Consider the following 72,089-nt stretch of genomic DNA (forward strand, 5'->3'; position numbering starts at 1 on the left):
ATGTCTGGAGAAAGAGGCTAGCTGGTGTGCACAGGAAGGGTCATCCTATCCACTTGATTGTGAAAATTCTCCTCTGCTGAGGTCACTCTTTTGGAAGTGTTCACATGTGTGATACAAATACTTTCATGTATTTTTCCATTTAGAGAGATGTATCCACATATCTTTCCCCCAAATTTCCTTATCACTAATTTTTCCAATAATATTCATTCCCAGTCCCTGACCATCCAGCCAAACTTTCAGCAACAGTCCAAGCATTGGTATGTAATTGCTGGCCTGGTCAATTCTCTTTTCAAACAAAGTGAACAACTAGGTGTACTAACTGCTTTTATCCTCCGGGAGGATTTCCCTTCATCAAGTCCTTCAGGCATGTCCCAAAAAGGGGCTATGGTTCTACAGCTGTCCACTTTTGTGTGGTGCCTGTGTATCATGCAGAATCGTCTGTAAGCCAGACCTGAGTCTTCATTTCCTCTGTCAAGTGATCATACAAACTCCCCATGAAACCATACGTGCAGTCTGGGAGAGAGGAGGCTGTGCAGCAGGTGTGAAAACCATGTGCTCATTCTTCGTCAGATTTACTTGTCCCTTCAGGGCCTTTTTGGGCCCAATCACATCTATGCCACCTCCATTTGATGATGGAGTGCTGCTGTGCACACCCAACTTTATCACTCAGTGGGACAGAGCTAATGTAGAGATCATAATGGTATCTCAGTTTACAGTATAACTGGGCTGCCTATGATTGAGCATTCAACCTCCACTAAGGCTCAATAGCAGGAGTAGAGCTGTTTCTCAAAATGGGATTATTATCTGCAGAGGACTACATAGGTTTGCTCCAGTATTCTAAAGGTGTGGACGTTGATTCACCTATAAAGGTCAGTCAAATACCTCAAACAGCATGCTTTCGCACTGTGGCTTGGACCTGTTGTAGACTTTTCTTTTTTCCAAGCTCTGCTTAAAACCAGCAACTTTCTGGTCACTTGGTAAATGGGACAGAGTAACACAAACAAATGAGGGAAATGTTGCTTCCATAATCCAAAGGGTATCACTAGGGATTTTGCCTCTTGTTGATGATAGGACGGGCTTGATGCAATAACTTTAGAAGAGATACCTCAACATTCCCTATACCACTTGACCCTTAGAAATTTCACTGAGATAGGAAGTTCCTGAATTGAAAAGACTACACAGACTGGATACTGCCATGCAGATCTTTTGTATTCGAAGATAGGCAACAAAATGAGTAAGAAAATAATGACACAAAGTGTAAAGGAGAGGACAATTTAAGTCACCTTCTACTTACATTAATAGTGACCTCTGCACATCATAGTGGTTACTCCATCCAGCTACAGAGTTTTCACAATGATTCCTCTTTATCTATGTTACTTTGTCTTACTTATATTTTTACTAGAAAATTTTCTGAAAGTAGGATAATTGATGAATGACTATACCAAAAACTGATCTCTTCGCTTTCCCACTATTTTGGTGGTCATGACCCATGTCAGGCTACACATTTAAAAAAAAGAAACAAAAAACCTTTTGACTGTGAAAATAGTTACATATCACTATTCAGTTATTAAATTTAAATGTTATAATTTCAATAAATTAAATTTTTTTTTCTGAATGATTATTCATTAACAACTTCTGCTTAAAAGGAAAACCTGACTATGTTACCACCATGTACAATATCCTTCAATTCTTTTCCTCTTAGATGAATAAAAGATCCCATGTGAACTCATGCATGCTCTCCTTCTTGGTCTCATCCAGCTCCTTTCTCCCAGTCACTCTTACATGCTTTTGTTTCTCCAATAGTGAATGATGTGTGATAATTTAGCTTCTCAAATAATCAAGGCCCCATGGATGGTAAGTGTCCACAGGCATCACCTTGTTAGAAAGGAAGACTCCTGAGCCCCACCACAGAACTACTGAAACAGGGTCTGCATTTTAGCCAGGTTTCGAGGAAATTCATAAGCATTGAAATTTGGGAAGCACAGATTTAGGCCACCTTTGAAAGAAGTTCATTGTCTTTATTTGTCCTTTTCCCTCCCACTGACCTCTGCCTAATAAGATTATTCATCAGATTTTAGCTCATCTGGAAGCTAAGCATATGTCTGGAATTTGAGCTATATAATTTGCATGAGGAAGACACTTGTACTTGAGGTAGACTTCTGAAGGGAATATTGGTCTTTGATTTCATTAAAATCATGTTTTTATCAACTTAGATGAAACTATACTAATCAAAGCATTTGGAACATCAAATTTAATATGTAAACTTTGCATAAAAAGTTTGCATAAAAAGTCAGAAGTGAGTTGGGCTCAGTGGCTCACACCTGTAATCCCAGCATTTTGGAGGCCAAGGCAGGAAGATCGCTTGAGCCCAGGAGTCAAGATCAGCCTGGGAAACATAGACAGATCATATCTGTACAAAAATTTTAGAAATTAGCAGGTTTGTTTGTATGTGGCTGTGAGACCAGTCTCTCAGGAGGCAGAAGAGTGGCTTGAACCCAGGTATTTGAAGCTGCAGTGAGCTATGATTGCACCATTGCACTCTAGTCTGGATAACAGAGTGAGACTCTGTCTCTAAAAAAACAAAACAAAACAAAACAAGTCAGAAATATCATCTGTTATGGAAAATAGTGGCATAAAGTGTAATTTCAATAGTTAAAACTAGAACTGTCTATGGTGACTTAATGTTTATGTTCTCAAGTCTTTAATACCCTGGAGAATAATCTGGATCTCTCATACATATCTAAATCCACAATGCCCAGTTGAAGATCTTCACTTTGTCCTATAGGGAATCCTAAAACCCTCTTAGGGAAATTTCAGTTCTCTTCACCTTCTTCTCTTGGCAAAAACACAGATGTGTAATTTGTGCACCCTGTGTTGAAAGAAAAATTATATAAACAACATTTTCCTCATAATGAGAAATGAAGCCTCCAAAATCAATTAGTGTCAAAGAACTGCTACCCATGTTATTGTCATTCCTGTGCTATTTATGTATTTTTTCTACTTTAGAAAGTCTAATACTTTTAAAGGATCTCGATAATTTCTTATAAGTTATTGGTAAGAGAGTAATAATTTTATAATATTTGTTATTTTTTAAAAAGAATGTTTAAAATGCTATCTAATTTATAATACTTTTAGATTTGGTTTATAGGATGCCAAAAGTGTCATGGGAAAATGGAACAAAAAAGGATGAATAATCTTCATATTTTATTTTCAAGACTAAAATCTGGATGAGCAAAATAGCTGTAAAATGAATTTTCTCCATTCGTGATGATTTATTATCCTGTGTACTGAACTATAATGAGTTTATAAGTTGTGGTTAACTAGAATGTTCAATACTTTAAAACTGGGTTTAATAATTCAAGTCATAATGCTCATTATAGAAGAAATCTTTCTGATGATTCTTATAAAAAGATTCATTCTGTGTAATCACATCCTCTGATTAAAACTTTTAAGGTCTATCAAGTGATAACCCCTCTATACCTTCACCATTTCTGATAATGATTTCATTGATTATTTTATGTATGTATATGGCATAAAAACATGTATACAATTGAATATACAGAAATACATACATATTTTATTAAGTATTTTATATGTAACTAGTAATACTAGTAATAATTATATGTAAAAATATGTATATATCTCAAAAATATGTAGAAAATATACTTCCTTTACCCTAGCCACCATTGATGATTCATAAAGTACCCACATACAAGTCAAATTTGAGAATTTTTCATTATTTTGTGAATTGGAACTGCATGGAAGGAGATCCATTCCATATAAAAATCTACTTAAGTGAAATTATTGCCATTTGTTCTTTATATTGTCTGTATCAGGGTCCAGTCTTTGGCTTACTTGGTCATCCTAGCAAACAAACAAACAACTTGATGTAGAATAAAATGCTCTCAAATAAAGTCAGAGAGACTTCTAGATAAATTTAGTTCTAATTGCTGAAATAACAAAATAAAGCATCATTTAAAGAGGGAATAATCTTTCAGGCAGTGACAATGTATTCATGAACAATGGAATATTTATAAAGTAAAATTTCAAGCCAAAGACTTTATTGTATACAAATTCCATAGGAAAATAATCTTGAATTTTCAGAAAAGAAAATGCAAAGAGTCTCAGAAATAACAACTATTCATGAACACCAGAATTAATGCAAACATTAAACCCAAACTTCTGAAACTTTCCTTTTATTTTGCATTCAAGCATCTTTGATATTTCCTCTCTTTCTCTTTTTTGGTTTGTCTTTTCTGAACTTATCCATCTATGACCTTGTTATTTTCTGCCTATTTTATTCCTCCCTTTTGTTTTATTTTCACACACATAAATTTCCCTTTCCACTATTTCTGTCGATTTTCTCCTCTGGATGTGTTCCTCTCCTTTTCTCTCACTTGTCAATCCTTTCTTTTGAAAACTTTTCTTAAAATGTTCTACAGGAGAAAAAAATTACATTAGTCTATGAGTAGCAGATCAATGCTCAGTGCTGTCCACATTCCAGAATGCTCTGTGTCATTCACCTGGCTGTTGTGACACATTTCCTATTCATTACTCATTATTATCCCACCTTAATTCTATTGCATCAGGGAAATTGCTCTCACTAAAGCCACCAGAAATCCATCTCCATAGTCTGTGATCTCTGTTCACTCTTTGTCCTTCAAGAGCATTTATTTTGGCATTTGGCAATGAACTTTTCTGTCATTCTCAATATCTTTCCTCTCTTTATGTCCACAACACTCAGCTTTCTAATTTCCCTCCTGCTTCTTCCCTTGATCACTCTGCTCAGTATCCTTTTCTTGTCTCTGTCTTGTCTCTCTTTGGACATCCAGGCCTTTGGGTAGCAACAGGAAATGAGTTTACTGGATAGAAATTGGCTCTAACATAGAAATTCTAGGGAAGTTAGAAGAATTAGCTGGAAAAGAATGGCAGGAACAGAAAAAGCAAGGCAGCCACTCAACAGCCAATATCGTGAACCAACACTGGCTTCATGACATTGGCTGTCACTGCTGCGGAACTTCCCATGACACAGCTTATACTGTCAGTGCCACTGTAATGGATACAGAAACCATGTGCTGGAATCTTGATATTTTTGCCTTGGCTGCCTTTGCACTAAAATTTTTTTGTCCATATACATTTGTCTCCATGTCTCTATGTCAAAAGCCAGGTTTGGTGGGTTTGATTGGACAAATCTAGGTCAAATCCCCTGTATATGACCAAGACTCACATGGTAGAAAAGGGGAGCAGGTGTTAGACATCTAGTACGTGACATCTATCCCCTTCATGACCTCTTTAGCATAACTTTTGCAAATTTTGTCCTTGATCTTATTCCATTTTCTCTGTATACTCTTCAATGGATAAATCTTCCATAACTATGCCTTCATCTACCAAATAACTCTGAAGTCATTATTTTTAGTAAAATTATATTAGTAAGTACATCTTTCCTTCCTTCATGTTTAGAGGATACTCACACTACAAACTTGTCAATGCACCTGAGTTCTCAATCTATTTTGGATGAAAATCTACTTAATCACCAAGTGACTCCGTTTTCCTTCAGTGACTTCTACTTTGATATCAATTGTGTTCCTATTTCCTAGTGAATCTATATTCTTATTGCTTTATTATCTATTTCTTCATCCTTCTAATTATTGCCTACATCATATTACACATGGGCTAGGTATTTTAATGCATTTTAATCACCTAAGGAGCATTTTTAAAAAGCAGATTATTTGATTGTATTTTTAGACTTAAAATAATTGAATTTTTTTCATTTCCCCAAAATAGTGTCCATTTATTACAGTAATATATAATGAAATTAAAAGCCTACTGTAATAAAAGAATGGTTTTGTGTCAACTTTCCTCCCCTAGTATTCACTTTATAAGTTTTAGGGAATGTTCTTTTACTTGTTTTTCATTTCATTTCAGGGGAAGTGCAGTGAGGACATGGAGAAAGAAAATGCTACATTGTTGACAGAGTTTGTTCTCACAGGACTTACACATCAATCAGAGTGGAACATTCTCCTGTTCCTAGTGTTCTTGGTGATATACCTTGTCACCATCGTGGGAAACCTTGGTTTGATTGCTCTCATCTGGAATGATCCTCATCTGCACATCCCCATGTACTTATTCCTTGGGAGTTTAGCCTTTGTGGATGCTTGGATATCTTCCACAGTGACCCCCAACATGCTGGTCAACTTCTTACCCAAGAGTCAGGTGATATCTCTCTCTGAATGTATGATACAACTTTTTTCCTTTGGATTTGGTGCAACCACAGAATGTTTTCTCTTGGCAGCAATGGCGTATGATCGCTATTTAGCCATATGCAAACCTCTACTCTATCCAGTGATCATGAGCAATGTACTATGTATCCGTCTATTAGTCTTGTCTTTTGTAGGTGGCTTTCTTCATGCTTTAATTCATGATGTTCTTATATTCAGATTAACCTTCTGTAATTCCAACATAATACATCACTTTTACTGTGATATTATTCCACTGTTTATAATTTCCTGTACTGACCCTTCTATTAATTTTCTAATGCTTTTCATTTTATCTGGTTCAATACAGGTTTTCAGTATTGTAAGTGTTATTAATTCTTATACATTTGTTCTCATTACAATCTTAAAAAAGAACTCTGTCACAGGCATAAGGAAAGCCTTCTCCACCTGTGGAGCTCATCTCTTATCTGTGTCTTTATACTATGGCCCTCTTCTCTTCATGTACATGCGCCCTGCATCTGCGGAAACAGAGGATCAAGATATGATGGACTCTCTATTTTATACTGTCATAATTCCTCTGTTAAATCCAATTATCTACAGCCTGAGAAATAAGCAAGTCATAGATTCACTCTCAACAATGTTAAAAAAAATTTAGTTCTCATATTTCATCTCTTCTTATTTTATTAAAAAGTTACAAAATTTTGTAGGTCAAATGTGGTTGTGTTTTTTTTAAATGTTCAAAGCTTTTTATAATTATAATTTTCCTAGGATTTTAGTGACAATGTTTTATATCTGATAAAGTCCTTAAAATATGTATGTGTATAATTCAAAAGCATACAAGGAATTTTAATCAAGTATTCATGTCACATTAGAGTAATTTAAGCAGAAACCAATGAAAACATTTAACAGGATTAAATGTTTTCATGTGGCTTTATGCATGCACTAAGTGACAGAGTACTATAGTTCCTCTCGAAAGGATTTGAGTAGGTTATATTATACAGCTGGCAGAGTTATATAGTTTAGAGATTCATATTGCAATAACTGCATTGTGGTGGCAGATTTGTGTTTGGCTGAGCAGGTGAAAATCCCAGGAAATCAGCTACCTCAAAGTCACAAAACTTCAGAAATTCTTTTATTCTAGTTTATTGGGAAATGGCGAATTTCACTTCTTGTAGGAATTTAACTCATATTAGGTGTAGAAATAAACAAAATGAGAATGCAATCATTAAAAAAAAACAAAACAGAAAAGTGAGTTAAGACTGTGAAGGCAGGGCCAAAGTCTAACATGATGCTCTTAGCTTCTGTTTCTATCAGTCATGAAAAGAGGCTAGTGGCCTCTCTCTGTTTATGATGCCTTCAAAGGCATCTTTTTGACCAGGTGTGTCCATATGATACTTGGCAATGTGGAAAGATTCGCTGATTCAGAAAGCTAACAGATTAGATTGAAGAATTAAGTTAGTGTGGGTGTAGAGAAACAGAAAAGTGGCAGAATGAAAGCACATGGTCTCAATATTCCTAGAATTAGAAAAAAAATGAAAGTAATAAGAAAGTGAAAACAGTAATATTTCAATAAGCCACTGAGATCAAGTGGCTTTAAGTGCATATTACCAAAGATGAAATAATGTCAAGAGAGTATGGTCTCATAGTGCCCAGCAAGTGGCTGTGAAGTATATAAAAATGAACAAGGGTTTGGATGTTTTGTGACTGGAAAGTCCTTAAATTTTAGCTCTCCTCACAATACCTACTCTTTAAGCTTAATGGGAGATACATTTAGAGGTCACCCACACCTTTTCTCTCTCTACACTAAAATTCCACCCCCGCTCCTACTGATACCACACAGGCCCTCACCCTAAAACTGCTCATCTTTCTGTTTTGCAAAACTCTAGTTACTGTCCCTCTCATCCTTTATACTCTCTTACTGCTGAAATACTGCTGCCAGATGATCATTCCTAAGCAGAACTCTAAAACTGGATAGCCACATGTAGAAGACTGAAATAGGACCCATACCTTTCACCTCTCACAAAAATCAAATCACGGTAGATAACAGACTTAAACCTAAGGAGTGAAACTATTAGAATTCTAGAAGACAATGTGGGAAAGACTCTTATAGAGATTGGCCTAGGCAAAGAATTTATGAACAAGACCCCAAAGGCAATCACAGCAATAACAAAAATAAATAAATGGGACCTGATTAAATTAAAAAGCTTCTGCACAGCCAAAGAAATTGTCATGAAAGTAAACAGACTACCTACAGAATGGGAAAAAATTTTTGCATGCTACGCATCCAATAAAGGCTGATAACTAGAATCTATGTAGAACTCAGGAAAATCAGCAAGAAAAAATCAAACAACCCTATCAAAAAGTGGCCAAAGGACATGAACAGAAATTTTTAAAAGAAGACAGAAGAATGGCCAACAAACATATGAAAAAATGCTCAACATCTTGAATCATCAGGGAAATGCAAATCTAAATCACAATGAGATATCACTTAACTCCAGTGAGAATGGCCTTTATCAAAAAGCCCCATAACATCAACTGTTGGCATGGATGCAGAGAGATAGGAACACTCATACACTGCTGGTGGGACTGCAAACTAGTGCAACCTCTGTGGAAAGCAATATGGAGATACCTTAAACAGATACAAGTAGACCTACCATTAGATCCAGCAATCCCATTATTGGGCATCTACCAAAAAGAACAAAAGGCCTTCCATAACAAAGACATCTGCACCCGAATGTTTATAGCAGCACAATTCATAATTGCGAAGATGTGGAAACAACCAAGTGCCCATAAATACATGAGGGGATTAATAAAATGTGGTATATGTATACCATGGAGTACTACTCGGCTATAAGAAACAATGGTGATATAGCACCTCTTGTATTTTCCTAGAAAGGGTTGGAACCCATTCTACTAAATGAAGTATCCTGAGAATGGAAAAAAAGCACTACAGGTACTCACCATCAAATTGGTTTCACTGATCATCACCTGAGAGCACATTTAGGAATAAAATTGATTGGGTATTGGGCAGATGTGGGTGGAGGAGAGGATTGGTGTATACATACATAATGAGTGTGATGTGACCTGTCTAGGGGATGGACACGTTTGAAGCTCTGACTCAGGGGGGCGGGGGTGGGGTGGGGGGAGGGCAATATATGTAACCTAAACTTTTGTACTCCCATAATATGCTGAAATAAGAATAAAAAAAAATCATATTCTGGATCAATAATTTTGAATGGACTGTGATTACTATAAGACTATATAAATATATGATACATGTATCTAGATCCAAATATATACATATGGATACACTTATTTGGTCACATGTATATACAGATTGTATGATATGCAGATATATATGACATGATATAGATGGTATACAAGCAGTTTCTGGGTTACAGGCAGCACAACTTACTAATGGACTCTCCCAAGGTTCCCCATAAGGACAATTTGCAATGAAATAATTAAATTTATAATTCAGAAACCAGTTTGTTTCATGCATGTAAACAAACCCGCATGGTCTAAGTGGTTCGTTAGTGCAGCATCTTTACACTAATAGCTAGTCTCATTGTTTCTATGGTTGCCTAAGCACAGCATCACTTTTGTCTTAACTTTTTTATTCAATTTTGTGAGTATATATTTACCGTTGTGACCATGTCTCCAAAGTGAAAGTCAACTGCAAGTCCAGGTGAGCCTGCATTAAAGAGAAAGGTGATTAAAATGGAAAGGAAAGTAGAGGAATTTCACGTTTGGAGAAAGGCCAGATGTTATCACTCACTGGGAAAGCACTAGGCTTCAGTTGCTGGATTATCAGAACAATTATAAAGGGTAAAGTAAGAATAATAGAACAGGTGAAAGGCAGTGCTCCAATGAAAACATCAATTATTACTAAGAAGTATAGTGGATTATTGAAATGGAAAGGTTATTATTGATTGAAGATCAAAATAAGCGTAACATTTGATTAGCCTAGGAATTCAAAGAAAGAGCACAGCAGTTTCTGTAATATAGTTACAATACAGGGGATGTGTCTGTCATGTGATGCTATACCAGAATCAGGTTGGAAAGTAAGCTACGCTACATTGAGTTAACAAAAACCCATTCAATGAGATTTTATCTTTAGTAGGTGTGATTGACCAGGCCTCTTAGAAAGGAATTTGGGCAAGGGAAAAATAGGTCAGAGTTCACTCTTCAACAGCTATCTTGGTACATCTTATTGTTTACTCCACTTTTCGGCTGAATATTCATAGTAATTATGATTTTATACATGCCATTCTTCTCTACATATTTCTTTTTCATTAGTAATATTGTAAGGAAACCAGGTAATTGATTAATGAATCTAACCAAAAAATATACTCTTTGCTTTCTCCCATTTTGCCAGTGGGGATTAAAATTAAAAAAAAAAATTTAATGTGAAGGTAGTTACATACCTTTATATAGATCTGAAATCTAAATGGCAAAAATCTAAATTAGGCTGGGCGCGGTGGCTCATGCCTATAATCCTAGCACTCTGGGAGCCCAAGGTGGGCGGATCACTCGAGGTCAGGAGTTCGAGACCAGCCTGAGCAAGAGCGAGACCCTGTCTCTACTAAAAATAGAAACAAATTATCTGGCCAACTAAAAATATATATAGAAAAAAATTAGCCGGGCATGGTGGCACATGCCTGTAGTCCCAGCTACTCGGGAGGCTGAGGCAGTAGGAACGCTTAAGCTCAGGAGTTTGAGGTTGCTGTGAGCTAGGCTGACACCACAGCACTCACTCTAGCCCAGGCAACAGAGTGAGACTCTGTCTCAAAAAAAAAAAAAAAAAAACTAAATTAAATTTTATTTCTCTGAATAAATGCTCATTGACCAGTTCCTAAGTTAATGCTCAAAGGGAAAATCTGGGCATGTTACAACCACGTTCATGATCCTTCTACAGTTTTTCTTGGTGTTGGGGTGAAGAACAAAGTCCTTGACCTGGTCTCCAAGCCCCCTGCAATCCCACTCATATTGCCTCCTTGGCCTCACCTGGCCCCTTCCTGTTTCTCTCTTTGATTGTCTGCCACATTTACCATTTACCATTCACCATTTTTTCCTTCTCCACTGATCTGGGTTCTGCCCTGCAATGATGAAGTCCCTGTGGATGGCAAGTCCACAGGCAGGGCACTTTGTTAGACAGGAAGACTTCTGAGCCCCACCCTGGAACTACTGAGACAGGATCTGCATCTTGACAAGGTCTCCAAGACCTTTCTAGGCATTAAAGTTTGGGAAGAACAGATCTAGGCCACCTCCCCACAGATGTCCTTAGTCTTTGATTGCCTTTACCCCTCCCTCTGAGCTTTGCTTGGACCGATTTCAGCATAATATTTGAACTAGATATATCTCTAGGATTTGAGCTGTAGTTTGCATGGGGAGGACAATTTTACTTGGAGTTTCCTTCTAAAGAAAATCTAGATCTTTGGTTTCATTAAAATCATGTTTTGATTAGCTCAGATGAGACTATACTAATCAAAGCACTCAAAGCAACAAATTTTGTATATAAACTGCATTTTCACAAACATGTCAGAAGTGTCATCTGTGGTGGAAAACGGTGGCATAAAGTATGATTTCAGTGGTTAAAACTAGGACTGTCTAGGGTGACCTGGGATTTATGATTGCAAAGGCTGTAATGCCCTGTGGGATAATTTGAACTTCTTCTGCACGTCCAATCCTACAATGCCCAGCAGGGCCTCAAACTTTGTCCTGAAGGGAATCCTCATGCTCTCTGGGGGCAATTTCAGTTCCCCACTTTTTCCTGTTTGAGCAAAAGCACACAGTTGTACAATTGGTTGACTGTTGTTTTCAAGGCAAATTTATATACACATTTCCTTAGCTTGGGAAATGAAGCTTCTGAAATGAATCAGTGTGCCAAGAATTGCTACCTATGTTTTTGTCATTTTTGTGATATAATTGTATTTATTTCTACTTTAGAAAGCCTAACACTGTTAAAGGATTTCCACAATTTCCGTCAAGGTATGAGTAAGAGAAAAATGATTTCTATAATATTTATTATTCTTTATATACAAAGTTAAAACTTTTATTTAAGATTGGGTTTATAAGAAGTCAAAACAGACAAGTGGAAATGAAAACTACTGGTGAATTATCTGTATTCTTTATTTTTACAATTAAAGTCTGGATAAGCTAATTAGCTGTAAGACTAATTTTTCCCTTTAACAATGTTTTATTACTATGTTAATTTATTACCCTATTAATTTTATTATCCAGGGTAATTTTATTACCTTGTTAATGACCTGATGAGCTAAGTTTTGGTGAGCCAGAACACTAACTTAAAACTGAGTTTAAAGATTCAATTACAATGATTGTTATATGTGTTTTTGTTGGTTCTAATAAAAAGACCCAGTCTATTTAATTAAACATGTATTCTTATTAAAACTTTTAAGGCATCGCTTAAATACTTAGCTCATCTATCCTTTCACTAACTTCTGAAAATAATTTAATATATATTTAAAAGATACCCATACCCAAACAGAATTTGACATTGTCAATTATTTCAATTATTTCTTATTGGAGATTGCATGAAAGAAAGTCCATTCCCAATTCAATACATCTGGAATTATTAGTGTTGGCCATTTATATAGGCTGGTTTAGGTTGAATTCGCGGTTCAATATTATTCTGCCAAAAAAGGAAAATTGCTGGATAAGAATTTGCTGTCAAGTAAAGCCAGAAGAGTTCCTTGAGTAAGTCACTTCTATTAACTATAATAAAGAAGATAAAGTAAATCTTACATATGAAAAGAACTTTCAGACAGTGCTAGTATAGTTATGAACAACACAAAATTTTTAAATAAATTTCCAAATCAGACCTCATTTTCCTATGCAAATTTCACAGGAAACTAAAATGTAATTTTGAGTAAAAGTAAAGAAAATATCCCCAGAATTTGCATCTTTTAATGAGCTCCACAGATAAGACTTATATTTACCCCCAAGCTTCTGAGCCTTTTTGTTTCATTCTTCTGCAGCCTTTCTCTGATACTTCCTCTCTCTCTCTTCTCTGGCTTGTTTTTCCTATAGTTATCCACGTGTCCTTTTTGTTCTCTGCCTATTTCTGTTTTTTTGTTTTGTTTTGTTTTCTTTTCACCACCCAGATTTTCCTTTCCAGTTCTCCTGTCCCCTTTCTCCTCTCCCTGCCTTGCTTTCATCTCCTTACTTTTGAAACCTTTTATTAAATATGGAGAAGTCTTACAGAAAAAAATGTTTTATATTTGTCTATGAGTAGAAGACAAATGCTAACTTTCCTCCATATTACCTAGATTGTTCTACTTCACACCCCTCACTGTTGTGCCTCCTGTTTCCCATTCATTTCTTGTTCTTCTCTGACCTTTATTTTATCACAAATGGAAACTGCTTTCACTAAAGCCACTAAAAAAAACTCTTATTTTCACACTCAGTGATCTCTGTTCACATGTCCAACTGGAGCATTTATTTTGGCATTTGGGCTGATACTTCACTTTGTCCTCTTTGAGTATTGTTCTTCTCTTTGTATCCATAACACTCAGCTTCCCAGTTCTCCTGCTGCTTCTGTAATCGTTCTGCTCAGTATCTTTATCTGGTCTCTCCCTTGTGTCTCTTTTGTTTCAGCCAGGACTCTTGGTTGCCATAGGAAGTGAATTTATTCAATGGATAATGGCTCTAATACAGAAACACTAGGTAAGTAAGAGGAATCCACTGTAAAAATGGGCAAGAAGAGAAGGAAGGAAGGCAGACAAAATCAATAGCTCAATGAAAGCTACTCTTACTGCTGTTGAACTTTCCAGTGCCACAGTTCACACTATCAACTTTGTTGCTGTGTGTGGGATGTATCATCTGGAGTCTTTTTTTTTTTTTTTTAAATTTCAGCATAATATGCATGTGCAAATGTTTAGGTTACATATATTGCCCTTGCCCCACCTGAGTCATATTGCTGCTTTGGCTGCATTTGCATCCAAAATTCTTGCCCTCGTTCCATTGTTTCCCACTCTCCAAATTCCAATTCTATGGTGGTGGATTTGACTGGCCAAACCTAGATCAAGTCTCCTCACTCTAGGTGCAAGATGGATGGAAAAGCTCTAGAGTGGGTAGTAGTCTCTGTGGCCACTAAGAGTCACGTGGTAGAAAAGGGGACTAGGGTTTGGCTATCAAATAAATGGCATATATCCACTTTATAACCTGGTTAATATGACTTTTTTTCTCTCTGTTCCTCTTTTACTTTTGGCTCACTTCTCCAATGCATATGGCATCTGTAACTATGTCTTCAACTATATGAATGACTCCTATGTCATCATTTCATTATTATGAAGCTCTAATAGAGTCCTACTCCTACTTACTTCTCACTTGGATGGTCAGAGGATGCTCATTCCACCCATCTGCCAATGCATCTGGGTTATGAACATCATTTTGAATCACCAAGTGGCTCTTCCTTTAGCTGACCATCCTCTTCACATCTAATATGTCATGCAGTCCTGCTAACTCTACATTCTGAATTATTTTCGATTTATCCTTTGTCCTAATCAGTCCCAACATTTTATCACACATGACTAGGTACTTCACATCATTTGAAACACCTCAATAGCATTTTAAAAATGCATATTCCCATACTTTAGTTTTGAACCACCAAATCTATTTCTACACTGATCCCTCATATTATATATTTTGGCAAGAAAGCTCCTCAGACAATTCTGATGTGTCTCTGGTTTGGGATCCCTGGAAAATAGAAACTGCTTCCTGACTAGTATCTTTGGCTCCAGTATCTGCTGTTCTGCAGCTGATTTTCTACAGGACCAATTCTTCCATTTAAAAGAAATCTTAAATGCCATTCTCTGTCATAAAAGTTTTCGTTCATGTCTATTGCTTGAACAATAAAGTTCAAGATTCTTCAAAAGTGTTAGAACTCATTATATACTCTTGACCTTACTGAGATCTTTTATGTTGACACTACATCCATGCTCCAGACTCAGGATTTTGCTACCACACTCAATAGTGACCAGAGAAATTTAACATGTGCTTAGGATGCCTCTACATTTTGTCTAAGTCTGTTTTTTTATGCACATTCTATGGGCTGAAACAATCGCATTTTTCAATTCCTTCAATTACTCTTGAAATACTCTATTCTAGTATAATAAATAAATGAAAGAGAGATTTCTGATAAGCAGGTGATTTTATTTCAACTCCCCTCCGTCGGTATTCCCTTTATAAATCCTTAGTAAATGTTCTTTTCACATTTATTTCATTTCAGGGATGTGTAGTGAGAAGGAAAATGCGACATTGTTGACAGAATTCATTCTCACAGGACTTACATATCAATCAGAGTGGAAAATCACCCTGTTCCTGGCGTTTCTGGTGATATATTTCATCACCATCATGGGGAACCTTGGTTTGATGACTCTCATCTGGAATGACCCTCACCTTCACATCCCCATGTACTTATTTCTTGGGAGTTTAGCCTTTGTGGATGCTTGGTTATCATCCACAGTGACCCCCAATATGCTGGTCAACTACTTTGCCAAGAGTCAGATGATGTCTCTCTCTGAATGCATGGTACAATTTTTTTCCTTTGGAATCAGTGCAACCACAGAATGTTTTCTCTTGGCAGCAATGGCGTATGATCGCTATGTAGCCATATGCAAACCTTTACTCTATCCAGTGATTATGACCAATGCACTATGCATCCGGCTATTAGTGTTGTCCTTTGTAGGTGGCTTTTTTCATGCCTTAATTCATGAAGTGTTTTTATTCGGATTAACCTTCCATAATTCTAACATAATACATCACTTTTACTGTGATATTATACCATTGCTAAAAATTTCCTGCACTGATCCTTCTATTAATTTCCTAATGCTTTTTATTTTGTCTGGTTCAATACAGGTATTCACCATTGTGACCGTTCTTATCTCTTATACATTTGTTCTCTTTACAATCTTAAAAAAGAAGTCTGTCAGAGGCTTAAGGAAAGCCTTCTCCACCTGTGGAGCTCATCTCTTATCTGTGTCTTTATACTATGGCCCTCTTCTCTTCATGTATGTGCACCCTGCATCTCCACAAGCAGGTGATCAAGATATGATGGAGTCTCTGTTTTACACTGTCATAATTCCCTTGTTAAATCCAATTATATACAGTCTGAGAAATAAGCAAGTCATAGATTCACTGAAAAAAACATTAAAGTTAAATGTTTAGGTCTCATACTAGCATGTATTCTCCTTTTATTGGAGCTCACAAAATCATACACGTTAGATGTGGGTATGTATTGGTGCAGGAAAGATTTTTGCAATCACAATTGTCCTAACTATTTAATGACTTGAGGTGTTAGTACCTAATAAACTCCTTAAAATATTTGTATATGTTATTCAAAAGTATATAAGGACATTCAGTCAAGTGTTGATGGCATACTGGAATAATTGCAGCAGAAAACAAATAAAAACCTTAGAGGGGTGGGAAGCCTGTAGCCTCAAGGCTACACGTGTCCCTCCAGATCCCCTTTTATTGAAATGACTTGTTCTGTAAAATTTGGATTCAGTCTAACGGCTGCACTCAAGGATTCAGAGGCTCATGTGGCCCCAAGGCTGCAGGTTCCCCATCCCTTTCACAGATTTGTAGGCTAGAGATTCATATCACATTTACTCCATACAGAGGGCAGGGTTGTGTTTGGTTGAACATGAGCAAATTTCACGAACTCAGCTAGCCATCAAAACGTCTTTTTTCTGCTTTACTGGGAAATAGTTAATTTCTCTTATCATAGAGATTCAATTCACATATCATACAGAGAAATAAATAGAAATTGGAATGAGAAATAAGTGAGAAGGAAATTAAAGCAGTGGAGGCAGGAATAAACTATGAGAGGACACTCCTAGTTCATTGTACTTCTGTGAATAAGGAAAGGCCAGTTATCTCTCCTTGTCTACGATGCCTTCTACCTTTCTAGCTATGTTTGCATGTTCCTTGGCAATCTGAAAAGCTTTACTAATCCAGAAGATAACAGATTAGATTAAACAATTAAGTTGGGGTGGGTGTAGAGAAAGGAGAGAAATTACAGGATAGGAAGAAAATAGTCTCAATCTTCCCAGAATTTTTTAAAAAAAGAAACTAGTAAGGTAAATAAATCAGTGATATTTAGATGTTGTTGAAATGTGTATTTGATAATGAGGGACTTTAAGTTCATATTACAAAGTATAGATTTATTATTATCACATAACGCATAGTAAGTGCTGGAAAAGACATGAAAATGAGCAAGACTTTGGATGTTTTGTTCCTAAAATGCCTTCGATTGTTAGCTTTGCTCAAACTTGATTCTCTTTCATTATAGCAAGAGATCCATCTTCAAGTCACCCCTGTCTTTCCTCTGTCAACACTTGAAATTACATAAATTTCTCCTAATACCACTGAGCCCCTCATCCTAAAACCTACTCATCTATGTGTTTTGCAAAACACAAGTCACTTATCTTCTTCATCTAACTGTCACACTCTTACCTTCCAAACACTGCTGCCAGATGACTCTTCATAAACAGGACTCTGATTAAATCATATCCCTCCTCGATAGCTTTTCATTGATTGTCATTGCTACCAGATTATATACATATAAGGTACATGTACCTAGATCTGAATATAGTCATGCACTGCATAATGTTGTTTTGGTCAACATTTGACCATATATGAGATGGTGGTCACATAAGATTATAATGGAGTTGAAATATTCCTATCACCTAGTGACCTCGTAGCTGTTGCAATGTCACAGCACAGCATATTACTCATGTGTTTGTGTTGATGCTGCTGTATACAAACATACCGCATTGCCAGTCATATAAATGTATAGCACAAACAATTATATAGGGCACATGATAATTGATAATAAAAATAAATGACTATGTTATTACTATACAATAATTTATATTCTTATTTTAGACTGTACTTCTACTTATAAAAATCCTTAACTGTAAAATAGCCTTAGGCATGGCCTTCAGGAAGTATTCCAGAAGAAGGCATCTTTATTATAGGAAATGAAAACTCCATGTGTGTTCTTGATCTGAAGAAAAGGAAAAAAATGAACTCAATCTTCCCAAAATTAAAAAAAAAAAGAAACTAGTAAGATAAAGAAATCAGTGATATTTAAAGGAAGAAGTGAAAGACAATTATAGTCATGATCCTAACTCTGTGTAGGCCTAGGCTAATGTGTGTGTCTTATTAACAAAAACATCTTAAAAAAGTAAAAATTTAAAAATAGAAAAAAGCCTATAGAATATAAAGAAATATTTTTTGCAGCTCTACAATGTGTTTGTAATTTAAGCTAGTTATTACAAAAGAGTCAAAGGTTTAAAAAAATTAAAAGTTTATGAAGTGAAAAAGTTACAGTAAGCTAAGTTTAACTTAGTATTGAAGAAAGAAAAAGTTTTTATAAATTTGGTATATCCTAAGTGCACAGGATTTATAAAGTCCACGGTAGTGCACAGAAATGTCCTAGTCCTTGACATGCACTCACCACTCACTCACTGACTCACCCAGAGCAACTTCCAGTCCTACAAGTTTCATTCATCATAAGTGCCTTATAGAGGTATACCATTTTTATCTTTTATATAATATATTTTTACTCTACCTTTTCTTTTTTAGGTATGTTTAGATATGCAGATACTTACCATTGTGTTTCAATTGCCTATGGTATTCAGGACAGTAATATGCTGCACACGTTTTTAGCCTAGGAGCAATAGATTATATCATATAGCCTGTGTTTGAGGATATACCATCTAGGTTTGTGTAAGCACACTTTACAATGGTCACACAATGAGAAAATCACCTAATGACACATTTCTCAGAATATATCCCCATAGTTAAGCAACTCATGACTATATATACCTATGCATATGGTTGTTTGTTCATGTATATGTATAGATTTTATGATATACATATAAATATCTAAATATAAATGAATGTGTGTGTATATGTATATGTGTGTATATATGTCATTCATCCTCCAATATCCCCAGGGGATTGGTTTCAGGACCTCCCTTGGATACCAAAACTCATAGATGCTCAAGTCCCTGCTATTAAATGGCATAGTATTTGCATTTAACCTATGTACATCCTCTCGTATACTTCAAATCACACCTAGATTAGTTATAATACCTAATACAATGTAAATGTTATGTAAATAGTTGTTATACTGTATTGTTTATGGAATAATGACCATAAAAAGTGTGTATCTATTCAACACAGAGGCAGTTTTTTTATTAAATATTTTTAATCCATAATTGGTTGAGTTCACAAATGCAGAACCCTACAGATACGAGGGCTGACTATATATATATCTTTGTCATCCTGCATTTGTTCACCCTGCCGTTTGATTTCCTTTGCAATGAAACCTTGGTTTAAGCTCTGGAGTCACCTCTTCTACAATTGTGCTAATGGAACCTGTGTTATAGCCAAAATCATTTACTCAGAGACTTCTGAACACAGCTTAGTCTCTCAGATACATGCTTTTACTCATACAGGTCCCTCTACAGGAAAATCTCCCTGCCCTGTCTTGCACCCATTCTCATTTACAAATGAGACAGCATTCTTTCTTCAAGATGTCAAATGTTCCTGCTTCCATGATGCATTTCCTGATTGCAGTAACTTATTTGAAATATGCAGCAGTTTATTTATTCTTCTTATGCCAAAATTGGCCTTGCATAATACTTATTTTTGGCCCAAAGGATCTTCTAGATTACAATTTAAAGTCTTACTAATCTTTCTGTCTTTTGAAGTGTGTAGACAGTGGCCTACACATAAAAGGCCCTAAATAAGTATTTGTGAAATATTTTTTAAATTTAAATGAAATTGACAACACAAATCCATAGAATGCAGTGAGGTTACATGATTCTTTCTTAATCTTGATATGAGCTCAAGGAGATTACCTGGCCTGGGATGGCTACTGCATGTCAACTCACCTTCTATCTTTCATGATAATTTAAAAATATTCTACACCTAAATAGATTACTTTTGTTCTTCTTAATAAGATTATCTTCTGCGATAGAGTATTAGAAAGTATCAAGGAGAAACTATTCATTTAGATGCTTGGTTTAAAGGATATAAAATATGTAAATATTTAATACAAATATTATTTATTCTGTGTTTGTGGAGGTCCAGTTAACCTGACTAGACAAGGTCATCTGTTTCCTTAAGAGATACCTCCCAAGCCCCAGAAAATGATGTGAATGGAACAGAGTCCCACTGCTGTTCCTCCTTCTCCTTAAGAATTCATATTATTGCACATGTCCATAGTTTGTTGTTTATTATTGCTATAATATTTCCATTCTACTATTGGTTTCCAGTTATCTAGATTTTTGCTCATTTGTTCAATGTTATGATCTAAAGACTAGATAGATGGGTTATGTAAGCATCTGGTATCTCTCCTGCCATTTTAAAAGTCTGTTTTCCTAATTGGCCTTTTCTTTTAATGAGAAGGTAGACATTAGGCTATGAGTATGTGGCTGAGTGTGTAAACTGTCAAAGTAATACTTTCCGTTGGGAGAGTATGAAACAGGTCCTCTCAGAAGTTCAGACTTCTGCATTCTTCTTTCATGCATATCTAGTCTATAGATTCCTCCTCTCTGGTTTGTCCTGCAGTACAATCTCTACTATTTTATGTCTTCCTGAAATTTATCAAAATATCTACTCAGTTGATGTGATCACATTCTAATCTCTTTTATAGATATACTTTTGTGTGTCATTTTTGTCATTTTAAGAGGTATTAGGAAATACTTAAAATATGTTTCTGTTATATATTCTACTCCAAGTCTGAAGGCCTGAGAACCAGGAGTGCTGAGCACAGGAGAAGATCAATGTCCCACTTCAAACAGCCAGCCACAGAGCAAATTTAACCAACCTCTGTTCCATTCAAACTCTAAATGGATTGGATGATCCCTCTCACACTGGAAAGGGCCAATTGCTTTACTCATTTCACCAGTTCCAGTGCTAATATCTTTCAGAAATACCTGCACAGACATAACCAGAAATAATGTTTAACCAGATATCTGAACATCTCTGGCCCTGTCAAGTTGACATATAAAAGGACACATCTGATGTCTACCAATTGTCAACTTGGCACCCATAAGAATCTTCTTAAACTAAATCTCCAAATCAAATAATAACCAACTCACAAGTTCAGTTAACATGATACAACTATCCTGCATTCAACAGGTAACTCAAGAACATCTTCCCCAGAAATGAAGCTAAAGTACTTTGTTGATATTTACTCTTTTCTTTGATACCCAACAACTGAAATATTATGATGTAAAATTGACAATACTTAAAAACTATCTATGGTATGGAGTCAATATGCATATGTTACATGGTAAGGAAATAATAGAGGAAAGAAAACAAAGATTTTTGCTATACACACACACACACACACACACACACACAAACACAAATTTCTCCATAACAAACCAAGGTGTAAATACTCATGAGAATTACATTCTTTATTCCTGTCACTGTTCATGTAGATAAAACTGGTATATATAACCTTCTTCCATTACCCATTCCTTATTCTGATTGCCCTTAGTAAGCACCTCAACTGGTCATGGTCCTTGATCTGGTATCTTTCCTCCTTTTTCTTCTATTGTTGGCCACTCTAGCTAGTGGTCTCTGGATTTGGTTTTCTGTTCAAAGAACGAACTTTTTTGTTTCATTGATCCTTTGCATTGTTTTTCCGATTTCCGTTTCATTTAGTTGGGCTTTGAACTTTGCTATTTCTTTTTTTCTGCTGGCTCTGTGTTTGGTTTACTCGTCTTTTTCTAGTTCCTTGAGGTGTGACATTAGTTTGTTAATTTGTGATCTTTCTGTCTTTTTGATGTAAGAATTTAAGGCTATGAACTTCCCCTTTAGCACTTTCCTTTCTGTATCCCATAGATTTTGGGATCTTGTGTCGCCTTTGCCATTCAATTCAAAAAACGTTTTTTTTCTTTTTTTTTAATTTCAGCTTATTATGGGGGTACAAAAGTTCAGGTTGTATATATTGCCCATGCCCCCCCATCCCCCCGAGTCAGAGCTTCAAGTGTGTCCATTCCCCAGAGAGTGCACATTGCACTCATCATGTAGGTATACACCCATCCCCTCCCCCCAGTCCCCACCTCTGTCAGATACCCAATTGGTGTTATTCCCAAATGTGCACTTAGGTGATGATCAGGGAAACCAATTTGCTGGTGAGTGCATGTGGTGCTTATTTTTCCATTCTTGGAATACTTCACTTAATAGAATGGGTTCCAACTCTCTCCAGGAGAACAAAAGAGATTCTATATCACTGTTATTTCTTATAGTTGAGTAGTATTCCATGGTATACATATACCACATTTTACTAATCCACTCATGAATTGATGGGCATTTGGGTTGTTTGCACATCTTTGCAATTGTGACTTGTGCTGCTATAAACATTTGGGTGCAGGTATCTTTGTCATAGAATGTCTTTTGTTCTTTTGGGTAGATGCTCAATAATGGGATTGCTGGATCGAATGGTAGGTCTACTTGAATCTGTTTAAGGTGTCTCCATATTGCTTTCCACAGGGGCTGCACTAGTTTGCAGTCCCACCAGCAGTGTATGAGTGATACTGTCTCTCCGCATCCATGTTAACATGTATTGTTCTGGGACTTTTTGATAAAGGCCATTCTCACTGGAGTTAAGTGATATCTCATTGTGGTTTTGATTTGCATTTCCCTGATGATTAGAGATGTTAAGCATTTTTTCATATGTTTGTTAGCCATTCTTATATCTTCTTTTGAAAAGTTTCTATTCATGTCCCTTGCCCACTTTTTGATAGGGTTGTTTGATTTTGTCTTACTGATTTTCCTGAGTTCTAAATAGATTCTTGTTATCAGTCGTTTATCTGATGTGTAGTATGCAAAACTTTTTTCCCATTCTGTAGGTTGTCTGTTTACTCTCGTGATTGTTTCTTTGGCTGTGCAGAAGCTTTTTAATTTAATCAGGTCCCATTTATTTATTTTTGTTGTTGCTGTGATTGCCTTAGGGGTGTTCTTCATAAGTTCTTTGCCTAGGCCAATGTCTGTAAGTGTCTTTCCTACATTTTCTTCTAGAATTCTAATAGTTTCACACCTAAGGTTTAAGTCTGTTATCCACTGCAATTTGATTTTTGTGAAAGGTGAAAGCTGTGCGTCCTGTTTCAGTCTTCTACATGTGCCTATCCAGTTTTCCCAGCACCATTTATTCAATAAAAATTCTTTTCTTCAGTGTAATGAATAAACTCAAAGGGCTGGAAAAAGAAGAACAGACTGACCCCAAACCCAGTAGAATGAGAGAAATTAATAAGATCAAATCAGAATTAAAGGAAATGAACAACAGAAAAACCATATGGGAGATTAATAAAACAAATGTTGGGTCTTTGAAAAGATAAGCAAAATTGACATGCCTTTGGCTAGGCGAGACAAGAACAGAAAAGAAAAATCTCTAATAACCTCCATCAGTAACGTGAAAGGAGAAATCACAACTGATGCCACAGAGATAAAACATGTCATCTATGACTGCAAACTAGTGCAACCTCTGTGGAAAGCAATATGGAGATACCTTAAACAAATACAAGTAGACCTACCATTTGATCCAGCAATCCCATTATTGGGCATCTACCCAAAAGAACAAAATACATTATATAAAAAAGATATCTGCACCCAAATGTTTATAGCAGCAGAATTCACAATTGCAAAGATGTCGAAACAACCCTAGTCCCCATCAATACATGAGTGGATTAATAAAATGTGGTATATGTATACCATGGAGTACTACTCAGCTATAAGAAATAATGGGGATAGAGCATCTCTTATGTTTTCCTGGGTAGAGCTGGAACCCATTCTACTAAGTGAAGTATTCCAAGAATGGAACAATAAGCACCACATGTACTCACCATCAAATTGGTTTCACTGATGATCACCTATGAACCCATTTAGGAATAACATTAATCAGGTGTAGGGCAGATGTGAGGGGGGGAGGGGATGGGTGTAGACAAACATAATGAGTACAAAGCACACTATCTAGGGGATGGACACACTTGAAGCTCTGACTCGGGGAGGCTAGGGGGGCAAGGGCAATATACATAACCAAAACTTTTGTTCCCACATAATATGCTGAAATAAATAAAAAAGAAGCTGTTCTACAGGGCATTGTGTATTTGGATGTGTATGAGAATTTCAGGTTGTCTCAAAGTGTATTACAGACTTCTGGAATCATAAATATCATTTCACTGTAGACAATTCTTAATTTTATCAATTGAAATCACACTTTATGCCACTATTTCCACAACCAGTGACACTTCTCAATGCTTCTGCAAACTGCACTATATATATAAAATTTGTTTCTCTGAGTGCTTTCATTAGTATGATCTTGTCTTAGGTAGTCAAAACACTATTTGAATATGGCAAAAGTGTTAGATTCTCTTTTGAAGCCAACCCCTAGTACAGTTGTTTTTCCTTATGCAAAAAGCAGCTCAAATAGAGACATATACCTTGTCCCCCCATTGTAAGCTGAAATCTGTTGGGAAATATTACTAAGCCAAGGGCTGAAGAAGAAGGAAATGAAAAACAAAGATCAGGACCGCATTGGGAGGTGGCCTAGGTCTGTGCTTCCCAAACTGTAATGCCTATGAATTTCCTGGAGATCTGGTCAAAATGGACATTTTGTTTCAGGAGTCTTCATTTCTTACAAAGTGATATCAGCCTGTGGACATTTACCACCAACAGAGCCTTCATTATTGGGGGACCTTCATTATCAGAGATCTTTGATCACTGGAGAAATGATAAATGGAAAGTGTAGCTGGTATGCACGGAGAGAAGCAGGGATGAGCCAAGTGTGTCAGGGAGGCCAGCAGGAGTAGGATGTCAAGGGGCCTTGGAGGGTAGTTCAGAGATTAGTTCTTTACCCCAACATACAGAAAACCTATTGAAAGATTAATAAAAATTCAAATGGTAGTAAGATGTTCAGATTTTCCTTTAGAGCAACATGTTAATGAACATTCATTCAGAAATAATATATAATTTAATTATTATAAATTTATATTTCATATATGAATAGTGACATTTAACTTTCTTAACGGTAAAAGGAATCCTTAAAGACAAAAAAAATTACCTCTACCTGGGTCATAGATATTAGATTGGTTATAAAGAAAAGCACATATTTTTTGATAGACTCATGAATCAGTTGTCATGATTTCACAGAATTTTGCTAGAAGAATATAAAGATGTAGGAGAAATATAACATAGATAACACAGGAGTCACTGTGAAAACTCTGCAGAAAGGTGAATGAAACAGGATGATATGCAGAGGCAGATAATAATATGACATAAAATTAAATTAAATTGAACGCCCTCTTAAATTTTCTGTGACTATCTCCTAACTCATTTTGTTGTCTATCTTTGAGCACAAAATGTCTGCATTGCCACATCTAGTATGACTAGCTTTTTTCAATTTTACCCATTTTAATAGGACTCTCATTGTTTCAGTTTGCATTTTTCTGATGTCTAATTATGTCCAACATCTTTCTCTGTGCTTGTTCACATATGTATATCTTCTTTAGGGAAGTGTTTTTCAATATAATTGGATTATAAATGTCCCTTGTAATTGAGTTAAAAAGTTCTTTACATGTGCTGGATGTAAGTCTTTTTACCAGTTCTTTGATTTGCAAATATTTTCTGAGGGAACTTGATTGCATATCTCTCCCAGAGGACATTGCTTTCATCCACTAAACTTATGATATTATGCTGATTGAATGTACTGATCAAGAAGTAGTAACTACCTAGATTTATAGGTAAGAAAATTCTGTGCCAAAAGTTGGGAAATAAATCCAGCAAAAGTTCATGAGGCTTCTCTCTCTGTGGAATTTTTAGGGGTGCAGTGGTATGGAACATGCTGAGTAACCAGTTGTAAGCTAAAAGATAAGTTATTCCATGTGAGTCTTCCTACAAACAAGAAAGTGGCCCAACACCTACTAGACCTCTTTGTGTTACAGAGACAAAATCACCTCATTTGGGTGTATTATTCTGGCCAATTTACTGAGTGACTTGAAAAGCCACCTGAGTTTTTGTGGAGTTCGGAACTCAAGAAAGCTCTACTATAGGTGTAGGCTGCCATACAAACTGCTCTGCCTCATGGAACATATGATCCAGTAGATCTATGGATGTTTGACATGGCAGTAGCAGATAGAAATGAATTTGGAGCACTTGGCAGACATATATAGGTCAATAACAGCATAGGCACCTAGAATTTGGGAGCACTATCTTGTCATCCTCTACCAATAATTGTTTTCCTTTTGAAAAACAGTTCTTAGTCTGCTCTAGGACTTACTAGACACTGAAGACTACATAATACTCCATCAAGTTGTCATGAGACCTCAAGAGCCCATCATGAGCTTGGTTTTTCCTGGCTGATTGACCCAGATATTTGTGCATGCACAACATTCCATCGTTGAATGGAAGATATATTTATGCCATCTGGGCTTGGCAGGCCCTGAAAGCACAAGTACATTATGTAAAGATGTGGCCCAAATGCTCATCGTGCTTTATCCTGCTACATTGCCTTCTCTCTGACAGCCTTCACCTATTGTCTCATGGGTAGTTAAGTGTGATCAGTTGACATTGGATAGAAAACTTGGGCCAAGATGCAGATGGCTCTGCACTGTATCCAGACACTGGTGAAAAGTGGAATACTGCAGCACTACAGCTTCTCTCTAGGACATCCCTGAAGGACAGTGGTAAAGGGAAATCTTCCCGACTGGAAGAATTCCAAATGATGCACCTGACTGTTCAATTTTCTTCAAAGTAGAAATTAACAGACATGTGAGTATATACCAAGTTATGGCTCATGGCCAGTGTGTATGCTGGATGGTCAGCAACTTGGAAAATTGGTGACAAGAGAATTTGGAAAAAGTACTTTAACTGGACAAGAATCATGTGGATATTTGCTATAGCTTTAATACGTCCCCTCCAAAATTCAGTTTTTATAGCTGAATGGCCAGTCTGATGTTGTCAAGTATGGGGAAATTAGAGGTCATTACATAATAAGCTTCTTTCCATTTGACTAGGCTTATAGCCCTTATAGCAAAGCTTTGCGCAGCATTCAGTTTGCTTGCCCTGCTGGCTTTGGCCATGTGAGGACACAGTATTTCTCACCCTAAGAGGAGTGTTCAAGACATCATCTTGGAAGCATATACTTGACCCCCATCAGACAACCAAAATAGCCTTGATTTTGAACTTCCCAGCCTCCAGAATTATAGGAAAATAAATTTCCTTTCTTTATAAATTGCACAGTCTCTGGCATTCTGTTGTAGCAGCACAAGCAGTCTAAGACAGAAATTGGTACCAAATAGTGGGGTGCTGATATAACAAATCACTAAAATGTGGAAGTGGCTTTGTAGCTGGGTAATGGGTAGAAGCTAGAACAATTTTTCAACAAATTCTGGAAAAATCCTAAATGAAGCATTAAGGGTGATTCTGTGAGGGCTCAGGAGAAGAGATGAGCAACACAGAAAACATCAGTTTTCTTAGAAATTGCATAAGTGGTCATGAACAAAATGTTTGTAGAAATGTGGATAACAAAGAATATTCTAAAAATATCTTAGATGGAAATGAGAAATATTTTATTGGAAATTGAAGGAAAAGCCATCCTTAATATAAAGTGGGAAAAACTTGCCTAAATTGTCTCCATATCCTAGGACTTTGTGAAAGGCAGAATTTAAAAGCAATGAAGTAGAATATTTGGCAGAAGAAACCTTTAGGCAGTAAAGTGTTGAGGGTTCTGCATGGCTTCTCTTAATTGCTTACAACCAAATGCAATTAGAGAGAAACTATTTAAAGATGCAATTAAAAATTAAAATTGAAGAGGAACATAAAGATTTGCAAAATTCTCAGCCTGTCCATGTATGGAATAAAAATGCTTATTTAGGAGAGAAAATCAATGGTGTGGCCAAGTGACCCTTTATTAAGGAAATTAATTTTGTTAGAAGAAATTTGGGTGTTATCATCAAGACTATAGCAGAATGACTGAGAATACATTAAAGAGATCTTTGATACTGCCATATCCAGGAGGGGCCCAGAGTGCCAGGGCCTTGAGGGTAGAATGGTTTCAAAGTAGGGGCCCAGGGCACTTGTGAAATCTTGGCGCTGATTTCACAATGGTACCTCTAGCTGCTGCTTCCTAAATTCTGGCACAATACTTCTCAGCCATCCTAGATGTTAGGTGGGCCCAGATGCTGCTTGAGCTACTTGCCCAGAGGCACAGGAAATAACATTGGCAATGTCCATGTGGTGTTTATTCTGCAGGCTTGCAGAGTGCAAGAACTGTGGAGGCATGGCTTGCCCCACCTAGATTACAAAGGATGCCTCAGAGAAACTCTGGACCAAAGAACTCCCACCAAAACAATTCCCAAACTATCTGTGGAGGTAGGACTGCCCCCAAGATCATAGCCCTGTATAGTCCCCAGCATGTCATGCTACCTAGGGAGACCTACAGGCACTAGACTCTAGCCCATAAGAGATGTAGTATGGGCTACACTCAGAAAAGCCATAAGGTGGCATTCCTTGGAACCTTACGGACCCAACGCCCACCCACTATGTTTCAAAGATGAGACATGGAGTCAAGGTTATACCCAAGTTTTAAGACTTAATATTGTTTGCCCTATTGGGTTTTATAATTACTTAACACCTGTTACCCCTGTTTTCTTTCCTTTTTCTCCTTTTTGGAATAGAAATATCTGTTCTGTGCCTGTCCTGCCATTGTATTTTGAAAGCATGCGGTTTGTTTGATTTCATGGGTTTACAGCTAGAAAGCAATTTGCTTCAGAATGAAACATATCTTTGTGTCTCACCCATATCTGATTTATGTGATATCTAGATAAGACTCTAAACTTTAGACTTTGGGTTGACGCTGGAATGAGTTAAAATTTTGTGGTCTATTGGGATGGAATCAATATATTTCCCATCAGGGAAGGACATGAATATTGGGAGGGCTATGGGCAGAATGCCATGGATTGATTGTGTCCCCTCCAAGATTCAAGTGTCAAAACACAGTCAATGTGATGCTATTAAGAAGCATTCCCTTTAAGAGGTGATTAGGTCATGAGGGACCAAGGCCCTTATAAAGAGCTTCACACAGCATTTGGTTTACTTGTCCTTCTGCCTTCCACCATATGGGCACATAGCTTTCCTCCCCTCCAGAGGAAATAAGGGACGTTCTTAGATGCAAACAGCAGTCCCCTGATAATGAAATCTGATGGTACCTTGATCTTGGACTTCCCAGACTCTAGAACTGTAAAAAAGTAAATTTCTGGGCTTTTTATTATAAAATACACAATCTGTATTCTTCTGTTATAAGAGCATGAATGAGCAAAGACAATGTTTGTAGCTCATGTGAATGTTTACCAAAACATTATCTCAGCAGAGGTGTGTTTTAGTAATCAAGAGGATAGGATGATGATTCTGTAGATACCAGTTGGCTTCCAGTGACTGTGATGGTAGAGATGGAGGTTATGCATGGGCTCAGCAAAATGGACTTCCACTTACCAAAGCTGACCTATCTAGGGACATTGCTAAGTGTCAAATCTACCAGCAGAAAAAACCAGTACTGAGTCCTCAGTTAGTCACCATTCAACCAGGTGGCCTGTTGGTCACACTAGACTGCTTTTTGTCATCGTAGTGTTTTGTTTCTGGTGGAATAGATACTCTGGGTACAGAAATGCCTTCCCTATGCACAATGCTTCTGTCAAAGTTAATATCCATGGACTTTCAGAATTTTTTATTAGTTGTTACGGTACTCCACACAGCCTTCCTTCTGATCAAGGAAATTACTTCACAGCAAATAAATTGGAGAATAAGGATCATGTTCATGGAATTCACTGATCTTACCATATTACCTTATTTCCCTCTATCCTTAAACAGCCAGTATAATAAAACGATGGAATGAATTTAAGACTCATTTATAGTAACAACTATTTGGCAGTACTTTGCAGGGCTAGAGGAAGATGCTCCAGAAGGCTCTACGTCATCTGAAATGGCTTCCAATATATAGTGCTGTTTCTCTCATAGGCAGGATTCACAGGCTTAGAAATGGACATGGTCGAATTGTGATTGAGACCACTCACTACCTCTAGTGATCCACTAGCAAAATTTGCTTCTTGTTCCCGCACTTTCATGCTCTGTTGGCCTAAAAGGTTTAGGTCCAAAGGGGGAATGTTTATTCCAGGATACACCCCATGATTCAATTACACTGTAAGTTAAGATTACCAGCTGGCCATTTTGATCTTCTCATCCCTCTGAATGAACCGGCAAAGAAAACAATGACTGTGCTGATTGGGGTGATCCTGACTAATAAGGAGAAGTTGGGCCAGTAATGCACAATGGAGGAAAAGAAGACTATGTCTGGAATATAGAAGATACATATCAGATCTCTCAGTGTTACCATGCCCTCTGGTTAAGGTCAATGGAAAACTTCAACAACTCAATCTATGAGGGGCAATTACTGACCAAGAATCATCAGGAATAAATATTTGGGTTACCACACCAGGGAAGAAACTACCACCACTGAAGTGCTTGGTATAAGAAAAGAGAATGAGTAGTTGAAGAAGGTCATAAATACCAACCTTGAACACATGACCGGTTCCTGAAATGAGGACTATAATTGTCACAAATATTTCCTCCTCTTTTGTAACCAATGTATGTGTATACATATATATGCACATATATACATAGAAAATGTTTGTTTTCTTTTCTCTCATATTCCTGTATCACATCATGTAATATGTGTTGACTTTATGTCACAGATAGTTTGTAAATACTGTTAATATTACATCATAGTATTTCAGTTGCCAGATGTCAAATAGAAGAGTGAACATTGCCTAAAGACTTAACCTCCTCTTCTGAAGAAGATGTTCATGAGTTGACAGTTATATGCAAGATAATTGCATCATTTAGCCAGTAATATGATTCCTTTGTCTTTATTTTTGTTCATTAAGTATGGTTTAAGAAGGTTCATATGGGTGCCAAGTTGACAATGGGGAGACTTGTGATGGACATTTTTATGTGTCACCTTGACTTGGCCATGGGACATACAGATAACTGGTTAGAAATTCATTCTGGATATGTCTTGAGCCTGTTTCCAGAAGAAAATCACACTTGAATTGGTGGACTGAGTAAAGTAGATGGTACTCTCCAATGTGGATGGGCTTCATCCAATGCATTGAGGGCCTGAATGGAAAAAAATGCAGAGGAAGGTTGAATTCACCTCTCTCTTCCTTACTGATTGAGCTGGGACATGGTTGTTCTTCTGCCTTTGGTGTTTCTAGTTATCAGGCCTAGCTATAAAGCCTATTTAGTTAGGAACATATACCATGAACTTTATGACTCTCAAATTTTTGCTTTCTTGGGTCTCCAGCATGAAGATTCCAGATGTGGTATTTTTCAGCCTCCATAATTGCATGGGAAAATACCTTATAATAAATTAGTATCTTTCAAAATCTTTGTCCATTTCTCTGTCTCTCTTGCATGCGGTCTTCTCTCTCTCTTTCATTCTCTCTCTCTCTCTCTCTCTCTCTCTCTATATATATATATATATATATATATACACACACACACATACACACACAACACATATATTTGTATGTACATAGATAATCTCTCTATCCACACAGACACACACAGACACACACACACACACACACACACACACACACACACACATTTCTATTCTCTTTTTCTGGAGAACCCTAATACAAACGCTTGCTATACACTTAGTGAATTTGTTTATTTTTCTTCAAAAGTAGAGGGAAACTCCTTGATGCCACATTTAGCTATTGCCCTCAAATACATCTTACTTAGAAGGTTTCTTCTAACATTATACAAACATCACATCATTGTAACACTTGAAATAACTTCCATATGAAAATCTTACAGAATAATGGTTCAAAGGTTGATTCATCTAAACAAGTTTTTTTTCTAAAGAACAAAGGTGCTATCCATTCAGCTTACTGATATGTGACTATATAGTTTGATTTGCAATCATTACTATCAGTCTTCCTTCTCATGAAAAAGTAATAAAAAACTCCACAGTATTTCACCCTTTGAAACAGGTACCCTGTTGAGTTCTGCAACCACCTGCCCGAAACAAGGACGAAAGTACAAAGCAGAGGATGGAAACCTTTGGAATAATTGTATAGTGGTATGATTATAGGATGTGTAGAAATTCCATTTTGACTGATCTCTAAACAACCTGAATGAGAAAAATTTTGCTTAAATGATTATTTAAAAACAATTGTTCTCTAAGTGTGCTTTCACACCAAGAGCATCAACATTGCTGAATCAAAAACTCTAGTGATAGAGCTTATCAATCTAAGTTTTTACAAGCTCTCCAAGTGATTACAGTTCCCACTGAAGTTTTAGAAACATTGTTTTAACAGAAGCAAACAAATAAAAGGAGTCTAGAGAAAAGAGGTTCTGATAGACACCCAATATGCATAATATTTAAGATTCTACCCTCGCTACTTCACAAGACTCTGAGAAATATTGTTTTAGTTTTGACTGGTGGTTGTTAATTTTTTCCTAATTCCTAATTATGTTATTTCTTTCAGCATAGTCTACAATTATTATGTCAGTAATTTCCTGAATAGTAGAAAGTGTTCTAAAATGATGAGAAAAATATCTATATACATTTACGTATGTACAGAGAAACTACAAATTCTTCTAAATCTCCAGATGAAGAAATGAATACACCTTAGTTCTTAATACTCTTAATAACTGAGAATATTTCTATCATGTTATCAGTGTTTTAATAAGATAGTTTTTAATGCAACATGAGCAGTTGCCAGAAAACTGGGTGAACATGGCAAATAGAATATTATAATTTATATATAAGTATTCATTAAATAATATATATGTATTTCATTATAATTTATATATAAGTATTCATTAAATAATATATATGTATTTCTTGTTAAATGTAATTATATATAGTTATTTTTTTTTTATTTCAGCTCATCATGGGGGTACATAAGTTCAGGTTATATACATTGTCCATGTCCCGCCCATGCCCCTGAGTCAGAGCCTCGAGCATGTCCATTCTCTAGACAGGGCACCTGGCACTCACCATGTAGTCATACCTCCATCCCCTCCCCCACCCCCTACCTCCCCGGGTCAGCACCTTCAAGCATGACCATTCCCCAGACGGTGCGCAATGCACTTATCATGTAGGAATACACCCATCCCCTCCTCCCACCCCCTGTCTGAGTCAGATATCCAATTGGTATCCTTCCCTGATGTGCATTTAGGTGATGATCAGGGAAACCAATTATCTGGTGAGTACATGTGATGCTTGTTTTTCCATTCTTTGGATACTTCACTTAATATAACGGGTTCCAATTCTCTCCAGGAGACCAAAGAGATGTCGTATCATCGTTATTTCTTATAGCTGAGTAATACTCCATGGTATACATATACCACAGTTTACTAATCCATTCGTGGATTGATGGGCACTTGGGTTGTTTCCACATCTTTGCAATTGTGAATTGAGCTGCTATAAACATTCGGGTACAGGTGTCTTTGTCATAGAATGACTTTTGTTCTTCTGGGTAGATGCCCAATAAAGGGATTGCTGGATCGAATGGTAGGTCTACTTGAATCTGTTTAAGGTATCTCCATAATGCTTTCCACAGGGGTTGCACTAGTTTGCATTCCCACCAGCAGTGTATGAGTGTTCCTGTCTCTCCGCATCCATGCTAACATGTATTGTTCTGGGACTTTTTGATAAAGGCCATTCTCACTGGAGTTAAGTGATATCTCATTGTGGTTTTGATTTGCATTTGCCTGATGATTAGGGTTGTTGAGCATTTTTTCATATGTTTGTTAGCCATTCTTATATCTTCTTTTGAAAAATTTCTATTCATGTCATTTGCCCACTTTTTGATAGGGTTGTTTGATTTTTTCTTGCTGATTTTCCTGAGTTCTAAATAGATTCTTGTTATCAGTCCTTTATCTGATATGTAGTATGCGAACATTTTTTCCCATTCTGTAGGCTGTCTGTTTATTTTCGTGACTGTTTCTTTGGCTGTGCAGAAGCTTTTTAATTTAATCAGATCCCATTCATTTATTTTTGTTATTGCTGTGATTGCCTTAGGGGTTTTCTTCTTAAATTCTTTGCCTAGACCAATGTCTGTAAGAGTCTTTCCTACATTTTCTTCTAGAATTCTAATAGTTTCCCACCTAAGATTTAAGTCCATTAGCCACTGTGATTTGATTTTTGTGAGAGGTGAAATCTGTGGGTCCTGTTTCAGTCTTCTACATGTGCCTATCCTGTTTTCCCAGCACCATTTATTAAATAAGGAATCTTTTCCCCAGAGTATGTTTTTGTCTGTTTTGTCAAAGATTAGATGGCTATATGAGGATGGTTTTATATTTGGATTTTCTGTTCTGTTCCATTGGTCTGTGTCCCTGCACTTGTGCCAATACGAAGCAGTTTTAATAATCACAGCTTTGTAGTATAGTTTGAAGTCTGGTAAATTAATACCTTCCATTTTGTTTTTGTTGCTTAAAATTGCTTTTGCTAAATGGGGTCTTCTCTGGTTCCACATAAAGTGTAGAATTATTCTTTCTATATCTGTGAAAAATTATGTTGGTGATTTAATAGGGATTGCATTGAATCTGTAGATAACTTTGGGCAGTATAGTCATTTTAACAATGTTGATTCTTCCAATCCATGAGCATGGTATGGTTTTCCACCTATTTACATGTTCTGCGATTTCCTTCCTCAGTGTTTCATAGCTCTCCCTATAGAGGTCCTTTACCTCCTTAGGTAAATATATTCCTAGGTATTTTATTTTCTTTGTTGCTATTTTGAAAGGTATTGAGTCCTTAATTTGGTTCTCCGTTTGACTGTTATTGGTATATATGAATGCCTCTGATTTGTGTGTATTGATTTTGTATCACGAGACTTTACTGAATTCATTGATCAATTCCAGGAGTCTCTTGGTTGAATCCTTGGGGTTTTCTAGATATAACATCATATCATCAGCAAAGAGTGAGAGTTTGATCTCTTTTTTCCCTATTTGGACTCCCTTGATTGTGCTCTCTTGCCTGATAGCTCTTGCAAGGACTTCCAATACTATGTTGAAAAGTAAGGGGGACAGTGGGCAGCCTTGTATGGTTCCAGTTCGAAGTGGGAATGCTTTCAATTTTTTCCCATTCAGTATGATAGTGGCTGTGGGTTTGTCATAAATGGCTTGTATCATTTTTAGATAGGCCCCGTCTATGTCTATTTTGTTAAGTGTTCTTATCATAAAAGGGTGTTGAATTTTGTCAAATGCTTTTTCTGCATCTATTGAGAGGATCATATGATCTTTATTTTTGCTTCTATTTATGTGGTGCATTACATTTATAGATTTGCATATGTTAAACCATCCCTGCATCTCTGGGATGAAGCCCACTTGGTCATGATGGATTATTTTTTTGATAAGCACTTGGATTCGATTTGCTAGGATTTTATTGAAAATTTTTGCATCTATATTCATAAGGGATATTGGTCTGTAGTTTTCTTTTTTTGTTGCATCCTTTCCTGGTTTTGGTATCAAAATTATGTTGGCCTGGTAAAATGTGTTGGGGAGAATTCCATCCTTCTTGATATTGGAGAATAGTAAGTGGAATATCTAGTCTAAAATGCAGGCTTTGCACAAGTATATACTTTATCTTTTCTTTGTAACATCCCACTATGGAACAAAAATTATTTACTAAAGGGAATAAATCTATGAAAGAGGTAATAATGGGATCCCACTAAGAGAATAGAGATTTTGTTGAATTTCAGAAAAGTATAAAGTAGTTGAGATTGTACTGAAAGACAAACCAGAGAAGAGGAATCTGAGGACTAGACATGTACAACAGAAAGCTGCAGATGAAGTTTGAGTTTCTGAGAAACTCCCACCTGCCCCTTCCATACTCACTCAATCTAAAGTAGGAAACACAAACTACATAACTGACCGTATACTCATAGTTTCACATCTATCTTCTCATTCAAGGAAATGGCTAGTTAGGAAAATAAAGTTTAAAAAAGGCAGAAAAAAAGAGACACTGTACGTTTTCATTACCAATCTAGTCTTTGGGTCATAACAGAAAATGAATAAGCAAAAGTTAGATTATTGACAAGAAGCCATTAGTACAGTGGAAATACCATAGAGTAATAAAAATGAACAAACTAAAGACATGCAATAATATGTATGCTCTAGGAGGAAAGAATAACAGCAGCTGAATTGTCATCTATTTACTTCCTGGGGTTTGCAGGTATCTCTCAGAGGAACAAAAAAAGAACAAATGGCCTGCTCACCCAAACAGAAACCCAACCAATATAGGGTATATGTGATATGAGTGTCCAGACTACACAACTCTATTCACTGTATGATTTATCATACTCTAGTTCTTCTCAGAAGAGCTATACAATTTTACCTTTTCATGTATTTATATAGACACATGAAGAACATATGACTTGTAAAATGTTTTCCTTTGTTTTCTATTTTAAATATTCTAGTATGCGTGGCACACATGATTCAAATTTTATGTATGTTTTCATATAGATAAAAATATTCTAAGTTTATTAAATAAAAACATATTAAATCATTAGAAAGCTAGGATAGTTGCATTTGCAAAAAATGTTCAACAAGAACAACTTTATACCCACATCTAACCTGCAAAATTTTGTGACTGTTTTACTAAAAAGAGAAGAGATATAGCTAAAAGACCTAAATATTTCGCTTTAATGTTTTTTTCAATGAGTCTATGACTTGCTTATTTCTCAGGCTATAGATAATTGGATTTAAGAAAGGAATTATAATAGTGTCAAATAGAGAGTCTATCATGTCTCGATCATTAGATTGTAGAGATGCAGGGAGCACATACATGAAGAGAAGAGGGCCATAGTATAAAAACACAGATAAGAGGTGAGCTCCACAGGTGGAGAAGGCTTTCCTTATGCCTTTGACTGACTTCTTTTTTAAGACTGTAAAGAGAACAGATGTATAAGAGACAAGAACAATCAGAATGGTGAACGCTTGAATTGAACCAGCGAAAATATAAACCAAGAGATAATTAATAGAACAGTCAGTACAAGAAATCTTTAACAATGGGATAATGTCACAGAAAAAGTGATGTACTATGTTAGAATTACAGAAGGTTAATCTGAATAAAAAACCCACATGAATAGTGGCATGAAGAAAGCCACCTAGGAATGACAAGACTAATAACCGGATGCATAGTTTATTGGTCATAATCACTGGATAAAGTAAAGGTTTGCAAATGGCTACATAGCGATCATATGCCATTGCTGCCAAGAGAAAACATTCTGTGGTTAAACTCATTGCAAAGGAAAAGAATTGTACCATGCATTCAGAGAGAGACATCATCTGACTCTTGGTGAAGATGTTTACCAGCATGCTGGGGGTCACTGTGGAAGATAACCAAGTATCCACAAAGGCTAAATTTCCAAGGAATAAGTACATGGGGATGTGAAGATGAGGGTCATTACAGATGAGAGTAATCAGACCAAGGTTCCCTATGATGGTGACAAAATATATCATCAAGAATACCAGGAACAGGGGGATTTTTGAATCTGGTTGATGTGTAAGTCCTGTGACAACAAACTCTGTCAGCAATGTTGTATTTTCTTTTTCCATATCCTCACTTGGTGTCCTCTGAAATAAAATGCAATAAATGTATGAAATGTATATTCATTAATATTAATATTTAATATAATTTGATTGGGGGAGGGGATTTGAAATAAGGGAAAACAATTATCAGATCACCTTTTAATTTTACTTATTACTGCTATACTGAAGGAAACTTTTTAGGAAATAGAAGAAAAGAAAGAAAATACAACTACTTTCAATTCAAAAAAATGTGCATAGGATTCAGGGAAAATGAGATGGTTTCTGCTCATGTGCCAAATTTTGGGGACAAGATTGAATATGGTAAGGAAATCCAGTGTCTGGGACATGGATTCAGCATCAAGGGAAAAGATGTTAGAAGGCCCAGGATTAATAAAGGATTTAAATGCCAGGATGAGGATCTTGAACTTTAGTTCTCAGGCAATAGTCATGCACTGAAAACTTTTCAAATAGGGAGCTTTGTGAGATTTTTTAAAATGAAATATTTGATAGTATAGAAAACAGGCTGCAAGTAGAGAAAAATGGAGTCGCGGTTACTAATCAGGAAGCTGCTACTATTTTCCAGAGATTCCCCCAAGGCAGATCACACATCAGAATTCTCTGGGGGAGCTGTTTGTGAGAACTATAGATTGTAAGGTAATATTGCAGAAATAGACATAGTAGCAAAAGAATGGAACCTAGCAATCCTAAGTTTGAAAATGTTCTCCAAGTGATTCAAATACTTGTGAAGTGATTAGACCATGAGAGGTATGGAAATGATGGAATAACGAAATAGATTCAAAGAATTCAGAATATAGAGACATTAGGGCTGGTGCATATTATTTGTAGAGGGGATAGTTAGGGAGAGTTCAGTCACTTGCTTACAGGGTAGAAGTTCAACAGAAATTGAGATTGAAGACTTAGGGGCATTGGCAAAATGTGAAAGAATGGTCCTCCAAACATTTAGGTGAGATGTACTTAGTCACATACATCCATTAAATCTTAAAAAAAAAAAAAGATGACTTTGGAATCATGGGAGTCAGTGAAGGCATAGTTACAGATGAGCTATCCATTTCAGACAAAGGGACAAAGAGAAAGGTAGACACTTAAGGAAGTTATTATATTAGAGAGGTGAAAAAGTATACACTGTAGTTTCCTTTTGTTTTCTAAGGTTTCAGTTATCCTTGACCACTGCAGTCTAAAAATATTACATACAATATGATATTTTGTGACAGAGAGGTCACATTGACATAAATTTTATTAATTATAGTGTTCAAATTGTATTTTATTATTTGTTATTGTTAATATCTTTCTGTGCCCAGCTCATAAATTAAACTTTATCACAGTGTGTATAGGAAAAAACAAAGTATGGTATAGATAAGGTTCAGTACTATTTGATGTTTCAGGAATCCACTAAGGGTCTTGGAACACATGCCCTGCAAATTAGAGGAGATTACAGTATATGCCATTTATTAGATGACCAAAATCTGATCCCCTTTTCTACCAGGTGATTCTTCGTGGTGAACAGAGGCTACCACCCACTCTAGAAGCCAAAAAAGCTAAGACATTTTCCCATCCCCTTTGCACCTAGAATAAGGGGATTTGATCTATGTTTGCTCAGTCAAATCTACTCAGACTAGCTTTGGAACATGAAAAGAGAGAGACAGTCACAAAGTCAAAGGAATTTTGGTGGCAAAAAAAGCCAAAGCAGACATATCAAGCCTCTAGCAAATTCGTCCTGTATCCACAATGACACTGACATTGTCAGGGCATCTGAAAGTCAGCAGCAGTGAAAGCAGCTTTCATTAAGCTAATGTTGGGCCATGATTTTTACTGTTAACCAGCTGTCCTGCTTCCTTCTTGTAGTGCCCATTTTTTCTAGTTGCCTCTTCAACCATAGTAACTTTTCTGTGTTAGAGAAAACATCCATTCAACAAACAAATTTCCTATTGCAACCAAGGCCGTGACTCACAAACGAAAGACTAAGGAGAGGCCAGAAAAGGATTCCAAGCAGAGTGATCAGAGAGGCAGGAGGGATGCTGAATATCTGAGTGTGTGGACATAAAGACAGGACAGGTATTTAAGAAGGACAAAGTGAAGTACAGGGCCACATGTCAAAATAAATGACCTTGTGGAACAAAGACTGAACAGAGATCACTGAGTGTAGAAATTATGAAATAATTAGAGGCTTTATTGGGAGCATTTTCCATTTTAAAATAGAATTAAGGGGAGAGAATGAGTATTAAATAGGTTAATAAGTGACACAATAAATGAAATAAGGTGGAGCACTTTAAGAAATGAGAATAGTTCGCATTTCTCTGCTGCCAAGGACAAATGTAAATTTTTTTCTATAGAATTTTTAACAAAAGTTTTCAAAGAGAGATGAGAGGAAATATATGCAGAGGAGATTTTTATTATTTTAACAGAGCGGTGGGAGGGAAACTTGAATGTCTGAAAGGAGAACAAGGAAGAAGAAGAAATATAGGTAGAGAATAACAAATGCATATATGAATTAGAGTAGAAAAGACAAGCCAAAGAAGTTGGAGAAAGGAAGCATCAGAGAAAGGCTGAAGACTAAATAAAGGGGACAGTTCATAGGCCTGGGAGTGGGGAGTAAATATTTGTCTTAACCCTAGGATTTATTAAAAGATATCAACCCTGGGATTCTTTTCCTTTTCTGTTATTCAAACTGTAAAGTTTATGTTCCTTTGGTATTTTGGCATGAAAGAGAGATCTGATATTGAATTTTACCTTACAAACTTTGTGTTGTTCATAAGGATACTAACACTGCCTGAAACTTCCCCAAATAATTAAAAGTTGTTTTCTTTTTGTTTTTACAATGATTATAACTGACACTCCCTCGGAATCTTACTGATTTTACTATTTGAGAACATTTTTTTTGTCCATTTTTTTCAGCAGAATAAAATAAAGTCAAAGACTGTAACCTGATACAGCTTTATAAATAGCAAGCCAATAATTCCAGTTGTTAAATGTATTTTTATTTGATATGGCTTCCTTTTATGTAATCCTAAATCACTAAATATCTAAAAATTTTCAAATTGAATTTTTGTATGTGTACTTATTAAGTCACAAATACTGCAATTTAAGAAGTATTAAACTGATCATTGGACAGATACTTTCTCCATATTTCCTACTATTAATATATACATAATTATGTATATTATTAGTATTTTATACATAACACTAAGATAAATCACTGTCACAAGTGGGTGAAAGGATATAGGATCTAATATTTAAGTGACCTATCTTAAAAGTTTTATTCAGAATATATATTTAATTCAACAGCATGGAGTTTTATATTTGAATCATCAGAAAGATTGCTTATATAAGAATCATTAAAACATAAATCTTTAAACCTAGTTTTAAATTATTTATCTTTTTAATTTACCAGAACTTATCTTATAAACTGATTATAGTTAAATTAACAAGATAAAAAGAACATTGTTAAAGGGTAAAAATCAGTCATAACTATTTTGCTTGTCCAGATTAAATCATGAAAATAAAATATACAGAAAATATACTGTTTGGTTTCTATTTCTCACCTGTCTATTGTGCCATCTAGTAAATCCAATCTAAAATTATTATAAATTAAACAGCATTTTTAACTTTCTATATAAAAGACAGTGTGTAATATAAAAATCATTTCTCTCTTACCTGTATCTTAAAAGAAATTGTATAGATCCTTTAATAGTGTTAGACTCTCTAATGTACAAAAAATACAATAGCATAGGAATGCCAGTAACAATGGTAGCAATTTCTTGCACAGTGATTCATTTTGTGAGCTTCATTGCCGAAGCTCATAAAAATGTTGTTTATATAAGTTTGCTTTGAACACAAGAGTCAACCAATGGTACAACTGTGTGCCTTTGCCAGAAGAGGAAGGAGAGGAAAACTGAAATTTCCATAAGAACACCTGAAGATTTCCTGTAGGAAGATAAAGTGAAGCTATTCTACTGGGCACTGTGGATTTGGACAAATTGTCCCACAGGTCATTACTGTCTTTGAAATGATAAACATCCATTTACTGTAGGCAGTTCTTTTAACAACTGAAATTACATTTTATGCCACTATTTTCCACCATATGTGACACTTGTGATATGTCCAGGCTAACCTCAGTTTATATATGTAAATTTTTTGCTTTGATGACCTTAATTAGTATGATCTTGTCTGAGTTCATCAAAACATAATTTTAATTTGGCCAAAGATCTAGATTTCTTTTAGGAGCCAGCTCTAGGTAAAGTTGTCTTTCTCATGCAAATTGCAGCTCAAATCTTTCTATTTATTTCAGACTTCTGTAATTTCTCTGAATTTTTTTTATTTTTCACAATGCAGGCCTTCAATATCTGTTTTTTAGAATTCTAGCTTCTCTTTATTCACTGAATTTTAGTTTTTACAAATAATTCAAGTAACTAAGGTGTTGAGGGGAAACATGAAGGACTATAAACATGCTCTATTTTTCTGTAAATATATTGGGTAAATTAAAAAACATTGTCACAAAATAATGGTTCTTTCAAAGCCATAAATCGCTGCATATATATTTACAAAAAGCCATAAACATGCATCTCTCCTTTATTTGCAGGACTTACATAGAATTTTGAACATTAAGGCAATGACAGTTCTAAAACGTAATGAAATTCTAACTAAAGGGTTGATGTTTGTTTTGAAACACATATTCAGAGGCAACTGTGACCAAAGCAAACTTTTATCTACTAGGTAAAGTTCATCTGCCCAGGACATGTTATTTCTCCATTACAAACACTACTTTTGTATTAGATGTATGGGATGGGAATTAGTAGCAAAACCATTAATTTACTTTAATGAACCATTAGTCCTCTCTGAGGTTTTATTTTGAGGATTTAGCCATCAGCAACAGAACTCCGTGAATTTTTTTTTTTTTTTTTTATAAACTTAGAGAAGTTAGAGGCTGCACTGATTCTTACCTGCCTACAACTTGGCAAACAATTGAGAATTCAGGATTTCCTAAATACAGAAAACCCCCAAAGCATACTTGATCCTGCTCCTGTCTCAAAACACAGAAAATGTTCTCAATTATTGAAACAATGCATTCACCTTTGTTTTCTTCAAAGAAGACTGTTTGGTATTACTCTCTTTAGATAAATTAAGCATCAAAATGCAGAATACCATATTTTAGATGGATCTATTCTATGATTGCTAGCCTCAAGGCACAAAGAGTACCCTAGCTTGAACAATGTCTTTTCTTATTCAAGGAAAAGATGATAAGTGGTAAATGGAAGAAAATTCACTTTTAAATAATTATAGATTACACTCTTGTCTTAGTAAGATTAGTAGAAGCACAAAGTGTTAAAATCTAGGGAGGGAGTGTCCTTTTCTCTTCTTCCTCTTCTTTAACATTTAGAGGGACCAAACTCAGATCCAGCCTGTGGGTGCACTTTGGGAACCAGCTCCAGAGCCCCACTCTGGCCAACTGTGGAGAACAGACAGGATATTGGTAGAACACACCCCGGGATGAAATAATAGCCAACCCCATGTTCCCATGGTTTGATTGACTTACTCTGATATAGAAGGATTGCTATTTATGCTAAGTTCTTGCCATTCTTTGTATAGGCAGTAATTTTATAACAACAAATCTCTTATGATGAAAGTACTATACACTTATGTTGGTATAATAAGAGCTCATGCAGAGACGAGTGGTACTGATTACATGAAAACTACCTCAAAAGCCAAAGACAGATGTAGTTGTCCTTGGTGTTTTCAAATCAGAAAAGAGATTTCAAAGCAGATGAAACTGTAGGTAGCAGGAATCTAAAACCACTGAAACACTGTTGTTTAAATCTGATGGTGTATACTGTCTAGGGGATGGCCATGTTTGAAACTCTGACTCGGGTCGGAGGGAGCAAGGGCAATATAGATAACTTAAACTTTTGTGCCCCCACAATATGCTTAAATAAGAATAAAAAAATAAAAAAATAAAAAATAAATTTTAAAAAATCTGATTGTGGCAACATCAGATTTCTTCAAATATTACTAGTGGGAAACAAAATTTTCTAATAAGTAGAGTCAAAACATTTTAGGTGCAATATAAGTTAAGTATCTTACTCTTCAACTAAACGATGTTGAAGCTTTGAAAAGTTTATACCCTAAGCTTGTCTTCAGGTAAATGACTATATGGTTTTTATACGTTTTAAACACGTGTTTTTTAAAGATGGAAAAAGTAGCTCTGAAAGTGCAAATGAAGGTAACATGAAAATAATTATTTTTAGATCTACATCTTACACTTTATAATACACTCACATTTATACCCAAATTTCATGTTTACAAGTATGAAAGGCAAAGAGCGGCAAAGAATCAAAGCAATTGCATCATCAACTACATTCAACAGAATTAATACTATCATCCGTATTCCCTACTTTCTAAATCCAGAAGGAAATGGTAAAAGCCCTCACATACATACTCTTCACTTTTTGAAGTTGGAGACTCTGCGTACTTCAGCATACACTGGGTTTCTACGGAGCCTGAGACTGCATCATGTTCCAGGCCAAATCCACTGGAAGAAAGTGTCCCTTGCTGTTTGAGTTTCATTGCTGGTGAAGAACAAAATCCCCAGGGTTTCAAAACCATAACTCATGGAATTTGTCTCTTTACTGTTCAACTGAACTTTACTTTCTACAGCAGGCATGTTTTAGCAGCACAAATTTTAGGTGTTTGTGTGATGAATCAGCACTCATGGCAATGCTGGAGTCTTTCAGAATACTTCCTTGAGACAAATGAGTTCTGTCTAAAAAGAAATATGTGTCTCCATATCAAACATGGCAAGGCCTATGAAGTCAGAACTTCCCCTACATCTATATGACTGAGCAAAGTGTCTGTAAGTAGGAAGTCATTTTGTGTCTCTATGTCCTGTGATTCCAAGACTTGTTCAGTGTTCATAGGGCTAAGTTCACTCTCTTCAGTTTGAGTCTGGATATTTGAGGCTGAAAAAGAACTCTTTGATTTTAAAATCTGTTCTGGGATTTTGGGTTGGGCCAGGTGGGAGTTCAGTGTCAGGCCCAGGATTCATGTCAGGTCCAGGATTGGTGTCAGACAAAATACTACGATTATTCAATGTCTGACAAGGGAGGTTATTGACAAGGTATTTTCTAAATAATTAGTAAATTTGTGGTTTGTGTCTGATTATCTGTCACGTTCTATGAAGGAAGCATACTATTCTATGCACTGAAATTTATAATTTTTGCAGATTTCTCAGTGTCATAGGGTCATTCTGAGGTAGCAAACTATGACTTACTATCTCTGCTACTAAACTGTGGCTTATATTATAAAGTTATCTGTAGCAACATTGTATGATGAATGAACATTCTCAAAAATGTCTCTGCACATTCTGGGTTCATCCACATGTATGTGGTAATCTGTGGGTTTTTGTGTCCTTTAGCTTGAGTTTCCCTAGACACCCCGCCTGACTGGAAATAATCATCTATGAACTCATCAGTCTGAGCACCTATAGATGATGTGACCTTAGGGCTGAATACTTATGGGAAGAGACACGGATAATCAAACAACAAATCAGTTTGAGAACAAGACCACACAGAGGTATCAGTGCTAGCCCACTGTGAAGAAGGTATAAAGCTGTATGAGGCATAAGATAGTTCTGTCAGTATGTTGATTGAAGAAATTCTGTTCTTTTGACTTGTGTTCCCTAGTTCCTGTAAAGAGTTAGATGGATTTTTACCCAAGTTCACTTAAACATCTGTACTAACAGGCTCAATTTTAGAAAGAGGTAGGCTCTCCTGGGGAGAGCAATCCTCTGAATCTCGGCTGTGGATAAGTGTTCATATCGACAAGGGCAGTAAGTGCATAGCTCCTGTGTTAGACCCTGATGGGCAGGTAATACGACAGACTGAGTGGAAGAGTCAGCTGTGGGCATGAAGACAGGCATAGGAGAACGCTGCATCACTGATAGTTCACTCAAAGCCACCTTGGGCTTGGTAGAAGCAAATTCTGGGAATATTTGTAGAGGTGCCAAAAGAGTCTGCTTTCTGGCAATAGAGCTGCAAGTGTGTTTAAAATAAGTTACTAGACTTATTTCTAAAGATTATATTTCTTGAGTGTCTGGTATAGGGATTGGCTAGTTGCTCAATGATTTGATGGTCTTATTGGACAGCTTCTGGTTTTGCAGGCAGTTTTCCATTTTCATCTTCTTACTAAGTGGATCCCTGTGATCTGCATAGATCTCATGGCCAGTTTAGTAGATGTGGAACTGTTACGTGGTTCCACTCTGCACCATATAAATTGCTGCACGTACTATATTTATGCTTCTTCTCAGCATTCATTTTCATAAAGTGCTGTTTTACAAGAGAAAATCAAGAAAATCTTAGGTAGTGCCCTCAGGTATCCTTCAATTTGAAAACAGTAGAAGTTGCACACATTTTTCGAATCTTTTCTCTTTTTTTGGATTCACTTTGCTGTCCTGCAGGCACTGTCTCTTGACCAGGTGCATGTTGAGCGGAGAGTATTGTGCAAGATCTTGTCACAAATGTGCACAGTGCACAGGTTGTTGGTCTCTGTGGCCAGGACTTGTCACTCACAGAGGGTAGCATCAGGTCTAGGGCTGGCTGCCACTCAGCAGGGGTCTCTAGGGCCCCTACAGTCCCTAGGCAGTGGCAGCTCCCCTCAAGGCCACCAGAACTGCCCAGTTGCTCAGGGTCACTGCTTCAGAGGCCTCTGTGGCTCCCCCACAGCCCTCTTGTATATCTTTTGTCATATTTATTCCTAAGTTTTCATGTGCTTATTACTAATGTACATAGTATTTTTATTTTTAATTTCTGAACGTTCATTACTAGTATATAGAAATACAATTGATTTTTGAGTATTGATTTTGTGTTCTAAAAACTTGATAAAACTCATTTATTTATTATTTAGTTCCAGTAGTTTTTTGGTAGATTCCATTAGATTTCTATATGGACAATCACATCATCTTTTAAAAACTATATTCATTTATTCCTCTTCAGTGGATACCTTCCATTCACTCTTTTATTATTAATTAATTAAATAATTTTTATTTTTACAAAATCAAGAAGAATCCCCTCTACTTTAAGAAGTATTGGTACGAAATAGTCTTTGAATGGTAGAATTCAGCTATGAAACCATGTGATCCGGAGCTTCTCTTTGTTGTGAGGTTTTTGGTGACCACTTAAATCCCCTTGTTCCTTATTGGTCTGTTCAGATTTTCTACTTCTTCTTGATTTACTCTGGGTAGATTGTATGTTTCTACAAATTTATTAATTTCTTTTAGGTTATCTATTGTGTTGGTGTATAATTTTTCATAATAATTCCTTATTACACTTTTATTTCTTAAGGCATCCATTGTAATGTCTCCTCTTTCCTTTCTGATTATATTTGTTTTAGTCTTTGCACTTTGGTAAAGAGTTTGTATCCAGAATATATAAAGAGATCTCAGAACTCAATAATAACAGAATATAATTTAAAAATGGGCAAAAGATTTGAACACTTAACCAAAGAAGAAGTATGAATGACAAATAAGAACTAGAAAACATTGTCAACTTCGTTACACATACCATTGTGGTCCTTTGTCTTTTTTTTCTTTTTATTTCAGCTTACTATGGGGGTACAAAAGTTCAGGTTTATATATATTGCCCATGTGCCCCCATCACCCCAAGTCAGAGCTTCAGACGTGTCCATTCCCCAGACAGTGTGCATCGCACTCATCATGTAGGTATACACCCATCGTTGGCTCCTCCCTCTTTGCCTAGTAGGATTTCAATAGCCAAAAGCTGGGAGCTAGTATATGTCTGGATATGAGCTGCAATTTGCATGAGAAGGACAACTTTTTTTGGAGTTGGCTCCTGAAAGAAATCTAGATCTTTGGCCACATTAAAATTATGTTTTTATTAGCTTAGACAAGGCTATACTAATCAAAGTACTCAAAGAATCAAATTTTATAAATATATAAACTAAAGTTTGCCTAAACATATCACAAGTGTCACCTGTGGTGGAAAATAGTGGCATAAAGTGTGATTTCAGTTGTTAAAAGAACTGCCTACAGTTAATGGATGTTTATCATTTCAAAGACTGTAATGACCTGTGGGACAATTTGGACATCTCACACATGTCCAAATCCATAGTGCCCAATAGAACAGCTTTACTTTATCTTCCTACAGGAAATCTTCAGGTGCTCTTATGGGAATTTCAGTTTTCTCCTCCTTCCTCTTCTGGCAAAAGCACACAGTTGTACCATTGGCTGACTCTTGTGTTCAAAGCAAACTTATATAAACAACATGTTTCTGAGCTTGGGCAATGAAGCTCACAAAATGAATCACTGTGCAAGAAATTGCTACCTTTTTTGTTGGCATTCCTATGCTATTGTATTTTTTGGGCTTTAGAAAGCCTAACACTATTAAAGGATCTATACAATTTCTTTCGAGACATAGGTAAGAGGAAAATGATTTCTATTAAACTCACTGTCTTTTATATAGAAAGTTAAAAATGCTGTTAAAGTTATAATAATTTTAGATTGGATTTATAAGATGCCAGAAAAGACAGGTGAAAAATGGAAAGCAAATAGTACATTTTCTGTATATTTTATTTTTGTGACTTAATCTGGACAAGCAAAATAGTTATATGACTGACTTTTCCCCTTTAACAATGTTTTTTTTATCTTGTTAATCTCACTATAATGAATTTATAAGCAAAACTAGGTTAAAAAATGTATGTCTTATTAATTCTTATATAAGAAATCTTTCTGATTATTCAAATATAAAACACCATTCTTTTCAATTAAATATATATTATGAATAAAACATTTATGGTAAGTCACTGAAATATTAGCTGCTATATCTTTCCATCCACTTGTGATGATGATTTAATTTAGTGTTATATATATGAAATAATATGCAAAAATGTATATAGAAGGAAATATACAGAAAATATCTCTCCAATGATCAGTTTATTACTTTATAAGTTACAACATTTATGACTTAATAAAGTACCCATATACAAACTGAATTTGAGAATTTTCAGATATTTAGTGATTTAGGATTACATAAAAAGAAACCATATCAAATAATAACACATTTAACAACTGGAATTATTGGCTTTGCTATTTATATAGCCTGTATCAGGTTCTAGCCTTTGACTTTATTTTATTCTGCTAAAAAATTTGGTGGACAAAACATGTTCTCAAGTAGTAATATCAGTAAGATTCCTAGAGAACGTTAGTTGTAATCATTGCAAAAACAAAGACAAAAGAACTTTTAATCATTTGGGGAAGTTTCAGGCAGTGTTAGTATCCTTATGAACAACACAAAATTTGTAAGGTAAAATTTAATGTCAGATCTCTCTTTTCATGCCAAAACACCAAAGGAACATAAACTTTAAATTTTGAATAACAGAAAAAGAAAAGAATCCCACGGTCGACATCTTTTAATAAATCCTAGGGTTAAGACAAACATTTACCCTCCTAGCCTATGAGTTTTCCCCTTTATTTAGTCTTCAGCCTTTCTCTGATGCTACCTTTCTCCAACTGCTTTGGTTTGTCTTTTCTACACTAATCCATATATGCATTTGATATTCTCTACATATTTTGTTCTTCCTCTGTGCTCTCTTTTCATGCATCCAAGTTTCTATTTCCAACTCTCTAGCCCCTTTCTCCTCAGCACATATTCTTCTCTTCTCCCTTTGACAACTTTTGTCAAAAATTCTACACAATAAAATTTACATTTGTCCATGGCAGCAGACAAATGCCAAGTATTCTCCTCATTTCTTAGACTGCTCCATCTTATTTCACTTACTGTTGTGTCACTTCTTACACATTTAATTATCATTATTCTCTGACTTTAATTCTGTCACAAAATGTAAACTGTTCCCAAGAAAGCTTCTAAATATTTCCTGATTTCCACACTCAATGATCTCTGTTCACTCCTTGTTCTACTAGAGCATTTACTTTGGCATGTGGCCCTGTACTTCACTCTGTCCTTCTTGAATATCTTTCCTCTCCTATGTCCACACACTCAGCTTTTCAGCGTCCTTCCTGCTTCTCTGCTCACTCTGCTTGGTATGCTTTTCTGGCCTCTCCCTAGACTTTAGTTTGAGTAACGGCTTTGTTTGCAATAGGAAATTAATTTATTGAATGGATATTGTCTGTAACAAAGAAAAGTTGCTACGATTTGAAGAAGAAGCAGCTGGAAAAATGGGCAGTAAAAGAAGGAAGCTGGACAGTTGCTCAACAGCAAAAATCGTGTCCCAGTATTAGCTCAATGAGAGCTCCTCTTACTGCTGCTGACATTGAGATGCCCTAACTGGCAATGTCAGTGTCATTGTTGTGGATGCAGGATGCATTTGCTGGGGCTGTGATATTTCTACCTTGGCCGTTTGTGCCACCAAAGTTCTCTTTTGACCTTATAACTGTCTGTCTTTGTCTCTCTCCATATTCCAAATCTAGTTTCAGTGAAATTGACTGAGCAAACATAGATCAAGTCCTGTTACTATAGGCACAAAGGGGAATGGGAAAATGTCTTTCTAGGTTTTTTTGGCTTCTAGGGTGGGTGGTAGACTCTGCTTACCACCAAGAATCATGTGGTAGGAAAGGGGATCATGAGTTGGTCATGACATGCACAGTACCCACCTCCTTATTTGCAGGGCATATGTTCTAAGACCCCAGTGGATGCCTGAAACCTTGAATATCACTGAACCCTACATATTCTGTACTATGTTTTTTCCTATATATACTACCTGTGATAAAGTATAATTTATAGGTTAGGTAAAGTAATATATTAACAATAATAGCTAATAATAAAATACAATAAATGTAACAATATAGTGTAATAAAAGTTATGTCAATATGACCTCTCTGTCTCAAAATATCTTATTGTATGTGATTTTTTTGGACTGTGGTTAGTGAAGGGTAACCGAAATCATCAAAAGCAAAACTACAAGAAAGGGGGACTACTCTATTGACTTTTTCACCTGTCTAATATAACTTCCTCAAGCATCTATCTTGCTGTTCTTCCCTTTATTTTGTATGCTCTCCAATGGATAAGTCATCTATAACTATGCTTTCAACTACTCCCATGACTGCAAAGTCAGTTTTTTTATTAAGACTTAATAGACTTGTGCTACTAAGTACATGTCACCTAAGTATTCGGAGTACCTTTCTTCCATATTTTGCCAATGCACCTAAGTTCTCAATCTTGATTTTCAATGAACTTGTACCCAGTAAGCAAGTGACTCGACTATCCTTCATTAACCATCCCTCCACATCTAATATGCCATAATTCCTATTGGCTTTACGTTCTGAATTCTTTGAATCTACCTCTTTGTTCTCCTCATCACTTCCAATGCCATATCACTCTTGGTGTAATCACTTCATATTCATTTGAACCACTTGAGGATGAATTTCAAAATGAAGTTTTCTAGGCCTCATTCTTGTACTACTGTGTCCATTTCTACAGTAATTATCTTGTAGTCTGTATCTCTCACAAGCTCCCCCCAAACAATTCTGATGTGTAAACTATTTTGGGGAACATGTGGAAAACACTAGCAGCTTCCTGACTAGTATACCTGACTCCAGTTTCCCCTACTTGCATCCTGCTTTCTACACTACCATGCTGGGAGTTAGCTGTGCTCCCAGCAAAGAATCGGGTCTCTCAGGCAGGGGTCGTCACAAAGGATGAGTAAATAATAGAAAATAGGAAATAATAGAATATACAAATAAAAGAATACACAGAGATGAAGGTACGGTTTATAAAGAATAGATTTATTAAAAAAAGGGAGGAGCTCGGGAGACCCCACAATATTCCCGTAAATTGTGGAGCCCCCAGTGATGTTTCACATCCGTATTTATGGGTACAGTGACCAATTGCCAGGGGTAACAGATTTACATAATAACAGGTAGTTCCTTTTAGGTTCAAAGTCTCCCAAAAGGCTTCTGTAGATCCCTTAATTAACTCTATCTACATGAACAAATGGTTACAAAATCTTTCTCGGACAAACTTCTAAGTTCTAAGATAAAACTATCACTTTAGCATTCAAGTTAAACAGAGATATAGTAGCTCCATATTTCTTTATCAAGTGATTGTGCATTGAGACAGGTAGTCAGAAGTCAAGCAAGAGCTATCCCTTGGGCTAACTGCTTTTAGCCACAGGTGTCTGTCTCTCAGGGAGGGCACTTCTTTGATCTGCTCCCATCCCCTGGCTCCATGCAAACCTGCTTTGTCATTCAAAGTAGACAAAAACCACAGACTTGAGACTGCAGTGTCACCTTGGAAAGCAGCTGCTACTGACCATTGAGATGCCCTCCTGAGATGAGGCAGCCTTTGATATGGGAACTAACAGGTTCACATATTTTTTCAGGGCAAAGCCCTATAAAACTCCTGAGATGATTTCTGTCTCTAATAGAGCAGTATTAATCTATGGGGCAATATTTCTATGGGGCTACAACTCTAGGAGCAACATCTATGGGAGCAACACTACCAAATATCTGATTTAAAAAATCCTGGTCCTTCAAATATCTTTTTCCTAGACCCTGAATTCATGTCCTAGACAAATGATTTCTTTACCATATTAAATCATACCAACGCAAATTTAGCACATGCTCATTTTCTCTAAATCTGTTAAATACTATACATTTTTTTCAATGAATGGACAGTAATTGTGTTTTCCCTCCTTTAGTTTCCTTCAGTTTAGTAGTAATAAATAAAATTAAAGGCAATCTTGTAAGAGTTTGGTTTTATTTCAACTTCGCTATCCCAATTTCAACTGATAGTAATTACATATGCATATATATATATATGTATATTTACATTCACTGCATTTTATTTCAGAGGACATCAAGTAAGGACATGGAAAAGGAAAATGCAACATTGCTGACAGAGTTTGTTCTCACAGGACTTACTCATCAACCAGAGTGGGAAATTCTCCTGTTCCTGGTATTCTTGGTTATATATCTTATCACCATGATGGGAAACCTTGGTCTGATTTCTCTCATCTGGAATGACTCTAACCTGCACATCCCCATGTACTTATTCCTTGGAAATTTAGCCTTTGTGGATACATGGTTATCATCCACAGTGACCCCCAATATGCTGGTCAACTTCTTAACTAAGAGTCAGATGATGTCTCTCTCTGAGTGCATGGTACAATTTTTTTCCTTTGCAATCAGTGTAACCACAGAATGTTTCCTCTTGGCAGCAATGGCGTATGATCGCTATGTAGCCATATGCAAACCTTTACTCTATCCAGTGATTATGACCAACGCACTATGTATCCGGCTATTAGTCTTGTCGTTTTTAGGTGGCTTTCTTCATGCCCTACTTCATGAAAGCTTTTTGTTCAGATTAACCTTCTGTAATTCCAACATAATACATCACTTTTACTGTGACATTATCCCATTGTTAAAGATTTCTTGTACTGACCCTTCTATTAATTATCTAATAATTTTTGTGTTCTCGGGTTCAATTCAAGTATTCACCATTGTGACTGTTCTTGTCTCGTATACACTTGTTCTCTTTACAATCTTAAAAAAGAAGTCTGTCAAAGGCTTAAGGAAAGCCTTCTCCACCTGTGGAGCTCATCTTTTATCTGTGTCTTTATACTATGGCCCTCTTCTCTTCATGTATGTGCACCCTCAGTCGCCACAATCTGATGATCAAGATATGATGGACTCTCTATTTTATACTGTTATCATTCCTTTTTTAAATCCAATTATCTACAGCTTGAGAAATAAGAAAGTCATAGCCTCCTTAACAAAAACATTAGAGAAAATAGTATAAGTTGTAAGGTTTCTTTGAAGTAGTCGGCGCCAGAGAAAGAAAGAGGAGCAGAGTAGAAAGGGATAAGTAAAGAGGATTTATTGGGGCGCTCCCGGGTGGGGGTAACGAGTCCCTGAGAGAGAGGGACCCGGGCGAGCCTCAGGGGACCCACGGAGTTGTACCGGAGAGACCGTGTCACCCAGAAGTCTGAGTGGGTTTATATAGGTTCTTAGGACTGGGGGATGGGAGTTTCTTCGGCCAGGAGATGTCGGTGCTAGGAGTGAGGAATTTCTTTGTTTCAGCTTTAGGGTGGGTATTCAGGAATAGGAGGGGTTTCTTCTTTTTTCATTAGGGAAGGGAGGGGTACCTGCCACCAGCCTTACATAAGTCTTTTTCCTTTAATAATGTCTCTTCTCTTTTTAGTAAAACAGTTATAAAATTGTGCAGGTTAGATGTGGGTATGATTTTGTATTAATATATGTTGAAAGATTTTTCAGTGGAGATTTCCTAGCTTTCTAATGACTTAAAGTGTTAGTCCCTAATAAACTTAAAACATTTGTATCTATTATTCAAAAATATACATGATTTTTTTTTATTTTAGCCTATTATGAGGGCATAAATGTTTAGGTTAGATATATTGCCTTTGCCCCACCCAAGTCAGATCTTAACAAGGGTATCCATCCCACAGATAGTGTGCACCACACCCATTACGTGTGAATGATAGGGAAAATCCCCATCTATTACTTAGCACAGCAGCCACCTGAGACCCCCCACCCCTCATGGAAGACCTACATTAGCATGATACTAACCTAACACCTGGCACTTTAGCATATTACTAACCTGACACCTGGTACATCAGCATAACACTAAACCTATTACCTGGTGGAGAAACTAACCTAACCTATTACCTAGGCGGCATTAGTCACCTGAGACCCCACCCCTTGGATCACCCCAACTTAATAAAAGTAGGAAAAATTGGGTAGACAGGGCTCAGAATTTGATGGTGCGACCCCCTCTGAGCCCGCCGGTGAATAAACCTTGATTCTCTGACTCTCCGTGTGCCCCTCGGTTTGTCCTCGGGACCACTCCCTGTAAAACTTGCTGTAACATGAATATAGCCATCCTCTCCTCTCCTGCACACCTGCCTGACAGCTGATGAATGTTACTACTATATGTGCACATAAGTGTTGATCAATTAATACCTATTTGATGGTGAGTACCTATGGTGCTTGTGTTTCCTTTCTTGTGATATTTCACTTAGTAGAATGGGCTCCGGCTCTATCCAGGATAATAATACAAGAGGTGCTAGATCACCACTGTTTTTTGTGACTGAGTTGAACTCCATGGTATGCATATACCACATTTTATTAATCCGCTAATATATTGATGCACACTTGGGTTGTTTCCACATTTTTGCAATTGTGAATTGTGCTGCTACAAATATTCTAGTGCATATGTCTTTTTTATAGAATGTCTTTTTTTCCCTTGGGTAGATACCCAGTAATGGGATTGCTAGATCAAATGGTAATTCTACTTTTAGCTCTTCAAGGTATTTTCATATTACTTCCCATAGTGGTACTAGTTTGCAGTCCCACCAACAGTGTATAAGTGTTCCTGTCTCTCTGCATCCATGACATTTATTGTTTTGGGACTTTTTGATAAAAGCCATTCTAATTGTAGTTGGTGATATCTCATTGTGTTTTATTTTTATTTATTTATTTTTTTTTTGAGACAGAGTCTCACTTTGTTGCCCGGGCTAGAGTGAGTGCCATGGCATCAGCCTAGCTCACAGCAACCTCAGACTCCTGGGCTTAAGCGATCCTACTGCCTCAGCCTCCCTAGTAGCTGGGACTACAGGCATGTGCCACCATGCCCAGCTAATGTTTTTTTTTTCTGTATATATTTTTAGTTGGCCAGATAATTTCTTTCTATTTTTAGTAGAGACGGGGTCTCACTCTTGCTCAGGCTGGTCTCAAACTCCCGACCTCGAGCGATCCACCCGCATCGCCCTTCCAGAGGGCTAGGATTCCAGGCATGAGCCACCACACCCGGCCTCATTGTGGTTTTGATTTGCATTTCCCTGATGATTCTCTAGAGATGTTGAGCATTTTTTTCATATGCTTGTAGGTCATTAGTCTGTCTTCCTTTGAAAAGTTTCTCTTCGTGTTCTTTGCCCACTTTTTAATGGGCTTGTTTGATTTTTTTCTTGATAATTTTCCTGAGTTCTATATAGATTCTAGTTATCAATGCCTCATCAGAAGTGTAGCATGTGGATATTTTCTCGCATTCTGTAGGTTGTCTGTTTGCTCTCATGATAGTGTCCTTCAGCAAAGCAGACAAAAACATACACTGGGGAAAAGAATCTTTATTAAATAAATGGTGCTGTGAAATTGGATAGCCACATGTAGAAGACTGAAACAGAATCCACACCTCTCACCTCTCACAAAAAATCAACTCATGGTAGAGGATAGACTTAAACCTAAGGCATGAAACTATAAGAATTCTACAAGAAAATGTTGGACAAACTGTTATAGATATAGGCCTAGGGAAAGAATTTATGAAATTTTAATCATATGTTCCTGTCATACTGGAATATTTAAAGCAGAAAACAAATGAAAACATTTTACAGGTGATATGTTCTTCATGTGACTTTATAAATACATGAAATGTTAAAATTGTATAGCTCCCCTGGAAAGGAGCTCTGTAAGATAAATCATACAGCAAATAGAGCTGTATAGCCTGGATCAGGGCTGGGGAGTCTTTTCATGTTGGAAGGCCACATTAATTTTGCTGTAATCAGATAGGGCCACATTTAAGAAACTTCAATTAGATATACTTAAAAATATAGATTATTTTATAAAAATCTAATGTGTACTTAATAATTTAAAAAATGAAAACTATTAATTTTAAAATTAACGAACCTTTTAATGACTTTGTTGTGTCTGATTTTTGATGGAAAGCATTTTGAATATTGGACTGCAGCTTGGTGGTCCTCAGTTTCAGTTGATGTCCTAGATGGGTTTCAGTCATTTGAGACCTTAAGGGCATCTTGATTTGGGATAGGCAAGAGAATGTAGATTTCCTCAATAAGTGGTTAAAAAGCAAGAAATATATATTTTAGGCATGCTGCCAAAGGCATAGGTATTCTACTGCATTTTTCCATATATCAATTGGATTTTTTCCTGACATCAAACAATAACTTTAAAATGCCATCTACTGAAAGCTCAATTAATTCCATCTGTACTTCTTTAGGTGCCTTGGTGATATCAACTAGATGAGGCTGAGCTGCTAATTTGAGCGTAACGTCATGACTTTCAAAGTCAGTGAACCTTTCATTGCATTCTCTAATTAATAGGTCTATAACATCTGTGTATTCGTCAAATGATTCACATATATCCTCCTGCTCATCAATGACACTTGTTACCTGGGTAAAATTTTCATCTAAAATTTCCTTTTCAAGAAGAAATGTTTTGAAAAAGATAGCCTTCTTTGAAATGGTTGGATTTTTTTTTTCTACATATGATATATGGGCTTAATTTTACCTTGCAGAGAAACATTGAAGTTGTTTTGATTTGACATGATATCACACAGAAATGCTTCACTTCTATGAAAATCTTCTTTCAATAATTCACATTACTGATTCTGTTCTTCATAAAATTTAACTATCTGTTCTTGCAGAGATACCATTTTGGCTAAGTCCTGTCCGTGTGATAGCGAATAAACTTTAGAATGATATGGAAAATACACAAATACCTCATGATTCACCATTAGCATGCAATGAAACTGATGATGCCATGTTGCATTTGCTTGAATATAGTAAAAATCTTATAACTTTTTGCAAAGTGTCACTTAAAATACTAGCTTTGGATTACTAAAGTACATTGAGTTTGCTATACAAAATGAAGGCAATGCAAAGATTTTTTTAAAAAAACCAAGCTGGTTATCTATAAACAAATTCTTTCTTTCCAGATTTATTGAGGTATATTTGACAAATAAAAATTGTATATATGCAAAAAAATTGTAACTTTAGCACAGAGATTTTGCTGATGTAAGATACAATGAAAAGAAATGAGAGCACTTGCATCTGTCAATACTTTTTTGTTGTTTTTATTGTATTTTATCTTAAGAGTATTACAGGGTTACAAACACTATTGTTACATAAATTGCTTTGAGTCAAAGTTATAGGTGTGCCCATCACTAAGATAGTGTGCATCATACTGGTCAGTTGTGAATTTACTCATCCCTTCCTCTCCTTCCACCTGCTTGATTTCCAATCAGTTTATTTCCATATGTACACATAAGTGTTGTTCAATTAGTTTCAATTTAATGGTGAGTACATCTGGTCTTTGATTTTCCATTCTTCTTATATTTCACTTAGAAGAATAGTCTCCAGTTCCATGCAGGTTAATACAAGAGGTATTAGTTCACCATTTTTTTATGGCTGAGTAGTGTACTCTATGATATACAGATACCACATTTTATTAATCCACTCATGTATTGTTAATACTTTTTTTTTATCTGTGCAGTAAACCCTCCATGTTTTCCTGTCATGGACGGTGCACAATATGAACATAACACTCGCTAAACTTATCAAATTCATGACATTTGTCTTGCAAGTTGTTGAAAATATCTATTCCCCATGTTCTGTTTGTAAGAGTGCCCAAAGTGAGTAACTCTTCATAGCAAAGAAAACCTTCTGTTGTGACCCAAATGAAGTATAAAACTGGCATCAGTTGATTTCATCCAAAGTGATTGAATAATATACATTTTCCTTTTGAAATATGGCATGAAGTTGCTCTGTTAGGTTGAAGGTTAATTCATGCTGCTGAACAGTTATGGTTCTCTTTGAAAGAACCAGTTGTTTGTACTTTGAAATGTTATCAGGGTCTAAGCATCCTACAACTTCACAATGCCTTCTTTCACAATTTGTACATCGCTGAATGTCTTCCATTTTTTCCCCCGAGTATATAAGATACTTTATATGTTGCTTCAGTGGCATTATTCCCAGGTCTTATTGCTGCTTGAAAGAATTGTCTTTTCTTTTGCTTTTCATCTTATAGTTTCTGCAATACAATTTTTCATGCCTCTCCCTCTAATTTAAAATATCTGTGATCTTTATTAGTGTTATAATGCTGATGAACATTTTATTTCTTTACTGTTGCTATTGCAGTATCACAAAGCAAGCAAATCATCTTATCATTAGAAGCAACAAGGTTGTATTGTTCCAATCCTCATTAAAAAATCTGTTTTCTTCCTTTAGCATTCTCTTGGTCTTTTTGACATGATGGGCTGTTAAGCAGAGAGAATTAAAAAACTACTGTCAAGGCAATCACAGCAACAGCAACAATAAATGAATGGGACCTAATTAAATTAAAAAGCTTCTGCACAGCCAAAGAAACAGTCAAGAAAATAAACAGACAGTCTACAGAATGGGAAAAAATTTTCGCATACTACACATCAGATAAAAGACTGATAACAAGAATCTATTTAGAAATCAGGAAAATTAGCAAGAAAAAATCAAACAACCCTATCAAAAAGTGGGCAAATGACATGAATAGAAATTTTTCAAAAGAAGACATAAGAATGGCTAACAAACATATGAAAAAATGCTCAATATCCCTAATCATCAGGGAAATGCAAATCAAAACCACATCGAGATACCACTTAACTCCAGTGAGAACAGCCTTTATCAAAAAATCCCAAAACAACACATGTTGGCATGGATGTGGAGAGACAGGAACACTCATACACTGCTGGTGGGACTGCAAACTAGTGCAACCCCTGTGGAAAGCATTATGGAGATACCTTAAACAGATTCAAGTAGACCTACCATTCAATCTAGCAATCCCATTATTGGGCATCTACCCAGAAGAACAAAAGTCATTCTATGACAAAGACACCTGTACCTGAATGTTTAGAGCAGCACAATTCACAATTGCAAAGATGTGGAAACAACCCAAGTGCCCATCAATCCACGAATGGATTAGTAAACTGTGGTATATTTATACCTTGGAGTATTACTCAGCTATAAGAAATAACAGTGATGTGACATCTCTTTGGTTCTCCTGGAGAGAGTTGGAACCCATTATATTAAGTGAAGTATCCAAAGAATGGAAAACCAAGCATCACATGTACTCACTCACCAGAAAATTAGTTTCCCTGATCATCACCTAAATGCACATCGGGGAAGGACACCAATTGGATATCAGACTGAGACGGGGGTGGGGGGAGGGGATGTGTGTATGCCTATATGATGACTGCGTTGCCCACCGTCTGGGGAATGGTCATGCTTGAAGGTGCTGACTCGGGGAGGTGGGGGGTGGGGGGAGGGGATGGAGGTATGACTACATGGTGAGTGCCAGGTGCAGTGTCTGGAGAATGGACACGCTTGAGGCTCTGACTCAGGGGGATGGGCACGACACAGAAAATGTATATAACCTGAGATTTTGTACCCCCGTGAAGAGCTGAAATAAAAAAAAATACTGTCAAGCTGTGCAACTATTCACAAATTCCACTTCAAACAGAAACACAGTGTACCATTGTCAAAAGCTGATAGCAGACTGGCATACTTGACCCCCATAAATTCTCAACAACCAGCCTTGTACAGTAGTGGTGCCAGTCAGACAGATGTTAGAACTAAATCATTATCATAACAGCTGTCAATTTAGCCCTTTATGGCTTACTAATATTCTATTTGTGCTAGTCAATGTGGGTGATTATTTCATTGAAACTTATTTTATTTTTTGGTATTTTAAATATGTTCACTGAAAAAATAAAAATTTAAAAGAAATGTATTAATAATAATAAAAGGACTTGTTCTGTAAAATTTTGGATTTAGTCAAAAGGTGACACTGAAGGATGTAGAAGTCCACATGTGGCTTTAAGGCCACAGGTTCCTCACCCCTGGCTTGGATACTCATATCACATATACCCCCCATTATTGGTTGCAGGTTTCTGTTTGGGTGGGCAAAGCAAAACCCCAGCAATTCTGTTCTCTAGCAAATCCCACTTGTTCCTGGGATAGCCTGTAAAATATTGGAGAAAAGCTATTCAATCTTAAGGATTAAAGAATATAAAATATAAGTACTTAAAACAAACATAATTATTCTTTATTTCTGGATGTTCAGTACACAAGATTAGACCACATCGTTTGCTGTTTTTCTTTTCCTCTGAGAGATACTTGCACACACCAGGAAAGAGAGCAAATGGATGACAATCCAGCTGGCCTTACTCTTTCACCGTAGAGCATCCACATTATTGCATATGTCTTAACTTTGTCCATTTTTATTACTATATGATATGCCAATTATAGTGACGGTTTCTTGTCAATTATTTAGACTTTTGCTTATTCATTCACAGTTATTGTCAAGCCTAAAAATACTGAGTTATAGAAATGCCCCTGGTATTTCTGGAGACAAGATTTGATTTCAGAAGTCAAATAAGGCTTTGCCTTAAAGAAAAAAGAAATGTGTTAGTTCAAAAGCTGCCTTGTCTCCGGAGGGCATCTCCTTGGTCAGTAATAGCTGCACTTCAAAGAGACAGCTGTAAACTGGGCCTTATGGTTCTCACCTGTTTTGAAAGACAAGACAGGCCTCTTCCTGGAGCCATGGGTTGCCAGAGCTGGCAAGGACCCCTGGAGATGAGAGCTGATCAGAGAGATATGCTAATGCCCAAGCCGGGCCCAGACACAAAGCACAGCTCATGTTGACTTCTGAGATCATCTCTGTCTCCAAGAACACAATCACCGGAGCCAAGATGTCTCTGTTTTTGGCTAAAGTAATAGCCTTATCAGAAAACTTAGAAGTTTGCCCCAAGAGGATTTTACAACTCATTGTTCCCCTAGTTAGAGTTAGTTAAAGGATCTGTAGTAGCCTTTTAGAAGACTTTGACCCTAAAGCAAACTGCCTGTTAGTATGTAAATCCCGTTGCCCTCGGCAACAGGAGCTTGTATCTACCCTGTATAATACCTGTGTGGATTTTCAGTTTTGGAGATATTTCTGGCGGGAGGAAATATCCCCATCCGGATACCCTCCTTTTATCCATTTTCATAAACCATTACTTTATAAACTATATCTTTGGCTCTGTGTATTATTATTATTATTTCTGTTTCCTACTATTTTTTCATCCTTTGCGATGACCCCTGCCTGAGAGACCTGATGGGAAGAAAAAACCTCTTTGCTAGGAGCATAGCTAACTCCCTGCCAACTGGCATGGTCAACTTAGAGACCTGATCCAAAGAAAGAGAAAAAACCTCTTTGCGGAGAGCGTAGCTAACTCCCCACATGTTATGACCCAAAGACGAGATTGGCAATATAAGCATCCAGTGTCCCTTTTTTCTGCCATTTTCAAGGTCTGTTTTTCTAATTACCCTTTTCCTTGTATAAAAAGTCAATGTCAAGCTGTGAGTATAGGGGCAGGGTATGTAACCTGTCAAGTCCTACTTTATATTGGGTGAGTATGGAAGGGGAAATTGGGAGCTTCTCAGAAACTCAGACTTCTCGTGCAGTCTTCTCTTGTACATGTCTAGTCTACAGATTCTTCTTCTCTGGGTTGTCTTTCACTATAATCTCAACTACTTTATACCATCTAGAAATTCAGCAAAATCTCTAGTCCATTAGTGTGACCCCATTCTCACTTCTTCTATAGATTTATTCCCTTTAATAAATAATTTCACATAAGTGGGATGTTAGAAAAAAGGTAAAATACACACTGTGCTAAGGCTGCATTTTAGACTAGATATTCTGCTTTCTTTCAAAAGAAATTACATACAATTCCATTTTAAAAGAAATACATATATATTATTTAATGAATATTTAGATATAAATTATGATATTATTGTTTCTATGTTTACCCATTTTTCTGGCACACTGCTGATGTTGAATTTAAAACTATTCCATTGAAACACTAATAATAACATGATATGTGTATCCTCAGTTTTTAAAGGTATTAAGAATTAAAGTACATTCATTACTTAATCTGGAGATCTAAAAGAATTTATAGTTCTTCTATCTTTATATATGTACATGTATATACATATTTTTCTCATCATTTTACAGTACTTTCTAATGTTCAGGAAATTACTGACATAATTATCTTAGACTCTGTTGAAAGAAATAAAATAATCAGCAATTAGAAACAAAGTAATAAATACCAATCAAAACTAGAAGAGTGTTTTTCAGAGTCAGGATTATAAACTGCCCGTTAAACAATCTTATATATTATGTGTATTTAGGAATCTGTCAGAACTTCTATTGGCTAGAATACTTTTTTCTAGACTCTCTATTGTTTGTTTGTTGTTTATTTCCGCAAAAAAAAAAAAAATGTTTCTCAAACTTCAGTGGGCATTGTAGTCACCAGGAGAGCTTGTGGAAATGTAGATTGATAGGCTCTATAAGTAGAGTTTCTGATTCAACAGGGCTGATGCTCTTGGTTTGGGAGAACACTTAAAGAACAATAGTTTTTAAATAATCAGTTAAGCATAATTTTCATCATTCAAGTTATTTAGAGACCACTTGGAATGGAATTTATACACATCCTTCATTCCTTACTTAAACAGCACTGTGCAAATATTCTAAGGGTTTGTATCTACAGCTTTGTATTTTTGTCCTTGTTTAGGGCAGGTGGTTGCACAATTCAGTAGGGCATCTGTTTCAAAGGATGAAATAGTACAGTGTATTTTTGTTACTTTTTCTTGGGAAGAAAGATTGACAGTAATAATTACCAATCAAACCCCGTAGCCATATATCAGTTTGATTCATGGGAAGGACCTCTGTTATTTAGAAAAAAGCTCTGAAGATGAATCAACATTTGAACCATTATTCTCTAAGGTTTTTACATAGGAGTTGTCACAAGTGCTATAATAACGTGATGTTTACATCATCTTAGAAGAAATCTTCTAAGTAAGATATATTTCAGGGCAATAGCTAACAGTGGCATTGAGGTAAGTTCCTCTATGTTTCAAGAAAAATAGATTCACTAAATGTATAGCAAGTGTTTTTATTAGCAGCAGAAGAAAAATGTCCCAGCTCAATCAGTCAGGAAGAGAGGAGTGAATTCAAGCTTCCTTTGCCTTTTTGTTCCATTCATGCCCTCAATGGATTGAATGAATCTCATCCACATTGTGGGTGACTTTTACTTCACTCAGTCCACCAATTCAAGTGTGATTTTCCTCTGGAAACAGGAACAAGACACATCCAGCAAGAAAGTCTAACTAGGTGTCTAGGCATCCCATGGCCAAGTCAAGATAACATATAAAAACATCTGATGCAAGTCTCCTTATTGTCAATTTGGCACCCATATGCATCTTTTTAAACCATAGTTAATGACTGAAAATAAAGAGAAAGGAGTCATTATTCTGGTTAAATGATGGAATTAGTTTGCATATAACTGTCAACTCACAAATACCTTTTCCAGAAGAGGAGGTTTAATCTTTAGGTAATGTTGACTCTTCTTCAAGTCCAGCAAAGGAAGTACTATGATGTAAAATTAATGATACTTTAAAGCTACCTATGAAATAAAATCAATATTACATGTCCAGAATTTATGCTTCTTCATGATATTACCAGTCTTATATTACATGACAAAGGAACATTAGAGAAAAGACAAGATATTTGCTCTGTGTGCATATATAAATATATATATGTGTGTAAGTATACAGACACATACCAATAACAAAAAGGAGGAAATATTTGTGACAATTATAGTCCTCATTTCAGTAACTAGTCATGTGGTCAAGGCTGATCTTTCTAACCTTCTTCCACTCCTCTTTCCCTATTCCCATTACCTACAGCAAGAAACTTCAGCAGTCGAGGATGTTTCCCTGGTATGGTGACCTAAACATTTACTCCTGATTATTCATAATCAGTAGTAGTCTTACCTGGATTGGGGTATTGAAATTATCAATTGACCTTATCACAGGGTTTGGTAATACTAAGAGATCCCCTAAAGAATCTTCTATATTCCAGACATAATCTTCTTTATCTCCATTGTGGGTTAGTAGTCAATGTCTCCTTGGTAGTCAGGATCACCCCAATCAGCACAGTCATTTCTTTCTTTGCCTGTTTATTCAGACGGATGAGAAGATCAAAGTAGCCAGGTGGCAATCTTAACTGATTCCCAGTTCAGTGGAATCATGATGTCTCCTAGAATAAAAATTCCCCCTTTGTACCTAAGTCTTTTAGGCCAGCAGAGCATGAAAGTGCAGGAACAAGAGGCAAACCTTGCTAGTGGGTCACTAGAGAAAGTGAGTGGTCTCAGCCCGTTCCACCATTTCCATTTACGTGCCAGTGAATCCTGCCTGTGAGAGAAGCAGCACTATATATTGGAAGCTAATCATATAATATATGGCCTTCTGGAGAATTTTGCCCCACTCCTGCAAATTATTGCCACCTAGTTGGTACTGTAAATGAGTCTTTAATTCATTCCTCGCTTTTATTATACTGGCTGTTTCAGGATGGTAGGGAACATGGTAATATGGTAAGAGTAGTGAATTCTGTGAACATAACCCCTTTCTCCAATTCATTTGCTATGAAGTGAGTTCCTTGATCAGAAGGAAGCCGGCATAGAATAACATAACAATGAATAAGAAATTCAAAAAGCCTGTGAATAGTAGTTTTGACGGAAACATTGTGCATAGGGAAGGCATTTCTGAATCCAGACTATCTATTCCACTAGAAACAAAACACTGCCATGACAAAAAGCAGTCCAGTGTAACCAACATGACACCTGGTTGAACTGTGGATGGGACTCAGTGTTAGCATTCTGCTGCTGGTAGATTTGACACTTAGCAATGGCCCTAGAGAGGTCAGCTTTGGTAAGTGGAAGTCCGTATTACTAAGTCCATGCATAACCTCGATCCCTACCATCATGGTCACTTGAGGCCAACTGATATCCACAGAATGGTCATGCTATCCTCTTGATTATTAAAATCCTCCTCTGCCGAGGTAACCCTTTGGTGAATCTTCACATGAGCTACAAACATTGTCTTAGCTCATTTGTGCTCCATAACAGAAGACAACAGATTATGTAATTTATAATGAAGAAAACCAGAGATTTACTTTTTTTATAGTTCTAGAGGTTGGGAAATCCAAGATCAGGGTGCTATCAGGTTTGATTTTCTAGGGACTGCTCTTTGCTTCTAAGAAGGCACCTTATTGCTACATCACCTGGAGGGGAAATATGTTGTGTTCTCATACATTGCAAAGCAGATGGACAAATGAACCACAGGCCATGTGAAACCTCTTTTATAAATGCCTTGATCCCATTTAAAAGAGAAGGAGCCCTCATGACCTAATTACTTCTTATAAGCCTCGTCTCTTAATATCACATTTGCTATATATTTTTACACCTGAATTTTAGAGGGAACATATTCAATTCATAGCATTCTGCCAATAACCCTCCAAAATTGGTGTTCTTATCAGACTCAAAGTAAATTCATTCCATCTCAAGCCCAAAAAGTTTTAACTGATTCTGGCACAAACTCAAAAGTATAAAGCTTAGAGTCTCATCAGTATATCATCTAAATTAGATATGGGTAACATACAAAGATATCTTTCATATTAAGCAAATTTCTTTATACCTGTAAACCTATGAAATCAAACAAGTTGCATGCTTCCAAATTACTGTGGTGGGACAGGCACAGAACAGACATTTCTATTACAAAAGGGGGAAATAGGAAAGAACAAAGGGCTACAAGGTCTCAAGTAAGTCTAAAACACAACAGGGTAAACAACATTAAATCTTAAGACTTGAGAATAATTTTTGATGCCATGTCTCATCTTCCAAACACAGTGGAGTGGGAGCTGGGTCCCCAAGGATCCAAGGAAGTCCACCACCATGGCTTTGCTGGGGCAGCCAATACCAAATCTCTCATGCACTAGAATCCAGTGCCTGCGGTTATCCCTGGCTACCATGACATGGTGGAGGCTATACAGGTCTAAGGTATGAGGGCAGCCCTACTTCCATAGATATGCCTTTTACCCTATTGAGGGCTCTTTGGTGTGGCTCTGCCCCTGTGACAGGTCTCTTTTGGGTCCAGAGGTTATCTAAGTCAGCCTTTGAAACCTACCAAGCCATGCCTCTACAGTTCTTGCACTCTAGATGCCTACAGAATTTGCACCATGTGGACATTGCCAGGGTTACTGCTTGTGCCTTCTGGGGAAGTAGCTCAGCTTGCACCTGAGAACACCAGAACAACAGTCAGAGTGACTGATGAGCACTGTGCCTGAATTCAGGGAGCAGAAACTAGAGATAGCCTTGGGCAATGAGCCCCAAGGTTTCACAGTGCCCCAGGCCCCTTCTGTTAAACCATTCTACCCTCAAGGCCTTGGCACTCTGGACCTATTATGGGCATGGCAGCCTCAAAGATCTCTGAAATGCCTTCTGAGCCATTCTCCCATTGTCTTGATGAATAACACCTGACTTTCTTCTACCCAAACTAATCTCCTTAATAAAGGATCACTTGACCACACCATTGGTTTTATCTCCTAAATATGCATTTTTGTTCTTTATATGGTCTGGCTGAGAATTTTCCAAATCTTTATGTTCTGCTTACCTTTTAAATATAACTTACATTTTTAGAGACAAAAATGGCAGAGTAAACGTAACCTCCTGGATTCCTGCTCCCAAAGAAAGAGGCGTAGATCTCTGTCTGCTACACATGAGTGGATCACTCCCTGGCAAGGACAGCATTGTGATTCAGCAGAGATTCAATGTGGGACACAAAAAACAGGGGGAAAAAAATGAATGGGAGATAGGATTGGGAAATCTGGAGAATGCGATACAAATAATGGAGACTAGAGTGTGGGATGGCTGCACCTGCCTGGCCAGTGAATGAATTGGGATCAGACCCACAGGAGAATGTCTTGTTTCTCCACTGACGTCCACATCCACTCAAACAGGGATCTGCCTGAAGTTGGTGCAAAATCACAGCAGGAGACATGGGGCTCTGTGGAAAGGACACAATAGTGGGAAGCATCTTGGTCTCCCTGGAGCTCTGTGCCAGGAGTGCACTGGGCAGGGGTGGGACTGGTCTGAGCTACCACTGGAGGTAGTTAGGAGACAGGTAATTGCCTCTGGCACTCAGAGGGTCCAGATCTACAGACGGGAACACTAAATAGTGGACTGTAACTGGGAAATTGCCATGGGTGAACAGGCCCACTCAAGGTATGTCAGAAAGAGTCAGAGCTCCTGCTGGACAGGCATGAGATTGTGGGAGGGCAACATAAAAGAGACAACAGGGTTTCCTGATGACTCAGCCTCCCAATCTGGCAACCGCCAACTCCTGAACAGTTACTCCCAGTGCTAGTGGTCTACAGGTAGACAGTTGCTATATTCGGGGTCCACAACCCAGCCACTGGTGTGTGATATGGTGTCAGGCAGCTCCCTTCCCCCAGTCCAGGGATTCTGCCAACAAGCTCCACCCTTACACGACCTATGGTCAACTAGCCAGGCCCATTTTGATGGGTGAATTTTGAATATTTCCCTAGTCATGAGAGTCTAATGCCTGTAAGACTTATAGATGCTGGGGCACTGGGTGGACTAGAGAAACACCCCCTCCTGCTGGCCAGCATATTTCTTGCCCAAAGTGGTAGGCTCCACCCCCGGAGGTGGGGTGAGAAAAGAAAAGCCACTTTCCCTCTGCAACTAGTGTGAATCCACGGAGCATTGGCACAGATCAATAGTTGACAGCCCAGTGACTTTGCTTGTCAGTTCGGTTTAGGTCATCCAGTAGGATCATAACTCTGGGGCTGGATTTCTTCCCCTGTTCAGCTGCCAACAGTGGGGTCTGTGGTCAGGGAACAAAAACCCTGGCAAGAGGCCAAAACAGGTTCCCCAGGTAACCCCTCCCACCAGGAGCAGCCTCCTAACTGTGCTGGAAGAACCTTGAACAAAATATTAGCATCTGCCCCTAGTGGCAGATCAAGCAACCATAGAAGCACACACATCCAGGCTGGTAAGTAGCAAAAGTGATCTGCCTTGCTCCTACAGCATGTACTGGAACAGAGCCTACACAGGGCGTGTTATTTTCCAAATAAAAACTGAAAGCTGGAAAGCAATGGCTGATCCAGATGGGAAGGACTCAGCCAAAGAACTCTGAAAGTATGAAGGATCAAATGGAAAGCGCACCCCTAAAGAGGAATACCAGCTCTCTAGCAATGGACATTAACCAAATTCAGAACCCTAAAATATCAGAAGAATTTCAAACATGGATTGTAAGAAAATTTAATGCTATGCAAGAAAAAATGGATAACCAATACAAAGAAACCACAAAACAAATCCAGGACTTGGAAGAAAAACTCACTAAAGAAATCAAAATATTAAGGAAAAATCAAACCAAACTCCTGTAAATGAAGAATCTATCCAAGGAACTAAAAAACACAGTGGAAAGCCTCAAGAACAGGGTAGACCAAAGAGAAGAAAGAATGTCAGGGAGTGAAGATAACACCTTTCAATTAAATAAGTCAGTCACAGAGATAGAGAAGAGAAATAAGAGAAAAGAGCAAAGGCTGCAAGATATATGGGATCAGGTGAAGAAGCCTAATGTGAGAGTTATTGGCATCCCTAAGGGTGAAGAAGAAAATACGCAAAAGTTGGATCAGCTATTTGAAGTTATAATAGAGGAAAATTTCCCAGGCCTTGGTATAAATCTAGATATTCAAGTACAAGAAACTCAAAGGACCCCTGGGAGATTCATTGCAAACAGGAAGTCACCAAAACATACAATGATCAGACTGACCGATATATCCACTAAAGAGGCCCTTCTACAAGCTGTAAGGCAAAAGAAACAAGTAACATACAAAGGAAAGCCCATTTGAATAAAGCCAGACTTCTCAGCTGAAACCTAACAAGCAAGAAGAGACTGGGGCCCCATTCTCATTCTTCTGAAACAAAATAATGCCCAGCCTGGAATCTTGTACCCTGTAAAACTAAGTTTTGTATGCCAAGGAGAAATCAAGTCATTCTCGGAGAAGCAAAGACTGAGGGAATTCACCAAGACCAGCCCTCTAAGAAGTACTCCAGACAGAGTTACACATGGATCAGCACAATAAACATTCATGAATGTAAAACCCCTCAAAAGCTAATGATCAGAGGGCAGATAGCACAATGGCTCAAGAGAGAAAACAAACCAATGAAGTTCAAAACAACAGGATGAACAGAAATTTGCCCCACATATCAGTTCTCTCAAAAAATGTTAATGGCTTGAACTTTCCACTCAAGAAACGTAGGTGGATGAATGGATAAAAAAATACAAGCCAAGTATCTGCTATCTTCAAGAAACACATTTAACCTGTGTGGATGCATTTAGACTGAAGGTAAACGGGTGGAAAAAATATTTCCAGCAAATAGAAGCCAAAAGAAGTCTGGCACGGCAGTTTTGATTTCAGATTGTTAGAGCCGGTACCCCTCAGCCCCAGGAACAGAAAGACAGAGTCACTGAGGCTGCAAAGGCAAAGGAGTTTTATTTATTGACTAGCTCGAGCTAGGGTCCAAGTCCCAGAGCACCAACGCAGTGGTCTCTTTACAAACCAGGACCCCGGTCTGGGGTAAAAACAAAGCTTTTATACTTTTTTTTTGATGGGGTCTGTTGCAGTTAGTTATTTCCGATAAGAGATTCCTTCCCCAAGGACATCCGCCCTGCAAAGCTGGCCTCTTTATCAGGAAGTTACTTGCAGTTGTTTTTTTCTTTCTTCTTTTTTTTTTTTTTAACTGCATTTCAGCATGGTTTTAGCTCTTTATCATAACCAAGCAATAAGCAAGCAAGCTTTGTGTACAGAAGCGGAATTTGGCTGTTAGCTAAAAGCAAAAATAAGTCACCATCAAACAAACTGAAATATTGTTTTAGTCCTACTCTACAAGATAACTTAGTCTTTAAATCAATAAAAGTAATAAAAGACAAAGAGGGTCACTATATAATGGTGAAGGGTATAGTTCAACATGAAGACATAACAATTTTAAATATGTATGCACCCAACTTAGGTGCACCCAGATTCGTAAAACAAACTCTACTTGATCTAAACAAAATGATAAACAGCAACACCATAATAGCTGGAGACTTCAATACCCCTCTGACAGCACAGGACAGATCCTCCAAACAGAAAATTAAGAAAGAAATAATGGACTTAAACAGAGCTCTAGAACAAATGGGCTTGACTTACATTTACAGAACATTCTACCCCAAAACTATTGAATATATGTTCTTCTCATCAGCTCATGGGACATTCTCTAAGATTGACCATATCCTAGGACACAAAGCATGTCTAAAAAAATTTAAAAAAAATAGATATTATACCTTGTACCATGCATTTTCCCAGATCATAGTGGAATAAAAGTAGAAATCAACCATAACAGAAACTCTCATTTCTATGCAAAGTTGTGGAAACTAAACAATTTTCTCCTGAAAAATTATTTCATAAATGATTAGCCATCTAATCTTTGACAAACTAGACAAAAACATATACTGGGGAAAAGAATCCTTATTCAGTAAATGGTGCTGGGAAAACTGGTTAGCCACATGTAGAAGAGTGAAACAAGACCCATACTATTAACCTCTCACAAAAATCAACTCATGGTGGGTAACACACTTAAACCTAAGGTGTGAACTATTAGAATTCTAACAGAAAATCTGGGATAAACACTTATAGACATTGGGCTAGGCAAAGAATTTGTGAATAAGACCGCAAAGCCAATCACAGCAACAAAAATGAATAAATAAATAAATGGGACCTGATCAAATTAAAAAGCTTCTGCACAGCCAAGGAAACTATAACGAGAGCAAAAAGACAACCTACAGAATGGGAGAAAATTATTGCATGCTACACATCCGATAGAGGTCTGATAACTGGGATCTATTTAGAACTCAGGGAAATCAGCAAGAAAAAAATCAAACAACCCTATCAAAAAGTGGCCAAAGGACATGAACAGAAACTTTTCAAAAGAAGACAGAACAATGGCCAACAAACATGAAAACATGCTCAACATCTCTAATCATCAGAAAATGCAAATCAAAACCACAATGAGATATCACTTATCTCCAGTAACAATGGCCTTTATCAAAAAGTCCCAAATCAATAAATGTTGGTGTGGATGCAGACAGATAGGAAGACCCATACACTGCTGGTGGGACTGCAAACTAGTGCAACCTCTGTGGAAAGAAATATGGAGATACCTTAAACACATACATGTAGACCTACCATTTGATCCAGCAATACCATTATTGGGCATCTACCCAGAAGAACAAAGGACATTATATAAAAAAGACACCTGCACCGGAATGTTTATAGCAGCACAATTCACAATTGTTTAGATGTGGAAACAACCAAGTGCCCATGAATATATGAGTGGATTAATAAAATGTGGTATATGTATACCATGGAATACTACTCAGCTATAAGAAACAATGGTGATCTAGCACCTCTTGTATTTTCCTGGATAGAGCTGGAACCCATTCTACTAAATGAAGTATCCCAAGA

The 72,089-nt window shown here is 36.8% G+C and overlaps 4 protein-coding genes across 4 annotated transcripts; 3 read left to right on the plus strand and 1 right to left on the minus strand.

Moving 5' to 3' along the window:
• The first annotated feature begins 5,892 nt into the window (after window positions 1-5,892).
• LOC123642360 (olfactory receptor 5H2-like) lies at window positions 5,893-6,870 on the plus strand. The gene has a single exon (XM_045557368.1). The coding sequence runs from the start codon at window positions 5,893-5,895 to the stop codon at window positions 6,868-6,870; it is 978 nt and encodes a 325-aa protein (XP_045413324.1).
• Window positions 6,871-15,482: 8,612 nt separating this feature from the next.
• Window positions 15,483-16,403, plus strand: LOC123642361 (olfactory receptor 5H8-like). Its single transcript, XM_045557385.1, has one exon. It carries the CDS (start codon window positions 15,591-15,593, stop codon window positions 16,401-16,403), a length of 813 nt encoding a protein of 270 aa, XP_045413341.1. The 5' UTR covers window positions 15,483-15,590.
• A 20,555-nt stretch (window positions 16,404-36,958) lies between these two features.
• Window positions 36,959-37,924, minus strand: LOC123642364 (olfactory receptor 5H2-like). Its single transcript, XM_045557398.1, has one exon. The coding sequence runs from the start codon at window positions 37,886-37,888 to the stop codon at window positions 36,959-36,961; it is 930 nt and encodes a 309-aa protein (XP_045413354.1). The 5' UTR covers window positions 37,889-37,924.
• A 14,735-nt stretch (window positions 37,925-52,659) lies between these two features.
• Window positions 52,660-53,640, plus strand: LOC123642375 (olfactory receptor 5H8-like). Its single transcript, XM_045557409.1, has one exon. It carries the CDS (start codon window positions 52,660-52,662, stop codon window positions 53,638-53,640), a length of 981 nt encoding a protein of 326 aa, XP_045413365.1.
• Window positions 53,641-72,089: the final 18,449 nt, after the last annotated feature.

Source organism: Lemur catta, chromosome 1 (assembly GCF_020740605.2).
Source record: "Lemur catta isolate mLemCat1 chromosome 1, mLemCat1.pri, whole genome shotgun sequence".
Classification (NCBI taxonomy): domain Eukaryota; kingdom Metazoa; phylum Chordata; class Mammalia; order Primates; family Lemuridae; genus Lemur; species Lemur catta.

Excerpts from the sequence above, each read along its gene's own strand:
- LOC123642360 (XM_045557368.1), top strand. The coding sequence starts at position 5,893 with ATGTTCTTTTACTTGTTTTTCATTTCATTTCAGGGGAAGTGCAGTGAG.
- LOC123642361 (XM_045557385.1), top strand. The coding sequence starts at position 15,591 with ATGGGGAACCTTGGTTTGATGACTCTCATCTGGAATGACCCTCACCTT.
- LOC123642364 (XM_045557398.1), bottom strand. The coding sequence starts at position 37,888 with ATGGAAAAAGAAAATACAACATTGCTGACAGAGTTTGTTGTCACAGGA.
- LOC123642375 (XM_045557409.1), top strand. The coding sequence starts at position 52,660 with ATGTATATTTACATTCACTGCATTTTATTTCAGAGGACATCAAGTAAG.